Source organism: Capsicum annuum, chromosome 5 (genome assembly GCF_002878395.1).
Source record: "Capsicum annuum cultivar UCD-10X-F1 chromosome 5, UCD10Xv1.1, whole genome shotgun sequence".
Classification (NCBI taxonomy): domain Eukaryota; kingdom Viridiplantae; phylum Streptophyta; class Magnoliopsida; order Solanales; family Solanaceae; genus Capsicum; species Capsicum annuum.
This window is the reverse complement of record NC_061115.1, coordinates 212,330,852-212,402,940: the sequence shown is the minus strand read 5'-3', so window position 1 is coordinate 212,402,940 and position 72,089 is coordinate 212,330,852. Positions and strand designations below refer to the sequence as shown.

The following is a 72,089-nucleotide window of genomic DNA, read 5'->3' as shown; positions in this document are numbered from 1 at the left end:
TTGAACTCTGTTAGCAGGAATGGTTCAATTGATTTTCATCCAATAGCTGTTAAGAAAGAGGAATGTCTGGATACCTCTGAATATGTAGACGACCTACTGGAAAAGCTTAAAGGGAAACGGCCAAAGGAGAACTCTATTGATGAGAACGAGACATTAAAGAGACCGAAATCAGAGTTTGATGAAGCCTTAAGCACTTCCCTTGGCCCTGCATGGCAAGAAATATTAGGGCTATCCAATACTACCAGGACCAAGGTTCATCGAAGAGCGATTCACCAAAGACCAAGAGTGCTGGATTGTCAAGGCACACAAAAATTGTCTATGCCGAATCCATGCAGGAGCCTTGATAAGATGGTGGCTAAAGCTCCTTATTTCTTTTATGGGAATGTCATGAATTTATCTCACGACTCTTGGGTAAGAATATCACAGTTCTTGTATTCCATTGAGCCAGAATTCGTTCATACTCAACTTTTCTCAGCTCTGAGTCGTAAAGAAGGTTATGTACATAATCTTCCTACTGAAAATCGAGTTCACATTGTTCCAAAACCACCAATGACAATTCAAGAAGTAGTTCCCAGCAGCAAAAAATGGTGGCCATCATGGGATACAAGGCAACACTTGAGCTGCATCAATTCGGAGACATCTGTTTTGTCTCATATATGCGATAGACTTGAAAGAACACTAAGTGAGTCCCAGGGGTATCCTTCAGGTGACAGACAGCGAGATATCCTCTTCCAGTGTCAGATGTTCAATCTAGTCTGGGTAGGCCGCTACAAGTTGGCACCTGTAGTGCCAGAACAAATTGAACGCATTCTCGGTTACCCAGAAAATCACACTCGAATTGCTGGGTTTAACTTGATGGAAAGACTTCTATCGCTGAAACATTGCTTCCAAATAGATACATTGGCTTATTGTCTCTCTGCATTAAAGTATCTGTACCCTGGAGGGTTGACAGTGTTGTCAATCTATAGTGGAATTGGCGGAGCAGAAGTTGCGTTGCATCGCCTTGGAATTCCCTTAAAAGCTGTCGTCTCAATAGAGTCTTCTGAGAAAAACCGGAGAATTCTCAAGCAATGGTGGAGTAGTTCGGGACAAGCCGGAGAACTCGTGCAGCTGGAAGATATTCACAAGCTGGCCAGTAACAAGGTAGAGGTCTTGATTCAGCAATTTGGTGGTTTCGATTTCATCATATGCCAGAACCCATGTACATACTCTTCCAAAGGTAATTTAGCTGCAGATATCGATAGTCATGCTAGTTTAGATTTCATGTTGTTTCACGAGTTTGTACGTGTCATGCAACGTGTTAGAAGTAAAATGGGGCGAAACTAGCTAGTTCCTTAGCTTTTAATTGTGTAGGCAGTTTGTGGACTGAGCTTAATGGTATGTTGTACTAAATTATGACTTCTAATTTCTAATAGATGAAGCTTAATTTGTGAATGTATGAAGCTAATAAATATATGAAGCCTATATTAAGTTGCCAGACGAAGCTTAAATTATTTAGTTGCCAGATGATCTATGCTTAAAAGTTGGTTGTGCCCTTTTTTGTATATTTCAAATATATGTATACTATTACGGGCATCGTGGATTTATTCAACTGACTTAGATGAAAGGTATATTTCTTTGTCTTGTTTCTTTCAATTCCGTTTCAGATACTTCTCTTTTGAGCCGAGGGTCTATCGGAAACCACCTCTCTATCTCACAACGCTAGGGATAACGTTTGCGTAAATCCTACCCTATGTACCAAAAGTAGTTTGGGTTTGTTTCAGTTTGTTCTTTATTATTTTTGAAAGTAATGCAGATTTGGACACTTACACTGTGCAGAAAACTATTTAACTTTGGTTACCACCATTTGAATTTTAAAGGAAAAAAATAAGATAAATTGATGTTGGAGAAATGCAAAATGGGGTCTTTGATTATGTATTGTGTAGTCTTTTCTCCCATGTATAAAGAGTAGTCATTCTTTTTTGTGAGTAATAACTAACAAGTTATCAAGTTATTTATGATCTTGTAAATTATATATATTTTTTTTAACTGATCTTGTTAGGCTTTACTTAAATGGAAGGTCTATTGAAAAAAATTATATATACACTATTCTTTTCAGATCTAACTTTTTCAGATCTAACTTGGGAGGTTATACTGAGTTTGTTTTTTGTTGTTTCATAAAAAAGCAGTTGGAAAATCATGACAATTAATTTTTCCTTCAATAGAGCAACCTTATTTTTCAAGATTTTTTTTTTCAAAACCTACTTATTTAATCCAAGAAATGTGAAAATGGAACAACATATCCTATGGCAACTACAGTTTCCTTGTTTAATTCAGATTTACACTGTTAAGATTTATTGAAGATAAAATCGCTTGTTACTGAAAAAAAACTATCATCTTCGAGATTCAAATTTAAAACCTATAATTAAGAGTTAAAGAATCTCATTCATTTCACTATAACCAGTAATAATACCTACTCAATATATATCATAACAAAAAAAGTTGGAAAAAGAGACAAAATAATTGAAAGATCATAGAAAAAGATTGATATATGATCAGTTTTTATAAGGTTGAAAACACTAGATGCTCATTTTGGTGTGATCAATCAAAATCCTATCATAGCTGGGATAGTACTAAAATTCAGAACCACTAATTATAGCCTAGGAGCAACTCAATAATTAGTGGCCTAAAATTAATCTTTACATGAGGCCTTATTATTATTTTTTAAAAATAACCTATAAATCCATTATAGGTAAATATTGGATCAAATTCTTTCCTAATTAGAGGTTTTGAATTTCTTGAGTTCAGACTTCAGAATGAAAAAAAATCTTACAAAGGAGCACTTTTCTCTTTAATCTATTTTGTGTGTCTCAAATTAGATTAATTGAAAAATTCACGTATAGATATCGAATATCGGATGATGAAAAAATTGCAACCCGCCCCCCACCCCACCCCACAGTTTTTGGTTATACATATACTAACAATATTGAAGTTTGGTTTTTTAAAATGATTTTCTTTTCAAGTTTACAAAATTAACAAATTTTCAAGTGAAAAAAAAATCTTTTTCCACTCTCAAAACTTCAATTTTTACAAATAAAATGCAATCCACATAAATTCAACCCTCAAATACCATTTTTCAAGTTCAAATTTAAAAGCTCTTTCTTTTTCATGTTACAATCAAATACATATCCAAACATCTATTGCGATAATTTTTAGTGCATTTTCTAAGTATAAGAAAATAAAATGTAAAGAGATCTAAATAGGAAAAGGAAAAAGGAAAATAGAAGACAAATCCTAAATAAAATAAATATAAATTAATGGATGAAATTCTTCCATTTCTCATTATCTCTATTTTTCAATTATTGCTTAAACGTGAGAATCTATTCTGTAGGAGAGCCAAAATTCTAAATTTAATAGGTTGGCTGTTAAAGAATACTAAAACTTAGGTGGAATCAATCCACAAAATTCTTAAATTTGTTAGTAAATTTCATTTAAATACTCCTATTATAATTATGTTTCATTTAAATATATGAAAACATGATAACATGTTTTATTAGACATTTTTGGTTCAAATTTTTGTATGTGTGTTCTAAAGCGTATGTTACATAGATTAATTAACTACAAAATATGTCATCTCTTTAATTATACATATTAATTTCAATCGGAACATGCCTGAAAAGTTTTATGACTTATTGAGACAAATGCATATAATTAAAGAACGCAACATATTTTAAGTCGTTTAACTTATCTGGTACTCCCCTCGTCCTATTTTATGCGTAGTCATTTTTTTTTTGGTCCGTCTAAAAAAGAATGTCACATTTCCTTATTTGGTAACTATTTAATGACATCATTCTCATTTTATCCTTACTGGATTCCACTTAATAAGAAAAGATAACTAAAAAGTAAACGTTAAAATGACTTTAACAGGAACAATTTTGTAAACTTCACAAAGTCATCATTTATTTCTTAAATCCTGCATTCGTTCAAAAGGCGACACATAAAATGAGGCGGAGGGGGTAATAATTTTTCCAAAGTGTGAATCAAAAGTGTGAGTTTATATGGCCTTACAACTATATAAAGGCAATGTACCCTGGTTTCAGCAAGTACAAGTTTTCCATTCATATACTATTAGTAATAATAACTATTTCCTTACTATTGCTATTTGCTAAGAAAGGATGGGTTTGAGGGGTAAATTAGTTGCTCATTTGGAGGTCAAGTGTGGTGGAGAATTATTTCATGATCACTTCAACTCTAAACCTCACCATATCCCTAATATAAGTGATAAGATAAACCATTTTGAGGTTCATGAAGGTGAATTAGGAAGTGTTGGTACTCTTGTTGAATGGAGATTACACTATGGTAAGTCACTTTTACTTTTCTTTAGAGAAAGAAATTACTTAGTGTGGATTTTGAGTCAGGGCACTTTATCTGTTCGTTGTAGCAAGTAATCTGTCTCACATTCAAGATTACAAATCTCACATTTTAAAATGTCTTATATATTGATATCATTTGAATGACCTGATACTGTATAGTCATCTTCTTTATATATGTAAGTTAACCACTTAAAATGTGTCATCTTCTTTAATTATATATAATAATCTCAATTGGAACATATCTAAAGTCTTACATCTTATTGAAATTATGTGTGTATATAAATAATCTAGAAAAAATTAACTCTTGAAAAAATTGTTAATCTAGATATCAAGTTAACCATGTATTATACACTGATGCAAGTTAACATATAATTATCCTGTAACTGATGTGATTATCTTATAACTGATTTGCTTGCATATATATAATTATCTTATAACTGATCTGATTATCTTATAATTGATCTCATTATAAAAATACTTTGAAGAGGGGGAAGAGAGGGTGTTGAAGCAAGTTATTGATCACATAGACGAAGAAAAGAAAAGAATCACCTTCAAATTTATTGGAGGATATTTTATGGAATTATACAAGGAACTTAGTACTACTTTGGATGTTGAAGAGAATTGGATATCATGGACATTTGAGTATGAGAAGCAAAATGAAGATGTCCCAGAGCCCATCACACTTTTGGGAATTGCCATTGATCTCATGAAAGACATTGATTCACACCATCACAACAAATGATACAATCATTATGTGGGAATATTTTCTATCTTTTAAGATCAAGGATAAAATCTTTGTTTATGTTATTGTTTTTTTTTTTTTTTTTTTTTTTTTTTTCAGATTCCTCTTATGAAATTACATTGCGTATCGTGTTGTTGTTATTGTCGTTGGTGTTATAATTTCATGTGTTTTATATATAAGACAATCTCTCTCTCTTTTAAGATAGAGATAAGATCTGTGTACATATTACCTTTCTCAAATCACACGTACAAAATTACATTGAATATATCAAATTTAAAACCTATAATTAAAAGTAAAAGAATTTCATTTATCCCATCATAACCAGTGATGATACCTAATATATATCATAACAAAAAAAGTTGAAAAAAAAAGAAGACAAAATAGTTGAATGATCTAAGAAAAAAATGATATATGACCAATAAATTAAGGTTGAAAACACTAGATGTTCATTTTGGTGTCATCGATCAAAATCCTATTATTAGCTGGCTTAGTACTATAGCCAAGGAACAACTCAAACTCAATAATTAGTGGCCTAAAATCAACTTTTAACATGAGGTTTTATTATTATTATTTTTTTTGTGCTTTTTTTTTTTAAAAAAAAAAAAAAAAAAATTAACCTACAAGTCCATTATAGGTAAATATTGAACCAAATTCTTTCTTAAATAGAGGTTTTGGACTTCTTAAATTCAAACTTTCAGAATGAAAAAAAAAAAAAATCTTGCTAAATGAGCACTCTTCTCTTTAATCAATCTTGTGTGTCTCAGATTGGATTAATTGAAAAATTGACATATAGATATCGAATATCGGATGAAAAGATTACACCCTCACTTTTTGGCTATACATATCTGTATTATACTAAAAGTGTGAAGGGCATTACAAATATTGTTGACGCTCAATTTTTGCTCTCCGTACTTAAAATTAACGTCTTCAAACTTTCTGACCGTTAAAGAGCATAAATACAATTTTCACATATTTTTTACAATTGTTAATAAATTATTGATATTCAGCCTTACTTTAGGATTTTATTAATTTATTTTTATATTTTTACTTTTTATAATTTATTAATAATTCTTTGTATATTAAGATTTTTATATCAATTTACTACCTTTCAACATTTTTACAAATATATATACACACCTACACGACATGACATCATATTTTTTATAACATTTTTTTTTCAAATTAATTACATACTTTACATTTTTTCATAATTGCAAATCAATTTTTTATCTCACAGTCCGCAAATATTGAGTCGGATCGATTATTTTGTGCAATATGATAATTTGACGTTTTGTCACATCTAACAAGGATCGCATAATAATGTCTTATCATGCCGACAAGTTACTGATAATTGTCATTATTTTAGAATTTTTATTACTTTATTGCCATATTATAATTTTTACATAATTATCCTTAATTTTATTATTTTTAGAATTTTTTATCAGTTTGATATCATTTTAATATTTTTACACAGTTATCTACATAAGTACAAATACAACATAGCACTATAATATTTTTTTTTAGTGCACAGTATAATTTTAATAGCATAATATATTTTTTGTAATTATACATCGACATTTATATTTTTATATATTATTTAATACGATCTGTAAATATAACGTAATTTAATTATTTTAATACACAAAATAATAAATTGATCAAATTAAAATCTCATCATTTTTTTTATCACTTTTGACTTATTTTACTTTCTACCCAAAAAATTAATTTACTTTCTACCCAAAAAATTAAGAATTTGTTGGAAGAAAAATAAATTTAATAAATTATTATTTTTTTCTTTTTCTAATTACTCCACCTAACACTCTATCACCCACCATTAATTTCTATCCCGCTCAAAAAAACACATCATCATTTCTCCACTATCTTTTCCGTCATCATTATACTCTCCATTTTATTTTTACTATATACTCCCTTCGTTTCTAAAATAATGATCAACTTTTTTTTTTAATACATTTGAAAAGAATAAATTTTTTTTTATTTTTAACAACTTTTTACTTTTAAATTTTCATATAAGATATTTAAGATCATAGAATAAAAAAATTTTTTATTTAAAATTACAAAATTTAAAAAAAAAAAAATTTATTTTTTTAAATTTCGTATAAAGTCAAATTATGTCATTCGTGTTGAAACGGTGGGAGTACGTACTTTCAAATTCCATTTTGAATGGGGGACACAATCCTGAAAGAAAACATCACCATACGCACACTTTTCTTTTCTCTTCTTCCACAATCCACTAAATATTCCATCAGAAAATTTTACATTAACAATACATACCATACCCATTAACTTAAAAAAAAAAAAAAAAGGGGCATCACCCACTCACAAAAGAGAACATTCTCTCCATTTTTTTTATACACACACATTACCCTTCTACAAAAATTTCCTAAGATATATTATTATACACAATACAGAGACCATTCATAGGGGGAGATTTCCATTAACACAATTTGACACACCCACACATACAGTAAAAGGGATCTCCATATTTCTTCTTATTCACGCACTCAACCTTCCATCGCCACTCTCACTATACACCATCACACACACATAGAGTCTCCTTGTTTGCTTGATTTCTTATGTTTATGGCCTCACCGAACACGGAGTTTAAGAAATAAGGAAAGACTTGGTAGAGTTTATCAAATTATTCTTTATCAAAAAATGTGTCGTATTTTATTTTTTTTAATTAAGTGGGACCAATAAGGGTAAAGGTTAATTGTGCATTTAAAAAGTTGCCAAATAAGGAAATGCGATACTTATTTTGGGACGGATTAAAAAGAAAAAATGATGATACATAATTTGGGACGGAGGGAGTACTGTATTGACACTTACTAGGGTGTTCATGGTCGGTTATTGATCAAAATCATAACCAAATCAACTTAGTCGGTTTTTAAATTTCTAAAATCAAATCAAATGAAAAAATAACCGTCAGTTTGGTTTGGTTTAAAACTTTAGCTAATGATAAAAGTAGAAAATTAAAAAAATCAAATCCAATCTAACATATGAGATGTTAACGGAGTGTTGTATCTCAACCTTGAAACTAAGATGTCAACTGAGTGTTATATTTCGGTAAAGTTATGAACAACACTATATGAATGCTTCTAAAAAAATATTTTAAAACTACATTTAACAGAATGATATGATAATGATACGATAAATCCACAAAAAGGTGCACACATAAATTTCTTGCTCAACAAGGTTAAAAAAATAGTTAAAATTAATGATTGTCTATAGTCAAATGAATCTCAGTAATAAATTTCAATATATAATAAGATATTATTTTCACAATTAGTATCATTTGTCATTTAAAGTGCGAAATTCAACTAGATGAAGAAATGACTTAATGTGTTACAACTAAAGTTAAATCATGATTAAAATATAAAATGTAACAAATATTTATATTATATTTATGAATAATACATAAATAATTATATTATATATATATATATATATATATATATATATATATATATATATAATATAATTATTTATGTATTATTCATAAATATAATATAAATATTTGTTACATTTTATAGATCATATGTATGCCTCGATTTTCCCCTGAAGTAGCAATATCATAAAAGAGGTTATAAGCTATCAATTTGATAGGTTTAAGATACGATTATATTTCATTCATGGGAATGAGATTTAATTGTTATAAGCATAGATCCATTTCCTGGGTGAATGTGATGATATTTAGTAAAGCGTATCAATAAAAACGTGTACTTGATTGTGATAGTATCACAATTCACCTCCGAAAGAGGCAGAATAACTGAGAAGAGTTATTTTGAAATCTACTTATAAAGTAGTAAATTTGAAATTTATTCATGCAATAGTAAGTCTGAAATTTACTAAAGTGAAAATACATGTCATGGTAAACTTGGAGTTTACTAGTATAAAAGTTCATAAATTGACATGAACGATTGCGACATCCTAAAGATGTGCATATTAAGTATTAAATACATATTGAAGAATTTAAAAATTCTTCATGAGCTTTTAATGTTGCTTGTTCTCATGATAAGTTGGTTGGACTAGCTAATGTTAGGATTTGATCCCTCAAAATCTGAAAAGTATAAAAGGCGAATAAGGGCCCGCTCAGCTATCATGTGATATATTGAAAAGGTGCATTAATAGGATGATCACAAGTACATTTATTCTCAACTTGCATTTGACATTCATAAAGTTGCTTGCTAAATAAAATTAAATTAAGAGCGTAACTTTCAGATTGTGTAATCAAGACAATTCATCTTGATGATGATGGTTTGTCATTGAATGCCTACGATAAATAGCTAAGCCATTGCTAATGAGAACAAAACTTCATATGTTGGTCCAGAATATGATATGTTGCATACAATAGCACTTGTATGCACTAGACCAATAAATTATGATTATTTATTCCCTCTCAATCGGTTCAAGGTCATGAACCAACTATTCCATCTAATAGTTTTGATGTGCGGTATACGATTAATGAATATACCCTGATGAACAAAGATGGATTCCTCAAAGAATATGGAGAATATATGTTAGTTTTCCTAACATAGGAGAGAGATTATAAGCAACTATGAAATATATGTTAGGAAATATCATTAGATCTTCATTCAAAAGATAATTCAAGTCAAATGTCGAAAGCACTCATGCTTAAGCTGCACGTACTCCTATTTTGTATCCCTAAAGGACAAAGTCTATGCATGCGTGAAGTATGGTAGACTAATCGGTTCTAAATGAAATTATCCTCGAAAAAAATAAGGAGCAAATAAACATAATAAGAAGGCAATGTGCTCTTAAAGAGCCTACGTCATAGCACTTCATGAAACCTTATGAGAGGTTCAGGTACTTGAAAATAATGAAGTGATGAGATCTAAAAATGTTATGTCAAAATATAAACCGATACGAAATGATATATCATTAATATCTTTGATACAATATTAGAGCAATATTGCGAAAGATTATGAGGATCCAAATTCTACGTTTATTTAAGAATACTGATGTAGAAACATTTATAAAGTGACATGAAATGATGCATTTTGGTAAGCGTAAAACTTATTTGATTTGTAGTCTAGACACTTGAAGATGTCACACTTGACATGTTGGATATTGTCACTTGACAATTATCTATATGAAAATCCCTAAATGACTCAAAAATGTCTGAAGCATATAAAGTTTCTGGGAAACTTGTTTATTATCCTTATAAGGGATAAATTGATGGTTTGAAAATCATTGAAACTCTTGGAGAGTTTTCAAAAGCAATAAAATTAACATACCGAATTGGATTGATCCTGAAGTACTATATCTTAGTCCAATTGATGTACTAATGTATCTTGCAAATATTACAGGGTCTGATATAACCTTTTCATTCAATTTGTTAGCAAGATATATTTCTACTCCTACTAGGAGACATCAAAATAGGATAAAATACAAGAGTTTATTTTATTTTAGAGATTGCAGTCTCGATCTTGTTACTTATGCTGATATTGGGTATTTATTTAACCCGCATAAATCTCGGTCTCAAACATGCAATGTGTCCATAAGTGGGAATACTGTCATATCTTGGAGATATACAAAGCAGTCTATCTAGCCACTTCATTGAACCATGATGAGATAATAGTTATTCATGAAGCTAGTCGAGAATATGTATGATTGAGGTCCATGATATATATAACATTCTAGAAAAATGTGGTTTGAAATATGCTAATGTATCCACAATTTTATATAGAAATAATGGAGCATGCATAGCACATCTTAAGGAAGTATTCATAAAAGGAGATAGAACGAAGCACACTTCATCAAAGTTTTTCTACATACGTAAGCTACAAAAAAATGGTGATATCAACGTGCAACAGATTTGTTCAAGTGACAATATGGTTGATTTATTCACCAAATCTTCTCCAATTGCAACTTTCAAAAAGATGATGCACAAGATTGGGATGCAAAGGTTCAATGATTTTCTCATTAGGGGGAGTTAATACGCGCTGTACTCTTTTTCCCTTTCAAGATTTTGTCCCATCGGATTTTCATTGTAAGGTTTTTAATAAGACAACCGAAATGCGTATTGTTAGAGATGTGTACTCTTTTTCCTTCACTAGATTTTTATTTCACTGGGTTTTTTTAAGTAAGGTTTTAACGAGGCACATTATCTATCTAGACATTCAAGGGAAAGTGTTATAAATGTATTTATATTATAGTGAATGTCTATCAAGATCTATCAAGATCTAGTTGATATCTATCAGGATTTGAAGTATTTGCCTTTTAGTCAGAAACTAGGAGTATTTTCTCCTATAAATAGAGGGGTTTTGTTCATTGTATTCTCAAGAATTTTATGATCTCTCATGAGAAATAAATAAGTCTCTCCTCTTCTCTTTCTATTTATTCTTCTTCTTATTTGCTTTATATTTCATAACATTTTAATAATAATCAATCCAGCCATTTCTTCATAAAGCAACAAATCATCTTTTAAGATTTCTTTTGATATTTTTCTCTTTTTTGTGAGGTGAATTTTTTAAGGTATGAATTTTTTAACAATATTGAAGCAAATTTTAGATCCTTCAATCTAGCCGGCAAAAATGAAGTTCGCCGAAAAACTTTATGATTCAATTAAATTTTTATTTTTTGATCGAAAATTGATGAAATTCAAATGCAAATAAGTGAAATTAAGAACCAACTTGTTCAAACTGATGATTCACCAAACTATAAATTTGTAAATAAGAGCTAAATAAAACTCGAAAATTAATGAAATTCAACTGTAAAGAGAGAAATTGAGAGTCAAATGATGGAAATAACAGATTCTTCAAATCCAAACTTTGTAAAATAAGTCTGAAATTCATTATGCATTTGGAGAGTCAAGTGAAAAATTAAACTTCTTTATTGCACTGTTTTTCATGCTATTCCAGCAAAGGTCGATGATGAGAAGATTTATACAATAGTTAGTAATGTTCAAGAGCTTCAGATTCGGACACCGGCCTAAGTCTGGTGGAATAGACTCTGAAAATGTGTTCTTGGATAGGTCAAGGGAGCTCAGTTCCGTCATGGCTGAGAAGTTATTACACAATTTCCCAACCAGTTTGTTGTCCGAGAATTTGTAATAGTAAAATACAAAAATTTCTATTAGTAAAATACAACTAAATATGGAATTAAGAACTCCTTTTGCAATTTCTCTTTATTTGAAGATTTTGCAGATAAAAGGAAGGGGAAAAAAGAAGCAAGAGCTTTAAACTTTATCTTGTAGTATCCTACAACTATGAAATCTTGATAAACACAAAAAAATCAAAAAGTAAAAAAAAAGGAAAAACTATGGGTGTGGAAGCATATGGTTGAGTTTTTTTAAAAAATATTGTTTTACTAATAATTTTTTGGGGCCCTTAGTGCCACTTGGCACCTTTTTATTGGTGATTTAGTAAAAAAATAATCTCTCGCGCGCCCCTAAGGAGTAAAATAATACACGACATGCCATGTAGGCAAAAAAGGCTCGTGTGGATCAAATTTCGGGTGGCTTAATGGGGGTTTAAGTAAAATTTCGGGACAAGTTTAAGGGGTTATCGATGACTTAAGACTATTTACATTATTATATTAAAGTATGAAAAATTTTAGAAAAGTGATTTGAATTTTTTACCCTTCATTAACAATCTCTGCAATAAAAAAAAATTATTTAATTTTAAATAATCAAACGTTACATGTGCAGTTAAACTAGTACAAATAATATTGAGGTTAGTTTTTTATAAATATATATTTTTTTCAAGTTCAAAAAATTAACCAATTTTTCAAGTGAAAAAAAAATCTTTTCCCACTCAGGAGACTTCAATTTTTACGAATAAAATGCATCTCCACATAAATTCAACCCCCAAATATCATTTTCCAAGTTCAAATTTAAAATCTCATTCTTTTTCATGTTACAATCAAATACATGTCCAAACATCCATTGCAATAATTTTTAGTGCATTTTATAAGTATTAAGAAAATAAAATATAAAGATTCTAACTAGGAAAAGGAAAAAAGGAAAATAGAAGACATATCCTAAATTAAATAAATATAAACTAATGGATGAAATTCCTCTTCATTTCTCATTATCTTTATTTTTCAATTATTGCTTAAAAGCGGAACCCATTGACAGGTATTTAAAGTTTCAGCGATTTTTCACTTTGGCACTTAAAGTAGACGGTGTTCATTTTTGACACCTCAATTAGCTTTCAAGTGTGTCAGTTTGACATTTTTTGCTGAGTCATCGTTATGTGTGTGCTACACGCATTTTGAGCGTGTTTGAGGGGTATTTTCATAATTTGTTCATCTTTCTTTCTCCTCCTTCCACCATTCTTTCTCCAATGGCTTTCCATAACTCTTCACCCTCCATTTTTGAAAATGAACATCAGCCAATTGATTAATGAGAATGAAATTAATTCCTTTAGCTTCTATTTTTTCATAATTGATCTTTCTTTCTCCTTCTTCCACCATTCTTTCTCCCATGGCTTTTCATAATTCTTCAGTTTTCATTTTTGAAAATAAACATCAACCAACTGATTAATGAGAATGAAATTAATTCCTTTATCTTTCTCCCATGTCATCATTTTCATTTTGTTAAAAATTCTTCAACTTTCATTTTTTATTCTTCACTTTCTTCCATTAATTAATGAAAGTGAAATTAATCATCTTATCTTAACTTTACATTAGAGGAAAAATAAAATTGTGCAAAATTCAGTGTTGAAGAAGACAATGTTCAGGGGAGGAGGAGGAGGGGGGCTGTTGCAGCAGGCATCGGGGCGGGGGGTTCAACTGGTTATTTGGGGGTTGAGAGATTAAAGAAGACCCAGGTGGTGGGGAGTGAGGGATGGGGGTAGGGGTGGAGGTGGGGGTGCAGATCTGGGATGGTTTGGGTGAGGGTGGGAACAAGGGCAATAGCAATTTAATTTAAGTTAAATTAAACTAATAATTTAGTTTACAACCTTTTAATTTAAATTTAATTACCTAAAAAAAATTTAATAAAAAATGTCAAATGTCCTATTATTATTGACCACTTGACACGCCATAACGCGTGTAGTGCACACATATCACATATTTTTGTTGATTGTCAAAAATGTGCTAAAATGACCCACTTGGATGCTAGTTGAGGTGTCAAAGTGAAAGATCGTTGAAACTTTAGGTGTCTGTCGATGGGTTTTGTCTTGCTTAAATGTGGGAACATTTTATGTAGGAGAGCCAAAAACCTAAATTTTATAGGATGACTGTTAAATAATACTCAGAAAACATAGGTGGAATCAATCGACGAAATTCTTAAATTTGTTAGTAAATTTTATTTAAATACTCGTATTATGATATATTTCGATTGAACACTTGAAAACATGATGCGTTTTCTCAAACGTCCATTACATAGATAAGTTAACTATAAAAGTATGTCATCTTCTTTAATTATACATATTAACCTCAATTGAAATATGCGTGAAAAGTTTTACGACTTACTGAGGCAAATATCTACAATTAAATAAGGTAACATACTTTAAGTAGTTAGCAACATTACAACTATATAAAGGCAATGAACGATGGTGTCAATAAGTACAAGTTTTCCATTCATATAGTATTAATAATAATAACTACTTCCTTACTATTGCTATTTGCTAGGGTAAATTAGTTGTTCATTTGGAGGCCAAGTGTCACGATCCAGAATAGGATTATGATCGGTGCAAACGAGGTTAGGACTCCAAAGCAAGCCTCGTCAGAATTCTACAGAAAATTGAATAGATTTTTTCTATTTTGGAGTCTACCAAGAAAATTTTCTGTCTCAATCCACAATTCAATATCACAACCAACACACCAACATCACCAACACAACTCACTAAAATCATCAACAATGCACCAAATACCACTAACTAACAATACGAAATCCATCTCCAAAGATGAGAGGAAATCAAATACTCTACAAGTCCAAAATAATGAAATAATACTCAAAACTCTAAAGACATGACTATGGAGAGACTCCAAGAGTTTTCAAGGAACATAACATAACAAATAAATAAATTCCTGCCCATGCGAATAAATGTGGGGGTCACTAGGAATATGTTGGGTTCGAAATTGAGAGGGCATCATACGGAAGCTACTAGTTACAAACTATGAGACGATAAATTAGACGACAAAGAAAACAATTCTAAAAAAACATAAAATTTTTATATTTTTTGGCCAATTGGCCTACATATTATAAAACCTAATATTATTAAAAAACATGAAAACTATCGGAGAAGTCTCCCCCTAAACAAGACTCTTTTAAGGACTATATTGTGGATGCTATTGTGTTATGGTATGAGAATGGCTCTTCTATTTATAGAGTTCCAAAACCTTTATTCCAAGAAAGAGGTTTGCCAAATATGAAAAAAGTTTTATATTTTCCTTTCAAGAAAAGTAAAATTAATTATACTACTAGTTTATTTTCCTTCTAAAAAAAGTAAAACTTAAATTTGGTAAGAAAATCAGGACAAAACCCCTAACAAATCTCTCCTTTTTGGAGTGATTTTCTTCACTTATCCACCTTCTTCATATCATATGCATAATTTTGGTCTTCACATAATCTTCATTACTGTTGCTTGTCATAGTTAAAAATAAGATTTAAAATATTATGATTAAAATGGATTAAAAAATTAATATTTTATTTTTATTTTTTAAGATGCAGCAACAACAATGTTGAAAATATAGTTGAAACTTGTTCTCCACATGTAGTTGGAGAAAAATCTTCATTATCATCAAATTGATTGCTTCTTGATTTGAAACCGCTTTTGTAACGCCCCGATTTGCTGAACCGAAACAATACACGGTGCTTATAACCCCAAGGGACCATAAGCTAACCCATGACTGATATCTGTATCTGTACACTGCATAATTTACATATATAATACGCAAAAAACATGAACATGTAGGCCATAACGTTCAACTGAAGAGATATCATAACATCCATGGGGTAATGAATACCCAAAACAACTGAATATGAATCTGAATACTGAATTTGATAGCTAAGTCTGAAAGTAAATCTGAAAGCCTTTAAGTACTGTCTGAATAAGAAGTTGAAGGAACATGTCTCCAACTAACTCCGTAAACTGATAACTGCTAAAATAATAATGAATAAATCAAATCATATTGTCCTCGAATAAATAAGGACTCACTGAATCTCTGCAACTGAAAATGCTACTGCTATTGCTTATCTGGAGCTCGTGTCTCTGAACCTATGGTGTAATATGAAAAGAAAGCACCATAGCGCAAATGCTTCAGTACAACTGGAGAACTGAGTATACGAGTGAGGTAGGCTAATGCAAAGGGTTTACATGTATGAATAATGCTAACTGACTGCCTGATATGAACATAAGAGTACAAAATACATACATAGTAACTGAGATCGTGGGTACGTGATAGCTAAATATATACGCTAATACATGGCTTACTGATAACTGATATGGCTGAAACTATAGTTCTGATAGCATGAGGGACTGTGTCTGACAGTCCTGAATCTGATGAAACTGTCTGAATTCCGTACTATAACTGAAATTGACTATATCTAACAGTCCTGGTAAACTGAAAATTGAAGAACTACCTGAGTTCTTTTACTGAGACTGATACTGAAACTGTAGAAGGTAGTTGTTTAACCGACATACCCCAATAATGCAGTTAGTTGAGTTGGGGTCTAATCTCTGCCCCGACTGGAGAGGTGTCAGTACCGCGCCACTGGAAAGGACAGTTGTGAGTGACCCTTAGCTGGCAGGTACTTGAAACGAGAGTGGTGAGAACCCTGAACTGACAGGTTAAGCCACCTCATCAACCCTAATCTGACAGGTTAAGATGTCTCAACCTATGCTGGCTACATAGTTCTGGAACATAAGGATGACTGCTAAGAATCACACCCTAAACTGGTAGGTGGGTTCCCATCCTTGGGTTCACTCGGTGCTAACTTCTACTCCCATCTGAAGAGACTGAACATGATTCAACTGACTGTACATGGACTGATTAACTGACTTCCGTTGACTGATGGAATAGTAGTACTACTATCTGAGAGATAACTGAGATCATAAGATTTCTGAGGTTTCCTGAGTCACATGACTGACTGAGTTCTATAGATCGTGGCTTGACTGAGATGATCGTGACAACATGACATGGCTTTAGGCACACAACTATGTTTTTTGGGTATGAATACCCCCAGGACACGATGGAATAAAATTGACACACATGACATAACTTGATCACAAGATTTGAGTCCACAATTTATAATATCGTACATAAGAGATTTCATACTAAGCATGGTTATCAATAATGTATTGCATGGAAAGGATTTCATGTCACATGGAAGTACTTACACAACCTTAATAACATGTTCAATGCATAATCATACTAGCAACACATATCAATAGAATGGAAGTTCATGTGGCATCGTCTTAAGAGTTGACATAGCTTGTCATTTAAATACTATGGGGTCATGGGAACATGATTTTTAGCATTCTAGGCATTTTAACAAACACCTTGCATGCACACTTTGGGGCATAGGTTTTCTCAACAATTTTAATCATCTTGAACCACCCAAATTCATGGGTTTTAACTACAAGCATGTATACATCATGGAAATCCACTTGAATTAATATTTTGAAGCTTAAACAATGATCACTAGCATGAACAACATCACATAACAACAAGGAAATCAAAGTTTCTCATTTAAAAGCATGGTTCTTGAACTCTATGAACGAAAGGGGTCCATAGATGAACACTACGCATACCTGACTCAAGGTTTTTTATGTTTTTGAACTTGAAAGATTTGAAAGATTTGAAACCCTTTGATTTCTTGAAGATTCAGTCTTGTTCTTGGAGATTTAAATTTAGAGAGAAACCCTAGTTTTTTTTGTTTGTGAAATAATAATGAGCATAATGGCTGAATTCGGACTTATCTGGGTATATATTGGCGGGTGATAAGTGAACAAAATATCCCCGTTAAAATGACCTGGAAATAAACTGAACATGGCGTGTGACGGTCCGTCAGACACTTAACGATCCGTCATTTAACCCATCAGACGTAGACCAAAAATGGGGTTTACTAGATAAGAGTTGACGGCCTAGATGATGGTCTGTCACAACTTTGATGGTCCGTCAAATCGTCCATCATTCCTTATCTAGTATGTGGATCAACTTCCTTGGCTGTGACGTCCAAAGTGGCGGTTCGTCACTAAATTAATGATCCGTTATCTTGTCCGTCAGGTTTTATCTGGAACGGGGCCCTTATGCATTGGCTGTAAGGTCCAAGTGATGGTCCGTCACTAATTTGGTGGTCCGCCAACTGAGTCATCGCACCTGGGCAATTTTGACAGTTTCGAGTAAAACGTCCATAATTTCTTCGTCTGATGTCAAATTTGGACGAAATTGGTATCGTTGAAAATCTAACTCAATTTACCATGTGATAGAAAGTGAAAATCTCAAAAATAGTATGTGTACAAAAAAATAGATTTGCATTTCAAAGTAAGTCCTAGCATCTTTGAGATGATTTCTAGCTAGGAAAAATGCAAGGGTATTACAATATCTCCCCCTTGAGAACATTCGTCCTCGAATGGAACTGACTGAGAGGGGGATAATAATATGAACATGAATAGCTGGAACATGATCTCTTGACTGACAAACTGAACATAACATACTGATCATGCATATCTGATGCATGATTATTTACTGGACTGATACATGTATGCATGACTAAATATGCAACGACACTTGATACCAAATTTGTGATGGAACATGAACATGAAACGAGATACCCAGTTGTATTGAATGTTGAACGTGAAACTGAACAAGTTTAAGAAGGACTGTTACCTTGAACTTGACCTGGGTTGGCGGAGAAGAGGTGAAGGTACTTGGTACGCATGTCAGCTTCTACTTCCCAAGTAGCTCCCTCGACAAACTAATTTTGCCAAAGAACTTTAACTAGAGGGACTTATTTGTTGCTCAATCTACGAGTCTGATAGTCCAAGACTTCAATTAGAATCTCTTCGTAAGAGAGGCTATTCTGAATGTCAATGCTCTGAATAGGGACTACAACTGGTGGGTCACCTATGCACTTCTTGAGCAAGGAGACATGGAAGACTGGATGAACTGAGGCTAGATTTGAAGGAAATTCGAGCTCATAAGCTACCTTGCCAAAGCGAATAAGAATCCTGAAGGGACCGACATAGCGGGGACTGAGTTTTTCTTTCTTGCCGAACCTCTTCACTCCCTTCATAGGAGAGATCTTAAGATAGACATAATTGTTGACCTCAAACTCGAGATCCTTTCTACGAACATCTACATAAGACTTCTGTCGGCTCTGAGCAGCCCAAAGTCTCTCCCTGATCAACTGAACTTTATCTAAGGCGTCGAATACCAAGTCAGGACTTATGACTGAGGCCTCACTAACTTCGAACCAATCGATTAGAGATTTACACCTTCTACCATAGAGAGCTTCGAACGGAGCCATCTGAATACTGGAATGATAGCTATTGTTGTATGCAAATTCAATCAAAGGCAAGTGGTCATCCCAACTTTCTTTGAAATCAACTGCATACGCCCTTAGCATATCCTGAGATTCTGAATGGTCCTCTCTGCTTGACCATCTCTCTAAGGATAAAATATTGTACTGAGATGGACTTGGGTACCAAGACCTTTCTGGAATACTTTCTAGAAATGAGAGGTGAACTGGGTACCTCTATCAAAGTTTCTGATGCTCTATCTTAACCTGTTGACATGTAGAGCAGTTAGCCATAAACTCTGCAATATCTCTCTTCATCCCACTCCACCAATAGATCTCCCATAAGTCATGGTATATCTTAGTGGCCCTTAGATGAATAGAGTATCACGTACCATGTGCTTCTACAAGAATTCACCGCCTCAAGTCATCTACACCTGAAACACACGGACGACCCTGACAATGAAGAACACCATCTCCCCCTTGGGAGAAAACCTCAACATTCTAATTCTGAACTGAATCTTTTAAATTGACAAGGATGGGATCCCTTTCTTGCTTCTCTTTCACTTCAGAAACTAGAGATGACCCTGAACTACTCTGAACACATGCACCAACCTCTGAAGAGTCGACTAAGCGAACACCTAGTCTGGAAAGCTAATGGATTTCCTAGGTTATCTTTTTTTTGCTATCTGCAACGTAAGAAACACTACCCATGGAGAGTCTGCTGAGAGTATCGGCCATAATGTTGGCCTTGCCTGGATGATAAAGGACACTCATGTCATAATCCTTCAAAAGCTATAACCATCTTCTCTGACAAAGATTGAGATCTTTCTGAGAAAAGACATACTGAAGGCTCTTATGATCTGTGAAAACATCCACATGAACTCCGTAAAGTTAATGCCTTCAAATCTTTTAAGGAAAAAACTACGGTTGCTAACTCAAGATCATGAGTAGGATAATTCTTCTCATGTGGCTTTAGCTGTCTAGAGGCGTAGGCTATGACCTTACCATGCTGCATGAGGACACAACCTAAACCCACTCTGGATGCATCACAATAGACTACAAAATCGTCTGAACCATCTGGAAGAGCTAGAACTAGAGCTGAGGTGAGTCGAGTCTTCAACTCCCAAAAACTCTTCTCACATGAATCTGACCACTGAAAATTGGCCTTCTTCTGTGTCAATATGGACATAGGAGATGCAATAGAAGAAAATACCTCGACAAACCATCTATAATAGCTAGCCAAACCCAAGAAACTCCTGATATCTCATGGAGAGACAGGGCGAGGCCAGTTTTTTATCGCTTTAGTTTTCTGAGGATCTACTCTAATTCCATCACACGAAAATAATATGACCAAGGAATGCTACTGATATTAGCCAAAATTCACACTTACTGAACTTAGCGAATAACTGATGATCCCTGAGAGTCTGAAGAATAATTTTGAGATAGTCCGAATGATCATACTCTGTGCGAGAATAGACCAGAATATCATCTATAAAGACTATGATGAATGTGTCTAAGTACTTCTTGAACACTCGGTTCATCAAGTCCATGAAAGCTGCAGGGGCATTGGTTAGACCAAAGGGCATGACTAGAAATTCGAAGTGACCATACCGAGTACGAAAAGCTATCTTCGGGATGTCACATTCCCTGACTCTGAGCTGATGATAGCCTGATCTGAGGTCTATCTTGGAAAAGTAACTGGCACCCTGAAGTTGGTCGAATATATCTTCTATTCTGGGAAGTGGATACCTGTTCTTAACCGTAACTTTGTTGAGTTGACGGTATACACATCCTGAGAGAACCGTCCTTCTTGTGCACGAATAAAACTGGCACACCCCATGGGGACACACTGGGCCTAATGAATCCCTTATCTAAGAGATCCTTCAACTGATCCTTTAGTTCCTTGAGTTCTGCTGGGGCCATTCTATATGGCGGAATAGAAATAGGATGAGTATCAGAGAGAAGGTCTATGCCGAAGTCTATTTCCCTTTTGGGAGAAATGGTTGAGAGGTCTTCGGGAAAGATATTCGAAAATTAATTTACCACTGGGACTGATTCGAGATTGGGAGATTCAAAAATGGAATCCTTAACATGTACGAGATGATACACACACCCCTTAAAAATTATTTTCCTTGCCCGAAGGTAGGAAACAAGCTGACCCCTGAAAGATGAAGTACTACCCTTCCACTCTAGGACGGACTCATTCGAGAACTGAAACTGAACTATCCTATTTCTGCAGTCGACTGTGGCATAGCAGGAATGAAGCCAATCCATGCTGAGAATGACATCAAAATCAGTCATCTCTAACTCGACTAAATCTATTGACATGGATTTCTGAAATATCATAATCGGGCAGTTCCTGTATACCCGCCAGGCTATAATGGTTTTACCCACTGGGGTAGAGACTGAAAAGGGCTCTGCTAAAATTTCAGGATTGATTCCGAAATTGCCTGCTATGTATGTAGTAACAAAAGACAAAGATGCACATGGGTCTAGCAAAACATAAACATGAATATAGAAAATCTGTAACGTACCAGTAATGACATTAGGAGAATTTTACTGATCCTTTCGGGTCTGAAGAACATAGAGTCTATTTGGGTGTTTTCCACTAGTAGCACTAGAAGTGGCACCCTGCTGGTTCAGGCGGCCAGACTGAGCTGTGGAATGGTTCTGCTGACCCTAAGGACCTGGCTGAGGACACTCTCTAATCCTGTGGCCTGGCTTGCCACAACCAAAATAGACATCACTACCGGCTCTACAAATACCCTTGTGGTTCTTACCACAAGTCTGATAAAGGGGATTTGTTTGGGCACTTCTAACACTGCCCTAAGATTTAGAGCCTGGTGCTCTGTCTCTGGTGCCGTCTCTGAATTTTGGCATTGGGGCACTGGCGGGGGAAGGGGATGAAACACTGGCTGAAGAATGAACTGGAACCGATGACTTGGGATGAAACTGCGAATGGTTTCCTCCCTCTGATTTGGGTTGAGAAAAACTAAAATTTCCTGTCTTTGCTCTCTTGTTCTGCCTCTTCCTAGTCCTAACCTTTTTCTTCTCTATTTGCTGAGCATGGGTCATGAGTCTAGCTAAGGTCATATCACTGTTCAGCATCACAGACCTACACTCATTTACCATGCTATCATTCACCCCTGACATTAACTTGCTCATTTTAGCCCTGTTGTCTGCAACCACATGAGGGGCATATCTGGCTAGCTGAGTAAATCTGAGAGAATACTCCCTAACTGTCATATTTCCCTACCTGAGGTTGATGAACTCAAGAACTTTGGCCTCCTTCAGCTCTTAGGGAAAGAATCTGTCTAAGAAATTCGTGACAAATTCCTCCCACTCTATAGGACCTGCATCATCTACCTTCTCGGATTTCCACTGTTTGTACCAAGTGTGAGCCATATCTTACAACTGATATGCGACTAACTCAGCACTCTGAGTAGAAGTAACTCCGATGATTTCAATGACCTTCTGGACTTAGTCAATGAACTCTTGTGGGTCTTCATCAGACTTAGACCCAAAAAAAGATGGAGGGTTTATTCGGGTGAAGTCCTGAATCCTAGCTGCTGCGGAATTGGCCACTAGATTAGCCGGAATAACTGGTGCCCGTTCATTTTAGGCAGCCACAAACTGAGCAAGTGTGGTGAATGTGGTTCTAAACTCCACATGAGAAACATATTTGCCCAAAGGATCTTCGGGCTGAGGAGTTGGCTAGTTTCTTCTCTTTGGAGGCATATTCTGAAATAAGAGAAGAATAGATTAGACTGGGAGTTTAACCTGAGATTATGCTCACTAGCATGACATGAATACTGAAAGAAGAAAAACTATTCCTAAAACATCTTATAGCCTCCTGTACATAAAATGTGGCGCATAACATACCCATGTACAAGACTCTACTAGATGTGGATTTCAGACTTTCTAGGACTCTATTGAACCTTAGGCTCTGATATCAAGTTTATAATGCCCCGATTTGCTGAACCGAAATGCTACACGGTGCTTATGACCCCGAAGGACCATAAGCTAACCCATGACTAATATCTGTACATGCACACTGCATAATATACATATATAATAAGCGAAAAACATGAACATGTAGGCCATAAGGTTCAACTGAAGAGATATCATAACATCCATGGGGTAATGAATACCCAAAACAACTGAATATGAATCTGAATACTGAATCCGATAGCTAAGTATGAAAGTAAATCTGAAAGCCTCTAAGTACTGTCTGAATAAGGAGTTGAAGAAACATGTCCCCAACTAACTCCGTAAATTGATAACTGGCTAAAATAATAATGAATAAATCAAATCATATTGTCCTCTAATGAATAAGGACTCATTGAATCTCTGCAACTGGAAATGCTACTGCTACTGCTGATCTGAAGCTCGTGTCTCTGAACCTATGGTGTAACATGAAAAGAAAAGCACCATAGCGCAAATGCTTCAGTACAACTGGAGTACTGAGTATACGAGTGAGGTAGGCTAATGCAAAGGGTTTACATGCATGAATAATGCTAACTGACTGACTGATATGAATGTAAGAGTACAAACATACATACATAGTAACTAAGATCGTGGGTACGTGATAGCTAAATCTGTACGATAATACATGGCTTACTGATAACTAATATGGATAAAAATGTAGTTCTGATAGCATGAGGGACTGTGTCTGATAGTCTTGAATTTGATGAAACTATCTGAATTCTGTACTATAACTGAAATTGACTGTATCTAACAGTCCTGGTATACTGAAATCTGAAGAACTACCTTAGTTCTTTTACTAAAACTGATACTGAAACTATGGGAGGTAGTTGTTTAACCGACATGCCCCAATAACGCATATAGTTAAGTTAGGGTCCAATCTCTACCCTGACTGGAGGGGTGTCAGTACCGCGCCATTGGTAAGGACAATTGTGAGTGACCCTTAGCTGGCAGGTACTTAAAACGAGAGCAGTGGGAACCCTGAACTGACAGGTTAAGCCACCTCATCAACCCTAATCTGACAGGTTAAGATGTCTCAACCTATGTTGGCTACATAGTTCTGAGACGCAAGAATGACTGCTAAGATTCACACCCTAAACTGGTAGGTGATTTTCCATCCTTGGGTTCACTCGGTGCTAACTTCTACTCCTATTTGAAGAGACTGAACATGATTCAACTGACTGTACATGGACTGATTAACTGACTTTCGTTGACTGACGGAATAGTACAACTATCTGAGAGTTAACTGAGATCATAAGATTTCTGAGGTTTCCTGAGTCACATGACTGACTGAGTTCTATAGATCGTGGCTTGACTGAGATGATCGTGACAACATGACATGGCTCTAGGCACACAACTATGTTTTTCGGGTACGAATACCCCCAGGACTCGATGGAAGAAAACTGACACATATGACATGACTTGATGACAATATTTGAGTCCACAATTTATAATATCGTACATAAGAGATTTCATACTAAGCATGGCTATCAACAATGTATTGCATGGAAAGGATTTCATGTCATATAGAAGTACTTGCACAACTTTAATATCATGTTATTTGCATAATCATACTAGCAACACATATCAATAGCATGGAAGTTCATGTGGCATCATCTTAAAAGTTGACATAGCTTGTTATTTAAATACTATGGGATCATCGGAACATGATTTTTAGCATTCTAGGCATTTTAACAAATACCTTGCATGGACACTTCGGGGCATAGTTTTTCTCAACAATTTTAATCATCTTGAACCACCCAAATTCATGGATTTTAACTACAAGCATGTATACATCATGGAAACCCACTTAAATTACTATTTTGAAGCTTAAACAATGATCACTAGCATGAACACCATCACATAACAACAAGAAAATCAAAGTTTCTCATTTAAAAGCATGGTTCTTAAACTCTATGAACGAAAGGGGCCCATAGATGAACATTACGCATACCTGACTCAAGGTTCTTGATGTTTTTGAACTTGAAAGATTTGAAACCCCTTGATTTCTTGAAGATTGAGTCTTGTTCTTGGAGATTTAAATTTAGAGAGAAACCCTAGTTTTTTTTTGTGTGTGAAATAATAATGAGCATAATGGCTGAATTTGAACTTATCTGGGTATATATTGGCGGGTGATAAGTTACCAAAATACCCCTGTTAAAATGACCTGGAAATAAACTGAACGTGGCATGTGACGGTCCTTCAGACACTTGACGGTTCATCATTTAACCTGTCAGACGTGGACCAGAAATGAGGTTTACTGGATAAGAGTTGACAGCCTGGATGACGGTCCGTCACAACTTTGACGATCTGTCAACTCTTTCGTCAGTCCTTATCCAGTACGTGGCTCAACTGCCTTGGCTGTGACGGCCAAAGTGGCGGTTCATCACTAAATTGATGGTCCAACATCTTGTCCATCAGGTTTTATCCAGAACGGGGCCCTTTTGCCTTGGCTGTGACGGTCCAAGTGGTGGTCCGTCACTAATTTGGTGGTCCTCCAACTGGGTCGTCGCACCTGGACAATTCTGACAGTTCCGAGTAAAACGTCCATAACTTCTTCGTCTGATGTCGGATTTGGACGAAATTGGTATCGTTGAAAATCTAACTCAATTTCCCACGTGATAGAAAGTGAAAATCTCAAAAATAGTATGTGTACAAAAAAATAGATTTGCATTTTAAAGTAAATCCTAGCATCTTTGAGATGATTTCTAGCTAGAAAAAATGCACGGGTATTACAGCTTTGAACCTGTTTAATCCCGTCTCACCACCCCATCGGACCTTTGAACCATAGGATCGATAACACTTATTCGGTTCGAAATCGAGAGGGCGTCATGCGGAAGCTTAAAGTTTGCAAACTAATATGATGATAATTCATATGACACAAAACTAAACTGAAAAAGCATAATATTATTGATATGGTTTGACCAATCAGCCTACATATTAAAAACTAAATTAAAAATATAAAAAAACTATGAGAGAACTAGTTACAAACTATGAGATGATAAATCAGACGACAAAGAAACAATACTAAAAAAGCATAAAAGTATTATATGTTTTGGCCAATTGGCCTACGTACTATAAAACTTAATATTATTAAAACACATGAAAACTATTGGAGAAATCTCCCCCTAAACAAGACTCTTTTAAGGACTACATTCTTAATGCTATTGTGTTATGGTATGAGAAGGGGGTCTTCTATTTATAGAATTTCGAAATCTTTCTTCCAAGAAAGAGGTTTGCCAAATATGAAAAAGTTTTATATTTTTCTTTCAAGAAAAGTAAAAGTAATTATGGTATTACTTTAATTTTTTTTTCTAAGAAAAGTAAAACTTAAATTTGGTAAGAAAATCAGGGCAAAAATCCTAACAAAATATGTCACTTAAATCCTCTAGCTAACAAAATTCTCACCGTCACCTGCGTTCTTTGAAAAATAAATAGCGAGGAGTGAGACACTAGATCAATGAGTAATTTAACCGCAATCGTTTTAATGGGGATAAGTCATAAAACATCATGAAATATATGCTCTTTCAGAAAGCAGTAATGATAAACAGTATCATTTATTTTATGTAAGAAAAATGAACCAATAGTTCAATAATAAACTCAATAAGTATTATATCATATCAAATATTACATATTTGGGAGGTTTCCAAGAGTGAATCATGTAATCAATGTGACATTCTACTTCAAGAATAGCCAATAACAGTGGACCCTCATAGTGGCAGAGCCAGGTTTTTTGTGAAGTGTGTTCATATTTTAAAGAAATTTTTGTTCTTTCTAAGCAAAAAAGAAATAGCAATCTTGTATTTGGGGCTCAAACCCGCGCGGCTGGGGTAAAACTGCACACCCTTGGCCACTAGACTATTGCTGCTTTCTATGATAAGGTTGTTCAGCTTTTAATACATATTCGAAAAAAATTATATTTAACCTATATATGCAAGAAAAATTTTCGACGAAAGTTGTTTATCTGACCACGCTTGTAGTAACGTAGCTTTGCCCATGACCCTTCATAAAGGAGTCAAATATCATATCACTAGGTCCTTACTCGGGGGAGATCAATAACAGTATGCTAGTTCTACCTTCCCACTAGTGAGGGTTGTAATGGTAATCAGTAAATACAAGGTGCACCAGTTCTAACGATTCTTCCGTTAGCTACGGGATTCAAATAAAGGTCTACTCCCATTTCTACTTTCCTTGTAAGTAATATATATTCATATAAAAATATGTTTCAGAATAGTACATAGGATTTAAAATTCATAGCAAATCATAGTACATGTAAACTGGAATAACCATTTCAATATCATATCAAGTAAAGAACTTATCCCACGTGCAAATTTTCAAAGCATTTAATAACTCTTATTCTCATAAAAACATGTATAAAATATGAAATTTGAGAAACACAAATTATGGTAAGATTACTACTCACAGTACACTTGTCGTAATATCAAATTTGCCATCTCGAACAATTCGTATGACCTCCTTTGATCGAATCTATAATCACATCATATCAATCTCGTGTTAATTTCTTTGTTTAGGCCAAAGAATAACTACTTTAGACTACCCAACTATAGGAATTTCGTTATTGGCCCTCAATTAACAACTTATACTAAATTTGTGTTTCAATCCATTAAAACAACCTTATAGTTGATTTTTCTCATAATGTTATTGTATATATACTATTCTTTGGTTAAGCCGAAGGTGTAAAGGTTACAATTCAATCACTTAATATTCTTACTCCGTTCATGAGAATTTACAAATTTTTCTATAACTTTAATCCTTGATTCTTAAACTTTCAACCTCAATTCTAAATTCGTGAATTGTAAGAGTCTAATTTGTGGATCAAGTTAAAAATTACCTCCTTTTTATACTTTTCTTTTAACTATATTCGTACTAGTTGAGTCCGCTATGTGCTCCTCCAGAAAATGCATGACAATCAAAATATGTAATGCTAAGTTGCTAAAATAAATGATTGTTCAATTCTTTTCTTTTTTCTTCTCCCTTTGCCAATCCAGAACCAAAATATGTTCTACAATTAAAAAAAGTATCAATGTATGCCATGTAAAAAAAACCACCAAAATAGGCTTTGTGCACTTAATAAGTGCGCAATATCTTTAAATTTATAACGGAAGATGTCTGATGGGGTTAAAAAGATAAAAATTCACAATAAGTGCACAATCTATTTTTTTATGGATTGTACACTTAATAAGTGCACAATCCATTTTTTTTTATTAAAGTTATCTCCACTGCTGATCTTTGGTTTCGAAGGAGTAACTATTTTTATGAGATAATAGGCATTTTGATCCCCAAATTATTAATAAATTCTAATTTTAGTACTTGTGATATATGATTCATTATTTTTTAAATTTAAGTAATTGAAATGTGCGTTTTTGGTCCTGCATGTAAAAAAAATGATATATTTCACTATTTATAGAACAATATATGTTACCACTAAATATTCAGTAATTGTACAAATTTAACATATGACATGTATAATTAAGTGGTGGAACGGATAACAATTAGGATAAATTTGTAAATATTCACATGTAAAAAGATTAAAAATGAACAATTCAATTGATTGAAGGTTCAATATGCCTAGTCAAATATTATAGGAATTTATTGAATTAGGAAATTAAATGAAAAATTGGAAAATAGAAATATTATGCCGATGAGGGATTATTTTAAATAATGTATTTGGTGGATGTTCATATACTACACATTGTAGATTCACATACTACATATTCTACATGTACTTGGTGCATGTTTATATACTACACATTGTAGATTCACATACTCCACATTCTACATATACTAGTGTAGCGTGAATTTTGCGAATCTACAATCACATAGTTATCAGAATATTTATTTACAATACGTTATCAGCACGAAGTTCTAGCAAAATTTCTCTTTTTCATACGAACAAGAAAGTTATGTTTATTGATTTTGTTAATATTATCAAATGGTATCTAGTAATTTGGAATGTACCTAATCCGCTTCGTATGATCTTTAAACTATGAAATTGCTCCTTTTTTTGCATTAATAAATTTAGAGAAGAATTGTCTTAATATACACAATTAAGCTGAATTATGACTTATACGTCTCTATTTTGACAAGATGTTGGGTCTGAGTCCCAATGCACTATTTAATGATAATGATGGCCGATGTAAATATACTTTTGGTGAAAAATATAAAACCTGACACATTGATTTCCTTCATTCTTTCATATAAATGTGGTAGCCGTGCATATAAGGATGAAAAAAGACAAGTGGTTAAAAGTGCATGTGGATGTGAAGGAACAAAGTCATAATTGTCATGACCTTGATAATATTAAAAGGAAGAACACTATGGGTTCTCCAAATTGTCCTTCAAAAGGTGAAGGAAATTTTTGTTCACCACCAATTTGGTAGAAAAGGAAGTGGGCACACAGTTGTTGTGCAACATAATTTGACAGGTTTCACACGGTTGTTGTGCAACCTAATTTGATAGGTTTTACAAATCCCCCATCAAAAGAGAGAAGGATAAAAGTGAAGATACACTTGGCCTTTCAAAGTGATGTTGAGATGGACCTATAAATATGATAAATGTCAAAACATGACAATGAACTTATGAAATAAATTATGAAGCACATATATTCCAATTCTCTAAAAGAATGTGGCTCGTGTAAGCATTATGAATGTTTGTCCATTCTTGAAAGTGAATGTGTCAAAATGTGAAAAAATATAGATAAAATTATGATTATATATGGTTGGATAAATACCAAAACTCACCTCTATGGGAGGTTTGAGGGGAAAAAAAGGGAAGACTTTTAATTTGGTATAAAAAGGTCCTTGATGTTATAGTATGTTTGATCATGATCTATCAAAGGATAAAAGAAAGAAATGATTCTTGCCTATAAAAGTTTTGATCATGACCAAATATGAATATTATGATGTGGTCGAATGAATTTCTCACCGATCTTGTAAATATGGTACGCCAAAAGGACTTACCAAATGTTATAAAAATAAATTATTAAAGGCAAAAGTAAAACAAAAAGGAGGTCTTGCATATTATAATTTGACTACAATGACTATAATTTTCTCCCTAAAAGGAGATGGGCACCATATGAATGGTGTTTTAAAATATGAGATAGTACATAAGTATTTGATAGCTTCGAAAAGCTAATGTGTTACTACTCGAAGGAATAAAATTATTCAGGTCATTGAAATTGTAGTAAGTCTTCAAAAGGAAACTTTTTAAGTTTCAAGGGAATTGATTTTTTTTTCATATTGAGACTGTAAATTATGAAAAATTTGTATCTTCATATTACTACAATCAAAATGGGTTATAAATATTTATGAAAAAGGCTACCCGTTTTTCACCTATTTATTGATATAAATATATGGGCATGGTGACGAAATCACATGCTGCAGTAAATTAAAAGTTTACAGAAAATGTATAAGTTGGCATGATCGGTTGACCATTCCGATTCAAATGTGATGCTAAAATAATTGAGAATTCATGTGATTTTATATTTTTTAAGAATTCTCTTATGTTGCTTGTTTTCACGATAAAATATCATAGCAGCTAAAGTTATGATTGTGTTCTTTAAATTTTTGGAATGTGCAGCAAGGTGAATATGGGCCCATTCACCTGCCATGTGGATCATTTACTATTGAATGTGATGCATCTATGGTTGGTCACATGCGCTGCTATCAACTTGCAGTTTGATTTTTGCAAGGTTGTTTGCTCAAATTGTTAAAATAGAGAGCATGATTCCAAACTATACAAGTTGATGTATTGATTGGTTTAGCAGAAAATTGTGTGCCTCCAATTATAGATGAACGATTGGTTATGAGAACAAATCTCCCAAAAATAAAATTTGATATGAGACGAGTTTATTTAAATATAGCAACATTTGTATGCATCAAACCAACAAGATTCTCCTATATTGTTGGTTCAGGGCCAGGAATCAATTAAAATCCATCTAAATATATATATATATATATACACACAGACACACACACACACACACACACACACACACATATATGTATATATATATATATATATATTGAATGTGCAATATCCACCACTCACAAAGATGGATTTCCAAATAAAGTTGGGGTGAATGTTAGATTTTCTAACATTAGGGAAAGATATGATTATAGCTGAAATATAGGAAATGAATTATCGAGATGCTCGTAAAAAAATAGTGAACTTGAAGTTCAATTGATAATTCACGATTTGCAAAATATTTCAAGTTCATTGCCAGACTGATCCTATGCTATAATTCAGCTATAAATGCTCCAATGAGAAGTCCTTGGAGGACAGAGTTTATGGCACGCCTGAAGCGTGACAGAAAAATCGATTCCAAATATAAAATTCCTTGAAGAAGGAGAGGGGCAAATGATAAATATGGTCAATGATAATGAGGCAAGTGCTTTAAAAAGTACTATGACATAACTCTTCATAAAACCTTGGCAAAAGTTCAGGTACCTGAAAATGATGGAAAAGAAGAGATCGATCTTGATATGTTATGTTGTAGTGGAATCAATATCAAATAACCATTGATGATATCTTTGGTATAATGTAAAGATCACCATTATAAATGGTATCGAGGATCTTGAATTTAAATCTGTAAAATAATATGGACAGATGAAATACGCAATTTAAGTATATTATTTTTCACTTGAAAAGTGATGTTTCAAAATTAGTCCATAGACTAAGGTATGCCAGGGGGATACAAATTGGTGATTGTGCAAAAAGTAAAATCATAAGATATAAAATACGACTTGTGCATAGAGGCATAATGGTTATTCAAAAATTCCTGGCATTATTGTTTGAAGATGTGTTCTCCTATGGTGGATGCAATAAGGTTTCTTTAAATCTAGCAATGTAGGAAAATCTTGAATGAGTATAACGAATGACTATCATGTCTAGCTAGATGACAAATGTTATAGGAAAATCCTTAAAGGATTTAAAAAAGATTCGATCCATTGAATATCCCAATGATTGCGAGATCGCTTACCATAAAGAACGATCAATTTTTATCTCATGAAAATGATTAGAAAATGTCATGTATTAGTGTAATTATTGCACTTATGTATACTGCTATTCTATACATGAGATAATAGCTTTTATTAACGTAAAATTTTTGGATCAATAGTCTGAACACCTGAAGGTGTCAAGCCAGTGAAGTACAAATGGGTTTTTGCGCGAAAGAGAAATGAAAAAGGTGAAGTCGTAAGATATAAAGCACGACTTGTGGTGGATGAAATTACCTTCAGATATATAATAAATCTGGCAGTTCATGAAAAACTTGATATGCGCCTAATGGATGTTGTCACGGCCTATTTGTATGGTTCCTTGGACATCGATATTTTTTATGAAAATTTCAGAGGCCTTCAAAGTACGTAAAGCGTATAAAAATTCGCAAGAAGCTTGCTCAATAAAGCTTCAAAAATCCTTATGTGGATTGAAACAATCAGGACAGATGTGGCATAATCGTCTTAGCAAATGTTTGCTAAAAAAAGGGTACAAAAATGATCCTATTTGCCCTTGTGTTTTTATAAGAAGGTCTGAATCTGAATTTGCTATACTAGCTGTTTATGTTGATGACTTGAATATCATTGACACTCCTAAAAATCTTTCAAAAGTTTTTGAGTGTTTGAAAAAGGAATTTGACATAAAAGATCTCGGAAAGACAAAATTTTGTCTCGACCTACAGATTGAGCATTTGACAAATAAATTTTTTGTCCATCAATCAACATACACTGAAAAGATTTTAAAGCAATTTTACATGGATAAATCACATCCATTGAGTACCCCAATGATTGTGAGATCGCTTGATATAAACAAAGATCTATTTCGACCTTAAGAAAATGACGAAAAACTTCTTGGTGATGAAACTCCATATCTTAGTACAATCGGGGCACTAATGTATCTTTTCAATAATACTCAACCGGATATTTGTTTAGCGGTAAGTTTATTGGAAAGATTCAGCTCTTTCCCAACTAAAAGACATTGGAATGGTCTCAAGCATATATTCAGATATCTTTGAGGAACCATTGACTAGAGATTATTTTATTCAAATGAATCCAAGTCAGAAATAATTGGTTATGCAGATGCAAGATACTTGTCTAATTCACATAAGGCTCGATCTTAGACGAGTTATTTATTTACATATGGTGGTATAGCTATATCATGGCATTCAATGAAGCAAACATTAGCAGAAGCTTCTTCAAATCATGCAAAAATCATTGTCATTCATGAAGCGGGTCGGGAGTGTGTTTGGTTGAGATCAATGACTCAACATATTCAGGAAATGTGTGAATTTTCTTTGAATAAGGATATTCCAACTACATTGTATGAAGATAATGCTGCATGTATATCTCAGTTGAAGGAAGGTTACATTAAAGGAGATAGAACAAAGCACATTTCACCAAAATTCTTTTTCACTTATGATCTTGAGAAGAAATGTGAAATAGATGTTCAACAAATTCGTTCAAGTGATAATCTAGCAGATATGTTCACTAAAACATTGCTAATATCAACCTTTGAGAAGTTGAGATACAAGATTGAAATGCGTCATCTCCTAGATATTAAGTGATGATTTTATCAGGGGAGTACATATGCGCTGCACTCTTTTTTCCTTAACCGAGGTTTTGTCTCACTGGATTTTCCTGGTAAGATTTTTAATGAGGCAACAAACAAGGCATATTACAAACCGCTATGTACATCTTATTTTCTTTAGAATTTCTCTTCACATGAACATCCAAGGGGGAGTATTGTAAATAATGTATTTGGTGGATGTTCATATAATACACATTGTAGATTCACATACTACACATTTTACATGTATTTGGTGGATGTTCATATACTACACATTGTACATTCACATACTACACATTCTACACATACTAGTGCAGCATGAAGTTTGTGAATCTACAATCACATAGTTCACATTTTACACATACTCTTGCCTATAAAAGGCATGATATGCTACATTGCATAAACACACCAAGAAGAAGAAGAAGCAAAGTCTTTTCTTATATAGATCTCTCTCCTCTCCTCTTTCGTTTTAGCATATTTCAGAATATTTATTTACAATAATTTTCACTTACTACTTATTTTCCTTCTAATTTGCCTGATGAGAATCACTTTGCTTTAACGATAGCAATAGTATCCTTTTAGTATCTCTTTCCGTTTGAAATGATCTATGGTGATTTTTAAAATTAGTTATTTTCAAATGTTTTTATTTTTAGTAATAATTATTCTTGAAAATTATAAACACATCAATAAAAGAAAATATTTAATAAGGAGATATTAAAGAGAAACATAACAGATAGTTTAAGACGAATAAAGTATATTATTAAAAACTTCCTTTGTTCATTTTTACTTGTCATGGTTTCACTTTTTGAGGTCGGTCTATATAAATTTTAATTAATATTTTAATATGTATTATTTTATAAAATTAATATGAGAAGGATTGTAACTTATAGCATTTTTCGTATATCTTCGACCATTTAATATTAAATATAAATAAATGAATTGTGCACTAAAAAAAAATATATATTGTGCAAATTTTTAGTGCACAATCTATAAATAAATTAATTGTGCGCAATCTTTAAAAAATTAAATTGGGATGTGAAAGAATGTGAATAGATTGTGCACTTATGTAGTGTACAACCCATAAAAGAATAGATTGTGCACTTAATAAGTGCACAATTCATAAAAAAAATGTATTGTGCACTTATTAAGTGCACAATCCATAAAAGAAAGAATTGTGCACTTATTAAGTGTACAATCCATGAACAAATGGATTGTGCACTTATTAAGTGCAAAATCCATTAAAAAAATGACATATATGTGAACTTCCACTTTTATAATGCCGTCAGATATCTTTCGTTACAAATTTAAAGATATTGTGCACTTATTAAGTGCACAAGCCTATTTTGATATTTCTTTTTATATGAAATATATTAATATTTTTATTTTTTTTTAGTTATAGGGCATATTTTGGTCCCTGCTCTCCCTTTGCTGCTTGCTGCTGCTGCATTCTTGCGTGGGGAATCTGAAGTTCCCCCATAAGTTTCATTAAGTAGATTGGGCTTAAAAGCCCATTGGCCCAAGTATGACCACATATGTTTTCCTTTTTTTTTTTTTTTTTTTTTTTTGCTTTTTGGTTAATAGGATACGTAGAAGGTGTTTGAAAGAGCCAAGTTGGTCAAAATGGCTTAAAAGTTATTTTTTATTTTTAAAAGTATTTGGCAATTTTGAAAATTGCCTAAAAAGTCAAAAATTAAAAGCTCAAATTCCTATATTAGTTTTGTTGGCTTTTAAGCCATTTTAATTTGACCAATTAAAAGGTATTTTTGTCCCTCAAAATTCTTCCTTATTCCAAAATTATCCTTGTGTAGTCCCAAAATAGCTTTTAATGCTTAATGCCTTTATTAATTGAATATTTTTACTTTTTGTATTTATGACGAACTTAACTCTAACTATATTAATACTTTTTTTCTATGAAACTTCTAATTTATGAAATATGAATTTTTATATATTATTTTCCTTCTTTAATATATTTTTTAAAATTTGAACAATTATTATTGTACAACATATGAATTTCTCTAATAAAAAAATAATTCACCAACCAAAATATATGGAGAATACTCATTGAAGATATACAACTTCATGGACGATTAGTGAATGATCTGTCTATATTTCAAGATGCAACATTCATATTCGCCAATATTTTAATAGTAATAGTCATTACTCAATCAACGAGTAATATGTTTTCTAATTAGGAGTCTTTTTATCAAACAAATAGTATCATTTGTGACCACCTATTTATCTATTAATGTAATTATAATGATTAGTAACATATATATTTTGCTTAACGATGTAAACTTTTATAACCAAAAAAAGTTCTTAGCGTGCAAATTAATATTCATTCATGAAAATATTTATATATATATAAAAGAATATATATTAATTTTAATTTGATTTATTTTAAAAATAAAAATTAATAATAATCAACTCTATATATTGTTAACAACTTTAAGGGTATTTCAAATATTTTGACAAAAAAAAAGTGCTTAAAAGCACTTGTTTACCAAACACATAAATAACTTTTTTATAGTTTCAGCACTTTTATCCAAACACGTAACTGTTTATTTTTAAAATAAGTTCAGCACTTTCAAAAGTACTTTTAAAGAACTTTTTTTCAACCACTTTTTATTCAGCTTATCTAAACGGACCCTTAGTATTGCATCGTAACAAAATTTACGAAGAGCTAGTTAGTGGCACAACCACTATAATATCTGCACTTAGAACATTATTTACAGGTCCTCTACTTGTGATCAACAACAAACTATTAGAGGTCGTTTGGTAGAGTGTATAAGAACAATGCAAAATATAATGTATTGGTAATGTTTGTATTAGTTATACTTGTATTAGTTATACATGTATTATTTCTTATACATGTTTGGTTTGATGTATAAGAAATAATACATCTTACATAATTTCTATAAAAGAAGTGTTTGTTTACAAAAATACTCTTCTTTGATTTTGTACACTTTTTTGTAACAAATTTCTTTTGTCATCTCAAACATAATTAGTATTGTTGAACTAGTATATAGAGGTTTGCGATTAATTGCAAGTGATGGATTAACATAGTCGAAACAAAAATAAAATACAAGACGTAAAATTAAGAAATAGTCTCAATTTCTTTTTTATCTTTTTAAAGACCCTCGAAATAAAACAAAAATATGTTATAGTTATTTAAATCAACTATTTATTGTTGTAAATTAAGATGATGAGAAGAAAATTGTGAAATGTTTTGAAAGAATTCACTATTGTAAATTAAAACGGCAGGAAAAGAATGGTGAAATATTTTGAGAGGAAAATTGAGGACATTAAGGTCATTTAATAGGTTAATACATGTGTTTAAAATCTTTGTATTACTAATACATAGGAAATGGAGTGTATTACTAATACATACTTCAATACACAATAGGGTGTATAACTAATGCTTGCTTTAGTTATACATAGACAAAAAGATGTACCAAACAAGGTACTAATAATACATATTAACTAATGCATACATTATATTTTATAATACACTCTACCAAACGAAACCTTAGTATTATAACACATTGTAGTGCTAGACTGCTAGGTGTGGATGCCCTCCTGCTGAGTTAGGAATCGATCTCATCAATTGCTCTCCTCTCTTAATTATCTTTAATTTTTTTCTCTCTTTTTTCTTTTCCAAATTCCTCTAATTACTCAATAGCCGTTTGGCCATAAGTATTTTTTCATTTTTTTTCAAAAAATTATTTCACTTTAGTGAAAAAAGTGAAAATCACAATGTTTGACTATGAAAATTTCAAATACAATTTGGAATTGTATTTTGAAAAAGTGAAAACAAGAAAAACTTGTTTTCACTCTTAAAACTTGTTTTCACTTTTTCACTCTTACTTTTCTCATAAAATTTTAAAAACAACTTTAATTTATATTCATGGTCAAATACAACTCCAATTTCATTTTCAATACTATTTCTAACTCCGAAAAATTATGTTTTCATGACCAAACGGAGTCTATAATTATCCCGCTTTTATTATATGGGTTATTACTATGTGTGGTGGAGAACTATTTCATGATCACTTCAACTCCAAACTTCCCCATATCCCTAATATAAGTGATAAGGTAAACCATTTTGAGGTTCATGAAGGTGAATTAGGAAGTGTTGGTACTCTTGTTGAACGGAGATTATACCGAGTTTGTTGTTGTGTCATAAAAAAACAGTTGGGAGATCATGATAATTAATTTTTCCTTTGATAGAACCTCCTGATTTTTCAAATTTTTTTTTTTTTTCAAAACCTATTCATTTAATCCAAGAAATATGAAAATAGAATAGCATATCCTATGACAACTAAAGTTTTCTTGATTAATTCAAATTTACGCTGTTAAAATTTATCCAAGATAAACCCGCTCATTACTAAAAAAGTATCTTATTCGAGATTCAAATTCAATTTCTATAATTAAGAGTAAAAAAAAATTCATTCATCCCATCATAATTTAATATATATCATAACAAAAAAAAAGTTGGGAAAAAAAGACAAAGTAGTTGAAAGATTGAAAAATTTTAACATGAGGGCTTACTATTTTGATTTTTCTATATTTCTTTTTTTTTAAATAACCTATAAATTCATTATAGGTAAATATTGGATTGAATTCTTATTTAATTAGAGATTTTGGATTTTTTGAGTTCAGACTTTAGAATGAAAAAAAAACTTGCTAAGGAGTACTTTTCGCTTTAATCGATCTTGTGAGTCTCGAATTGGATTAATTGAAAAATTCACGTATAGATATCGAATATCTGATGAAAAAATTGCAATCCCACCCCCACCCCGCCCCTCATTATTTTGGCTATACATATTCTAATAACATTTATTTTTTAATTCGATCAAAAGACAATAATAATTTTTTCAAGGTGTGAATCGAAAGTATGAGTTTACACAGCCTTACAATTATATAAAGGCAATGAACCATGGCTTCAATAAGTACCAAGTTTTCCATTCATATACTATTAGTAATACGAACTACTTCCTTAATTACTATTGCTATTTGCTAAGAGAGGATGGGTTTGAGGGGTAAATTAGCTCAAGGGCTAAAGTTTTAGGCTTATTAAAATTGTGTGTATATATATAATCTGACAAAATTAACTCTTGGCAAAATTGCTAATCTAGATATCAAGTTAACAACCATGTATGACGTATTATACATTGATGTAAGTTAACATTTAATTACCTTATAACTGTTCTGATTGTATACATATAATTATTTTGAAACTGATCTGATTATATATCTTATAACTGATCTGATCGTATACATATAATTATTTTATAATTGGTCTAATTATCTTATAATTGACTGATTGTATATATATAATTATTTTATAATTGATCTGATTGTAAAAATATTTTGAAGAGGGGGAAGAGAGGGTGGCAAAGCAAGTTATTGATCACATACATAAAGAAAAGAAAAGAATCAGCTTCACTGGATGTTGAAGAGAATTGGATATCATGGACATTTGAGTATGAGAAGCAAAATGAAGATGTCCCAGAGCCCATCACACTTTTGGGAATTGCCATTGATCTCATGAAAGACATTGATTCACACCATCACAACAAATGATACATCATCTATTAGATCTATATTGGCCTAGTAAAATTCAGTGCTTCAAGTGATCTATTTTTCATTGTGTAATTTTATGTGCTTTCTGTCGGGAATAATTTCTCTATCTTTTTAAGATAAGAATAAAGTATAGATTTTTTTTTTTTTTTAAGTTTCCTCTTATGAAACCATATTGTGTATGGGGTTGTTATTATTGTCGTCGTGATTTCATGCTTGTTTTTTAAATTTGAAACGGATTCTTTATCTTTTAAGATTGGTGAGTAAGTTATGTTCTTTGCTAGTGTCTATTCCTCTAGTAATTGTTTGCATATTGAAATCACAATTATTTTTCTGCAGCCTTTCTGATTTGGTAAAATATGTCATGAGTGTCCTCAAGTTCTCATTTTCAGTCAAGTTTTCCAATCGATGCTTTATTTAGCTTTTGTCTTCTGCCTTTTAGGTTCTGACTCTCCTCTCGAAGAGCTTGCAAATTTGATTGTAGATCCTAGTAGTGGTAGAAGAACTAACAAGGTAATTAATTATATGTCTCCTTTTTTTGTTTTCGTAGTGCCGTAAAACTTACAATTTTGGTAATCCTTATTTGTTGATTAGCTAGCTTGCTTCAATTAGTTTTGGACCAAAAATAGGACAATAACAAATCGAAGAGGTTTCAAGCAATTGTGACAACCACTCACAGCCTTGCCCGAGTGAAACTCCATGGTGGTGGTGTTGCAGTTATACTTCACAATCAGTTATTAGGAAGAGAGTTTTTGGGATGATTATCCTTTGATTATTTGCACGAAGCATTTTGTTAGAATTCATATATGGAATACTGTTTTGCTCATCAACTATTGACATGCTCTGCTTCTTCTGCTCTACTGAAACTCTGATGCTTAAAGTTGTGAAGAAACTAGTAAACAACTAGATTAATTTAGGTAAACTATTGTATTTTTTTCAAATGACTTACATATGTCCTTCTCCTGTTCTTTATGATACTTTTTGTTTATCTGAGATCCTTTTTTTCCTTATAGTATGCTATTTGAAAAATTCTTTTTTAATGTGTTTTGTTTTATTCATCTGCTTGCAGCATCTCTTGAACTCTGTTAGCAGGAATGGTTCAATTGATTTTCATCCAATAGCTGTTAAGAAAGAGGAATGTCTGTGTCAAAAGAAAGGGAAGAAAGAAGTTGAAGTAGTGAATAAAATGTAGCTGTAAATTGCTACGAAAAATTGCAAAGAAGAAGAAGAGAAAGCTAAAATATTTTTAAGTACTCTTCTTATTTCTTAATAGTTCAATACATAGGCTACACACATATATATAGTGTGTGTATGGGGAATACACACCACAAAACAAGCAAAAAAAATCTCTTTGTGGCCAACTAACCATCACTTAATGTGGACAAATAACCATCACTCATTGTAAATAAAAAACTTGATCACTACATAAAATATCTACTAACTAGGAGTTTCTAGATAAATCTTAATTTCCTAACACTCCTCCTTAAGATTTTTCATTGAAACTCCCTGCAATGACCTTTGAAACTCAAACTTATTGGTGGGAAGAGCCTTGGTTAGAATATCGGCTTGTTGTTCTTCACTTCTGCAATGCACCAACTTAACTTCGGCATTCTTCTCGGCATCTCGCAAAGAATGAAATTTGATGTTGATATGCTTCGACCTTCCATGTTGCACTGGATTTTCAGCCATAGCAATGGTTGATTTATTGTCCACATAGATCACTGTTGGTTCTTCTGGCAAAAGGTCCAATTCAAACAAGATTTTTCTCAGCCAAATTCCTTGATTTGTAGCAGCAGCCACATACTCGGCTTCAGCTGAAGATTGAGCTACGATATCCTGCTTCTTTGCGCTCCAAGAAAAAATGCCCGAACCAAATGAAAAAGAATAACCAGATGTGCTTTTATAATCGTCCAAACATCCACCCCAATCACTATCTGAATAGCCAATAGGAACTCTATTCTCCACACTTCTGTACCAAATGCCTTAATCAGTTGTCCCTTTAATATACCTCAACACCCTTTTAGCAGCTCCAAGATGCTTGGTGCTGGGACATTGCATATATCGAGATAGTAGACTAGTTGCAAATATCACATCTAGCTCGGTCTTCTCCATCATCCTTCATTAACTTTTCATTCACAACAAGTGGAGTTGCAACAGGTTTGGTCTTATCAAACTTGAATCTTTTAAAGAGATTCAGGGCATACCTCTTTTGGGACAAGAAAATTCCTTCAGAAGATTGAGAAATTTCCATTCCCAGGAAGAACTTCATCTCCCCTAGATCAGACATTTCAAAAACTTTTAGCATCGCATTTTTAACTTCTTGACTCACCTGTGATCATCAAATCATCAACATAAACAGATATCACAATTAACTTCCCATCAGCTTGCCTTTTGAAGTATAAAGTAGGCTCGTTTAAGCTCCAATTGAAGCCTTGAGACAACAAATGAGTATCCAGTCTACTGTACCAAGCTCTCGGAGCTTGTTTAAGGCCGTAGAGAGCCTTTTTAAGCTTATACACCTTGTCTTCTTCACCTGCAACTTTAAAACCTTCAGGTTGTTCAACAAAAATATCTTCCTTAAGAAATCCACTTAGAAATGCAGATTTGACATCTAAATGGTAGATTTTCCACTTGTATTGTGCTGCAAGAGCAATTAGAAATCTTACTGTCTCATGCCTCGCAACAGGAGCAAACGTATCTCCAAAGTCCACTCCAGGCTGCTGGCAATTGCCTTTAACTACGAGTCTAGCTTTATGTTTGAAGATGGAGCCATCTGGATTGAACTTCGTTCTATAGACCCATTTGACACCGATGACGTTCTTTTGGTCAGGCCTATCAACCAGCTCTCAAGTATCATTTTTATTAATCATGACAAGCTCCTCCTCCATTGCGGAAATCCAAGCTTCATGACTTGCTGCTTCTTCAAAGGAAGATGGTTCCATAAGAGCAAAATTGCATTGCTCATAAACTTCAGCTAGTGACCTGGTCTTCAAAACTGGAGAATCAGTTGTCAATTCAACATTTGAAAGGTGTCTTGCTCCAGTAATAGGACTGGAAGAAATCACTCGTCTGCGGATTTTGAGCTGCAACTGAAGTACTCCCATATTGGTTCTTCACAACAATATCTCGATCCCAATCATAGTGGCTAGACTCGTCCACCGCAAGATCTCTACTAATAAGCACCTTCTTCGTACGAACATTATATATTTTGTACCCTTTTGCAGTTGAGCTATAGCCTAACAAAATGCAAAGTTCTGCCTTGTTATCCAATTTGCCTCTTTTAGCATCTGGAACATGTGCATAGCAGACTGAACCAAAGACTTTTAGGTGTCTCGCAGACGGCTTTATATTTCTCCATGCTTCAAATGGTGTCATGTCTTGGAGTGCTCTGGTTGGTAACCTGTTCAACAAATAGACTGCGGTATTGACTGCCTCAGCCCAAAAATATTTAGGTATCTTCTTTTCTGCCAGGATGTATCTCTCCATCTCCATCACGGTTCTGTTCTTTCTCTCGAAACCCTATTTTGTTCTGGAGTGTAGCTCACAGTAAATTATTGTTGAATGCCCACATCTTTACAATACTTACTGAACTGATGCGAAGAATATTCAGTTCCATTATCTGACCTGATATACTTCAACCGGTAGCCATTCTCCATTTCTACCATAGCCTTGAATTCTTTGAAAACAGAGAACACCTGAACTTTGCTACTTAGAAAATAGACCCATGTCATTCGAGTTAGATCATCTATAAAGAGAATAAAATATCTATTCCCACTCAAAGAAGCCATCCTCATTGGTTCACATATATCTGTATGAACCAACTCTAGCTTTTCCTTCGCCCTCCAAAGACCTCCTTTAGAAAAGGATCGTCTATGCAATTTACCAAATTGACATGACTTACAAACATCTCGGCACATGTCAATTTTGGGTACATCAAGCACCATACCCTTGGACTGCATATACACCAATGAACTAAGGTTGTAATGACCGAATCTTTTATGCCAAAGCCAAGTATCACTCATTTCAACATTGAAAGAGCAACTTTCAACAGAATAGTATGAAATTGGAAAGGAATTACCAATCATGCTAATTTTAGCTACTTCACAACCTTTATGATCATAAATGACACATTTTTTTATCCTTAAAAGTAAGTGAATAATTATTGTGAAGCAGCTGAGCAACACTCAACAAGTTTTGAGTCAGGCTTGGCACATAAAGAACATCGTTTATGATTTTCATACCTTCGTCCGTAGGGTACTTGATTGATCCTCTTCCTTGAGCTTGCACCAGTGCACCATCTCCAAGCTTCACTTTGGTCCTATCAGACCTGTCCAGGCTAACAAACAGATTTTCATCAATCGCCATGTGCCTTGTGCATGCACTATCGACATACCAATTGGATCGATCAACATATGATGTGTGCGAAGCCATGAATACCTCCTCCTCTGCTTTTTCAACTTGGTGATCAATTTACTCGCTGGGAAGATTGACCACTTTGAGTTTGCTTTTGCCTGCAATACTTCTCAATATGCCCATACTTCTTGCAGTATCTGCATTGAATAGGAGAGCTCTTGTACTTCTGCCAACAATTCTTCTCCAAGTGGTTTGTCTTCTTACAAATACCACAAGGTGGAAATTTTCCTCTCCTCGACGATTCATCTTAATATCCACCAGATTTCACCTCTCCAGAGTGGTCTGAAGAGACTTTTCTGCTTTCCTTTTGTTACTTGAATTTATGCCTTACTTGAAAGGCGTCTTCGACTGTCCCTTCACTTCTCATGGTCACCCATTGCTCTTGAATTTGCAATTTATAGATCAGCTCAGCCATTGAAAGAGTAGTCAAGTCATAAGACTCTTCAATAGCTGAGATTTTTGATTTAAACTTGTCTGGAAGGCCAACCATGATTTTCTCTACAACCTTCTGATCTGAAAAGTTTTCACCAAGTATCCTTATTTGGTTCACAATATCTATCAACTTGGAAGAGGATTCCTTCACACTATTCGAATCCTTCATTTTCAAGAGCTCAAACTCCCTCTTCAAAGCTAAGACCTTAACGGACTTAACTCTGTTGCTGCCTTTAAACTCCTCCTTTAGCTTATCCCAGGCTTCTTTGGCTGTCTCACAAGCCATAATCCTTGTAAACATCACTTCCGTTAGGCTTGAATGTATGCAAGTGAGAGCTCTTGGAGATCTAATCACCAACTCATCATACTTTTTTATTTCATTGAGAGTTATGTTGTCTCTCAATGCTTGGACAGTAGGTTCTCCTCTCTCAACGACATCCCACAAGTTGAGAGCCTTTAAATAAGCCTTCATTTTAATGGCTCAAATATGATAATTATTGCCAAAAAAAATTGAAGGACCTGTCATTGGTTGATTTTCTGCTGCCATTTTTCCAGCAAACAGATCTAAGAAAAAAGACTTAAAAAAGATGAGTCAATCGACAAAAAACAGATTCAGATCCCGTAAAAAATGGGCTTTGATACCATGTCAAAAGAAAGAGAAGAAAGATTAGAAAATAGAAAGCTGAAGTAGTGAATAAAATGTAGCTGTAAATTGCTACAAAGAACGCAAAGAACAAGAGAAAGCTGAAATGTTTTTAAGTATTCTTATTTCTTAATGGTTCAATACATAGGCTACACACACATATATACAGTGTGGCCAACTAACCGCCACTTAATGTGGTCAAATAACCATCACTCATTGTAAATAAAAAAACTTGATCACTACATAAAATATCTACTAATTAGGAGTTTCTAGATAAATCTTAATTTCCTAACAGACTGGATACCTCTGAATATGTAGATGACCTACTGAAAAAGCTTAAAGGGTAATGGCCAAAGGAGAACTCTATTGATGAGAACGAGACATTAAAGAGACCAAAATCAGAGTTTGATGAAGCCTTAAGCACTTCCCTTGGCCCTGCATGGCAAGAAATATTAGGGCTATCCAATACTACCAGGAGTAAGGTTCATCGAAGAGCGATTCGCCAAAAACCAAGAGTGCTAGATTGTCAAGACACACAGAAATTGTTTATGCCGAATCCATGCAGGAGCCTTGATAAGATGGTGGCTAAAGCTCCCTATTTCTTTTATGGGAATGTCATGAATTTATCTCACGACTCTTGGGTAAGAATATCACAGTTCTTGTATTCCATTGAGCCAGAATTCGTTCATACTCGACTTTTCTCAGCTCTGAGTCGTAAAGAAGATTGCGTACGTAATCTTCCAACTGAAAATCGAGTTCACATTGTTCCAAAACCACCAATGACAATTCAAGAAGTAGTTCCCAGCAGCAAAAAATGGTGGCCGTCATGGGATACAAGGCAACACTTGAGCTGCATCAATTCGGAGACATCTGTTATATCTCATATATGCGATAGACTTGAAAGAACACTAAGTGAGTCCCAGGGGTACCCTTCAGGTGACAGACAGCAAGATATCCTCTTCCAGTGCCAGATGTTCAATCTAGTCTGGGTAGGCCGCTACAAATTGGCACCTATAGTGCCAGAACAAATTGAACGCATTCTTGGTTACCCAGAAAATCACACTCGAATTGCTGGGTTTAACTTGATGGAAAGACTTCTATCGCTGAAACATTTCTTCCAAATAGATACATTGGCTTATTGTCTCTCTGCGTTGAAGTATCTGTACCCTGGAGGGTTGACAGTGTTGTCAATCTATAGTGGAATTGGCGGAGCAGAAGTTGCATTGCATCGCCTTGGAATTCCCTTAAAAGCTGTCGTCTCAATAGAGTCTTCTGAGAAAAACCGGAGAATTCTCAAGCAATGGTGGAGTAGTTCGGGACAAGCAGGAGAACTCGTGCAGCTGGAAGATATTCCCAAGCTGACCAGTAACAAGGTAGAGGTCTTGATTCAACAATTTGGTGGTTTCGATTTCATCATATGCCAGAACCCATGTACATACTATTCTAAAGGTAATTTAGCTGCAGATATCGATAGTCATGCTAGTTTAGATTTCATGCTGTTTCACGAGTTTGTACGTGTCTTGCAACGTGTTAGAAGTAAAATGGGGCGAAACTAGCTAGTTCCTTAGCTTTTAATGTGTAAGGCTGTTAGTGGACTGAGCTTAATGGTATGTTGTGCTAATTATGACTTCTAATTTCTAATAGATGAAGCTTAATTTGTGAATGTATGAAGCTTATATTAAGTTGCCAGATGATCTATGCTTAAAAGTTGGTTGTGCCCTTTTTTGTATATTTCAAATATCTGTTCGTGGATTATTCAACTGACTTGGATCAAAGGTATATTTCTTTGTCTCGTTTCTTTCAATTCCGTTGCAGATACTTCTCTTTCGAGGCGAGGGTCTATCGGAAACAACCTCTCTATCTCACAACGGTAGGGATAACGCCCTATGTACCAAAAGCAGTTTGGGTTTGTTTCGGTTTGTTCTTTATTATTTTTTAAAGTAATGCAGATTTGGTTAAAAGGAATTGGTTTGTCTGTGAACACTTCTGTGGTGAAAAAGTAACCTTTTTTATATTCAGACAATACCTTTTCTCTTTTTACACTATGCAGAAAACTAGTAATTAACTTTGGTTACCACCATTTGAATTTTAAAGGAAAGAAATATGATAAAGAGGTATTCTTTTTTGTGAGTAATAACTAGCAGGTTATCAAGTTATTTATGATCTTGTAAATTATATTTTTTATTGATCTTGTTATGCTTTACTTAAATCAAAGGTCTATCGAAAAAGATTATATATACACTATTCTTTTTAAATCTCACTTATGAGATTATACTTTGTTGTTGTTCCATGAAAAAGCAGTTGGAAAATCATGACGTTTAATTTTTCCTTCAATAGAACCTGACTCATTTAATCCAAGAAATATGAAAATGGAACAGCATATCCTATGACAACTAAAGTTTTCTTGATTAATTCAAATTTACGCTGTTAAAATTTATCGAGGATAAAACCGTTCATTACTAAAAAGGTATCGTCTCCTAGATTCAAATTCAAAACCTATATTTAAGAGTAAAAGAATTTTATTCATCTCATCACGAATCGTGATAATACCTAATATATATCATAACAAAGAAAAAGTTGAAAAAAGAGAATAGTTGAAAGATCTAAGAAAAAATTGATATATGACCAATATTTTTTGTAAAAGTAACAATCATAACCTTATTAGAATTATTTACACTCTCTCCATATCTTTAATTACTTTACTCTCTCTCTCGATTTATATACATAACAAGGTCAACATATACATAAAAATCTTTGTATATGACAAGGCCGACATATACATAACAAGGCCGATTCATATACATAACAAAGCTGATTCATACATAGAAAGTTATGTATATGTATTAACTTGAAGAATGAGATTTTTGTAATATGTTTGGAAAGATAGATTTTTTTTAATAAGTGAAACTTAAGTTGTGGGTTTATGTAATTTTTAGATATTTTTAACGTTGAATAATTATTGCAAAAGGATAGCTGGCTTAGTACTAAAATTTTTAACGTTATCAATGAAAATCCTATCATAGCGGGCTTAGTACTAAAATTCAAAACCACCAATTATAGCCTAGGAGCAACTCAATAATTAGGGGCTAAAATCAACTTTGATATGAGGCCTTATTACTTATTTATTTATTTATTAAAAAAGATAACCTATAAGTTCATTATAGGTAAATATTGGATCGAATTCTTTCTTAATAGAGGTTTTGAATTTCTTAAGTTCAAAACTTTAAAATGAAAAAAGAATCTTGCTTAGAAGCACTTTTCTCTTTAATCAATCTTATGTGCCTCAAATTGGATTAATTAAAAAATTCACGTATAGCTATCGAATATAGGATTAAAAAATTATAACCTCAACCCCACTCTGCCCCTAATTTTTTTTGCTATACATTTACTAATAAAATATTGAGATTTTTTAAAATGATTTTTTTTTTTCAAGTTACAATCAAATACATGTTCAAACATCTGTTGCAATAATTTTTAGTGCATTTTCTAAGTATAAGAAAATAAAATATAAAGAGATCTAAATAGGAAATAGAAGACAAATCCTAAATAAAATAAATATAAACTAATGGATGAAATTTTCTCTTCATTTCTCATTATCTCCTATTTTTCAAGTATTGCTTAAATGTGGGAACCTATTTTGTAGGAGAGCCAAAATCCTAAATTTATTAGGCCAGCTGTTAAATGATACTAAAACTTAGGTGGAATCAATCCACTATTATAAAATATAAAATAAAGAACAAGAAGAATAGAGAGAGGAGAAGAAACTTCTTTATTTCTCATGAGGAATTATTGATGAGTTAATTATAATGAAAAAAATCCCTTTATTTATAGGGAAAAACTAATCTTGGTGTTTTAACTTTTTTTCATAAATAAACATACACTATATATGGTAAAATAGACATTCATTATATATGATAAAGTAGACATTCACTATATATGGTAATATATAGATAATGTGTCTCGTTAAAACTTTACTAGAAAAAGTCCAGTGGAAAAAAAAATCTAGTTAAGGAAAAGAGTACACATCTCTAACAATACGCATATAGGCTGCCTCATTAAGAATCTTACAAGGAAAATCCAGCGGGACAAAACCTCATAAGGAAAAAAGAGTACAACGCCTATTAACTCCCCCTAATGAGAACATCCTTAAACCTTTGCATCCTGATCTTGTGCATCATCTTCTTGAAAGTTGTAGTTGAAGGAGACTTGATGAATAAATCAGTTGCATTGACATTTGAACAAATCTGTTGTACGTTAATATCACCTTTTTTATAGCTTGCATGTATAACAATGTTTTGGCGAAATGTATTTCGTTCTATCTCTTTGAGTCATCCCTTAACTTGTGTTGTGCATACTATATTATCCTTATATAAAATCATAGGTACTTTGTCATATTTCAACTCACATTTTTCTCAAATAAGATGTATCATGGACTCTTGGCTTGCTTTATGCATAGCTATTATCTCAGCATGGTTTAATGAAGTGACCACGATAGACTGTTTTGTATATCTCCAAGATATGACAGTACCTCACATATGAACACATAACTTATTTGAGATTGAGCTTTATATGGGTCAGATAAGTACCCAGCATCAGCATAACCAACAAGATTGGGACTACAGTCTTTAGAATAAATAAGCTCATATATTTGATCTCATTTCGATATCTCCTAGTAGGAGCAAAACTATATCTTCCTAACAAATTGATCAAAAAAGTTATATCAGGTCTTGTGGTATTTGCAAGATATATGAGGACACTAATTGCATTGCAAGATACATAAGTGCATCAATTGCACTATGATATGATACTTCATAACCAATCTTAATTGATATATTTTTCATTTCAACAAATAATCTACTACTTTTTTGTGTGTGACATCTTCTAGTATCTGGACTGCAAATCAAATAAGTGTTATGCTTACCAAGATGCAGCCTTTTACATCACTTGATAAATATTTCTACGTTAGCATGCTTAATAAACGTAGAATTTAGATCCTCGTAATCTTTCAAAATATTGAATCAAAGATATCATTGATGATACATATCATTTTGTATCGGTTTACATTATGACATAACATTTTGAGATCTCATCACTTCATTACTTTCAGGTACCTGAACCTCTCATAAAGTTTTATGAAGTGTTATGTCGTAGACTCTTTAAGAGCACATTGTCTTATTATTATGATTATTTGCTCTTTATTCTTTTCAGAGATTATTTTATTTAGAACCAATTGAACTACCACGCTTCACACATGCATAGACTTTGTCCTTCAGGGACATAAAATAGGAGCACTTGCAGCTTAAATATGAGATGCTTTCGGTATTTGGTTTGAATTATCTTTTGAATGAGGATCTAGTGATAATTCCTAACATATTTCATAGCTGCTTATAATCTTCCCCTTATGTTAGAAAAACTAACATACATCCTTCATCTTCTTTGAGGAATTCATCTTTGTGCATCATGATATATTCATTAATTGTATATCGCACATCAAACTATTAGATGGACAATGTGTGGTTCCTGACTCAGAACAAACATTGAGAGGAAATTAATCATAATTTATTGATTTGATGCATACATGTGCTTTTGTATATAATATTTTAAATCAATATATGAAACTTTATTTTCATTAGCAATGATTCAGCTATTTATCGAAGACATTCAATGTTAAACTATCACCATCAAGATGAATTATCTTGATAACACAATCTGAAATTATGCTCTTAATTTAATTTATATTGAACAAGTAACTTTATGAATGTCAAACTGTAGGTTGACAATAAACGCACATGTGATTATCTTATTGATACATCTTGTCAACGTATCACATGATAAGTGAATAGTCACTTATTCACCTTTTATACCTTTTTAGATATTAAGGTACCCAATCCCCAAATTAGTTGGTCCAACCAACTTATCATGAGAACAAACAACATAAACAATTCTTGAAAAAAAATTTAGTTCTTCAATACATGTCTAATACTTAATATATACATCTTCGAGATATAAAAATTGTCCATATCAATTTATGAACTCATTTATAGTAGTAAACACAAGTTTACCATGACATGAATTTTTTTTTCTTTAGTAAATTTCAAATTTATTATTACATGAATAAATTTCAGATGCACTACTTTAGAAGTAGATTTCAAAATAACTCTTCTCAGTTATTCTGCCTTTTTCGAAGGTGAGTTGTGATACCATCACAATCAAGCGCACGTTTGCATTAATAAGTTTCCCATTCCCCAAGAATGGACTATAATTGTGCCTTAAGCCTATCAAATTATGATAGCTTATAACCTCTATCAAGATTTTGCTACTTCAGAAGCAAATCGGGGCATACATATGATGTAGAAAATTTTTCTCTAGCATATCTTATAATCATATAAGCGTATGAAAATATCATCACTTTTGATGATCATTAACAGATTGTCCCTCCACGCGTATATTTGTGCATTCAATCACTTATCTTTTTTCAGACATATTATACAATGCTACCACATTCACTTCGGGGATGGAGCATATACAATAGGACATGTTTCATGACTTTTCATGAAATATAAATTATTTTGCCTTAGTCATCATAATATCATCAATATGGTGCATTGAGATTCAAACTCAACGTCTTATCCATATAAAGGCGTATTAGACATAAATCAACGGGATTTGAAGTCAACATCTTATCATCATGGTGCATCAGGACTCTAACCGATTTCTTATGCATTTAATGCACCTTATCACTCTCTAGTGATAATTTATTTCTCAGCCAAAATTTAAATACTATTGCAACATCATGCACGATGAAATAAATTTTGGAATATATTTCAAGAGTACCTCTAGAAGCTTAATAACAAGAGTGCCCACTTAAACTGGGAATATACATACTTCATGTGTGGACTCTTCTCCGTTGTGGGATACACAAAGATTTGTACCAACTTTACCGCAATATCATTAACTCATCAGCCTTCTGACATGCATATATGTTAACTACTGACATTCGGTTTAACTGTTGACATTTGTTGTAAGCTATGTAATTATATATCTCTTATTTATCCAATCATAAACTTAAATTTGACATAAATCTGGGAAATAGAAATTGGCATGGCTATTCTATTTTGAATCTGTTGGAGCATCAACAAGACATTAGAGGAGGAATCATTTAATAACAGGTATCACCTTATAATGAAAAAATGAATTATCTATACTGCAGATTCATACGTAGTAACTATAAACATGTATACTAGTACAACATAGGATAATTTTGTAGACGTATATAACTTATGGTTAGAGACTCGTGCTGATAACGTGTTATAAAATATAAAATAAAGAACAAGAAAAATGGAGAGAGAAGAATTCTTTATTTCTAATGAGGAATTCTTGATGAGTTAATTACAATTCCCCTTTATTTATTGGGGAAAGCTAACCTTGAGGTTTCTAGCTTTTCTATAAATAGACATACACTATATATGGTAAAGTTGACATTCACTACATATGATAATATATTTATAACATCCATAAAATTCTTAAATTTGTTAGTAAATTTCATTTAAATACTTGTATTATAATATGTCTCATTTGAATATATGAAAACATGATAACATGTTCTATTAGACATTTTTTGTTCAAATATTTGTATGTGTGTTCTCAAGCGTCTGTTACATAGATTAGTTAACTACAAAGTATGTCATCTTCTCTAATTATACATATTAACCTCAATCGAGACAAATGCGTATAATTAAAGAAGGTGACATATTTTAAGTCGTTTAACTTATCTGGCACTCCCCTCGTCCTATTTTATGTATAGTTATTTCTTTTTTCGTCCGTCTCAAAAAAAAGGTCACATTTCCTTATTTGGTACCTATTTAATGGCATCATTCTCATTTTATCCTTACTGGATCTCATTTAATAAGAAAAAACAACTAAAAAGTAAACGGTAAAGTGACTTTAAGTGGGACAATTTTGTAAACTTTACAAAGCCATCATTTATTTCTTAAACCTCATATTTGATTGAAAGACGACACATAAAATGAGACGGGGTAATAACTTTTTCAAAGTGTGAATCAAACGTGTGAGTTTATATAACCTTACAACTATAAAAGGCAATGAACCCTGGTTTCAACAAGTACAAGTTTTTCATTCATATACTATTAGTAATAATAACTTCTTTCTTACTATTGCTATTTGCTAAGAGAGGATGGGTTTGAGGGGTAAATTAGTTGCTCATTTGGAGGTCAAGTGTAGTGGAGAACTATTTCATGATCACTTCAACTCCAAACCTCACCACATCCCTAATATAAGTGATAAGATAAACCATTTTGAGGTTCATGAAGGTGAATTAGGAAGTGTTGGTACTCTTGTTGAATGGAGATTTAACTATGGTAAGTCAGTTTTACTTTTTTATAGAGTCATAAATTATTTGGGTCGGATTTTTTTAATAAAAAGGGAAAATAGAGTTCTTTATTATTTAGATTCCCGTGTTGTTACTCAAGAAAAAGGAATGGGTGGAATAATTCTTTGTGCCAGATCTCCTTTACCTGTTGTAGCAAGTAACTTGTCTCACATTCAAGATTACAAATCTTACATTTTAAAATGACTTACATATTGATATCATTTGAATAACCTGATAGTACGTAGGTAAGTTAACGACTTAAAATCTAACATCTTTTTTAATTAGATATAGTTCTTCCTCTCTCCTTTCTTCTAGAGGAATTGAGCCGTTCATTTCGGTCTAACTTCGTTATTGTACCCCGAACTCACTTAAAAAACATAATATCCTAGACCTCTGTCTATTCCAACATTATAGAATAATCTCAATTGTAACATAACTAAAGTTTTACAGGTTATTGAATAAGTGTGTTGTATATAAATAATCTAGACAAAATTAATTAACTCTTGACAAAATTGCTACTCTGGAGATCAAGGTACAACAATGTATGACATAATCTATATTGATGGTGTAGTAATGTAAATTTACATGTAATTATCTTATAACTAATCTGATTGTAAAAATATTTTGAAGAGGGGGAAGAGAGGGTGTTGAAGCAAGTTATTGATCACATAGATGAAGAAAAGAAAAGAATCACCTTCAAACTTGTTGGAGGATATTTTGTGGATTTATACAAGGAATTTAAGGCTACTTTGGATGCTGAAGAGAATTGGATATCATGGACATTTGAGTATGAGAAGCAAAATGAAGATATCCCAGAGCCCATCACTCTTTTGGGAATTCCCATTGATCTCATAAAAGACATTGATTCACACCATCACAACAAATGACACAATCATTTATCTATTGACCTAGTAAAATTTAGTGCATCAATCAATGCTTCAAGTAATCTATTTTCCATTGTGTAATTTTATATCGGAATAATTTCTCTATCTTTTAAGATAGGATAAAATTTACGTCTATATTTCAGGTTCCTCTTATGAAATCATATTTCTTATGGTGTTGTTGTTATTGTCGTTGTAATCTCATGTGGTTGATATATTGTTGTTGTTGTAATTCCATGTGTTTTATATAGAAAATAATTTCTCTATCTTTTAAGGTAGAGATAAGGTTTGTGTACATATTATGTTTTTCAAATCACACACACAAAATACATTGAATATATCAAATTCAAAACTTATAATTAAAAGTAAAAAAATTTCATTCATCCCACGATAACCCGTAATAATACCTTAATATATATCATCACAAAAAAAAAGTTAAAAGAGACAAAATAGTTGAATGATCTAAGAAAGAATTGATATATGACCAATAATTTAAGGTTGAAAACACTAGATGTTCATATTGGTGTTATCAATCAAAAGTTTATTATTAGCTTGCTTAGTACTACAGCCTAGGAGCAACTCAATAATCGATGACCTAAAATCAACTTTAACATGAGGCCTTATTATTTTTTTATTTTTTTGTGCTTTCTTTTTTAAAAAGAAAAAATCTATAAATCCATTATCGGTAAATAGTGGACCGAAGTCTTCCTTAATTAGAGGTTTTAAACTTCTTGAGTTCAAATTTATGAGAGTGAAAAAAAAAAAAATTGCTAAAGGAGCAATTTTCTCTTTAATTAATTATGTGTGTCTCAGATTGGATTAATTGAAAAATTCACATATAAATATCAGATATCGGATGAAAAAATTGCACCCTCACTCCACCCCACTTTTTGGCTATACATATCTGTATCTATACTATATTAAAAGTGTGAAGCATCTTAGAAATATTATTTGAACTTTTTGTCATTCATTAAAAGTCTCTGTTTTAAACAAAATCGTCTTTTTATTATTTTTATTATTATTATTTTATTAAATTAAGGGCTCCTAAATAAATGAAAAGAAATAAAGACTCCTAAAATATATGAGAATCACCCATATCTATCTTTAATCTATATTTATTTTATATCTATATCTATATCTATAGTATATTAAAAGTGTGAAGGGTCTTAACAATGTTGTTTGAACTCTTTGCGCTTTACTAAAAGTCTTTATTTTAGATAAAATCGTCTTTTCATTATTTTTTTTAATATTTAAGAGTTGAAAATTAATTAAATATATTTATGATAAAACCTTTGCTTTACTTATTATAAGTCATCAGAATTAATGACAACTGATACTCTTTAAGAATTCTAAATAACTAAATTTGATTTTAAGAAGATTTGAAAAATCTAGAAATAAATATAAAAGCGTTAGAATAAGAAAAATTAAATAAGTATCAAATTTTTAAAAGTTTTAAGTACATAATAAGAATGTAATCAATGATTTTGTAAATATTTGACTTTAACAAGAAGGAAAGATTTTAAATATAGAAAACAAAAAAAAGAAAAATAATCGCACCAGTACATTTGTCATAATACCAAATTTGTTACCTCGAACAAGTCGTATATGACCTCATTCGATCGAATCTATAATCACATCATGTCAATCTCGTGTTAATTTCTTAGTTTAGACCAACGCATAATTACTTTAAACTATCCAACTATATAAATTTTGTTATTGGCTCTCAATTGACAACTTATACTTTCAATCCATTAAAACAACCTTATAGTTGATTTTCTCATAACGTTGTTGTCTATATACTATTCTTTGGTCAAGCCGAAGGTGTAAAGGTTACAATCCAATAACTTAATGTTGGTGAAATTAAAAAAAATACTATAACTGAAAATTACAAGTGAAGAAAAAAGAAAAGAATGTCGTCGTCTTCTTCGGCTGAGGCGCGAATATCTCGCTCTCTTTAGGGAGATTCAAACCTATTGCAGCAAATGTTTTACCGGTGCAGCAGTAATCTTCTTAACTTGTCCCCTCCAGGATACAACAGTCTTTCTCACAAAAAACAACTCAACAACTCAGAGTTGAGTTCAAAGCTCCATAAAAAGAACACCTCCCTTCAATTAATAAACTCTCATTTTTACTATCTAATTTGGTGAACTCTATATTATCTTATAGTGTCTCAAAATCATGCAAGACCACCTCTATTTATAGGATACAATGAATAGAAAGATAAATGTGATAGTAAAGATGAAATTTCAATGGATTTTAGGTTACAAGAGTTACACCACATAAAAAATATGATAATGAAGGAATAATGAATGAAAAGTTACATGAATCTCAAGAAAAAGTGATGATTAAATTCATCCTCCACTGACCAAGAGTTTAAAAGCACTTACAATTGAGGGAAATTGAAGGTTGTAACGTAAACAGCCATGCAAACGTAAGATGTTGTCAATTGATAGCATTAAGGTTGGCATCAATTGCCAATAAAAGAAAACTGCTGCAACCTCCCATAAAGTAAAGGTCCTAAAGGGTCATTATAATAATAAATTAAACATTATAATAATATTAAAATTCAACATCACTTGATATTCTTGCTCCATTCATGAGAATTTATAAATTTTTTATAATTTTCATCCTTGATTCTTAAACTTTCACCTTCAATTCTAAAGTCATAAATTGTAAGAGTATAATTTGTGGACAAAATGAAGAAATTTACCTTCTTTTTTCTACTTCTCTTTTAAGTATTTTCCCACTAGTTGAGTCCCCTGTGTGTGCTCCTCCAGAAAACGCAAGACAATCAAAACATGTAATGCAAAGTTGCTAAAATAAATGATTGGTTAATTCTTTTCTTTTTTTCTTCTCCCTTTGCTGCTTCCTGCTGCTGCGTTTTGCATGGGGAATCTAAACTTCCCCTTATGTTTCATTCAGCAGATTGGGCTTGAAAGTCCATTGGCCCAAGTATGACCATATATGTTTTCCTTTTCTTTTTTTATTTAATCCTTTACTTGATTTTTTTTTTTTCTCATTTTTACAACAACAACAAATTCAATGTAATCCCACCAAGTGAGGTTTGAAGAGGGTAAAATGTACATAGTCCATACCGCTACTTTCGAAAAATTAGAGAGGTTGTTTCTAATAGACCCCCGGCTCAAGATAATGAATGGTTAACAAGGTCATAATAATATATGAAACAGAATGGGTGGTATAACTGAAATAAGAAATGAAAAATAATAAAAATAGAGCTAAGGGAGCCATGAAAATAAGAGCAATATGAAATTAAAAAACAGGAAATAAGAAATAAGAAAAGGTCACCCCCTAGTATAAGTCATACATTAGTGGCTCCTACCACTGGACACTGGCGTAGGCTTACTAACCCGACTACATCAAAGCTCCCTAACTACTAGTTACAATCCGCACATGCACTAACCTTATACCCTTATCCGCGACCTTCACACTTTCCTCAGTAAGTTGTAACAGTTCCATGTCATGTCTAATCACTTCTCTCCAATATTTCTTCGGCCTACCTCTACTTCTCCTGAAACCATCTCATGTTAGCCTCTCACACCTACGAACTGGGCATCCGTACCCCTCTTCATATAATTGTCCTTCTTTTATTATATGAGTTATTACATTCTTATGGAGAAAATTTGACTATTAAATCTCTTCAATTTCTAATTAGCAAAATGACATACTGAGAAATTTTGGTTATTAAGTCTTTCAAGTTTTCAATTAGCAAAATGATTTACTTTTATTTTCTCATCTGTCGGATTGAGAATCGATCTGTCCATATATAAGTCAGATCGGTAATCTATATAGGTTGAATTAATAATCGATTTGTTGGATTGACAATTGATTTATCAGATCGATAATCGATTTGTACATATATCAATCAGATAGATAATAAATCTGTCTAAAAAATGGGTCATTTTCCTAAAAGAAAAAAATTATAGTCTATTTCATTAAAAAAAAATTTTGAAAAGACCATTTAACAACGAATTCTCATTGTGTGGTGTATGGTGGAGAACTATTTCATGATCACTTCAACTCCAAACCTCACCATATAAAAAAAATATAAGTGATAAGGTAAACCATTTTGAGGTTCATGAAGATGACTTAGGAAGTGTTGGTACTCTTGTTGAATGAAGATTATATCGAGTTTGTTGTTGTGTCATGAAAAAACAGTTGGAAGATCATGACAATTAATTTTTCCTTCAATAGAACCTCCGTATTTTTCAAGATTTTTTTTCAAACCATTTAATCCAAGAAATGTGAAAATGGAACAACATATCCTATGACAACTAAAGTTTTCTTGATTAATTCAAATTTACGTTGTTAAAATTCGTCCAAGATAGAACCGCTCATTACTAAAAAGGTATCATCTTCGAGATTCAAGCTCAAAATCTATAATTGAGAACAAAGAATTTCATTCATCCCAACATAATTGGTGATAATACCTACTTCCTCCGCTTAAAAGAAATGACTTAGTTTAACTTGACATGCAATTTAAGAAAAAAAAATTAATTTTATGATTTTAAATTAAAGATATATCAAATATATCAAAATGTTTTTCAATCTTGTAATTTTAAATATGTCACATAAAAAAGTTAAAATTAAAAAATTACTAAAAAAAATCATACTTTTTAAAATGGAGAGAATGATACTCCCTCCGTTTCGGATTAAGTGAATTGTTGGGTTATTTTTTGGTGTTTTAAAATAAGTGAATCATTGAATTTTTTTTCAAATTTGGCCTTATGATTTGACAATCAATTAACTTTTAAAAAGGTATTACAAGGTCAACTTTTTCATTTTTTTGGGGTAAAAATGAAAAGTTGTATTAAATTTATATTTTTAATGATTTTTTCTTAATATATGTATCAAAATTTAACAATTCATTTATTATGAAACGAAGAATTAGGTATCATAACAAAAAAAAGTTAGGAAAAAGAGACAACGTACTTGAAAGATGTCAGAAAAAATTAATATATGACCAATATTTTTAAGTTGAAAACACATGTTCATTTTGGTGTTATCAATCAAAATATCCTATCATTAGCTGGCAATACGATAGCCTAGGAGTCTCTCAATAATCAGTGGCCTAAAATCAATTTTAACATGAGGCCTTGTTATTTTGGTTTTTTGGTGCTTTTCGTTTTTAAAATAACCTATAAATTCATTATAGGTAAATATTGTATCGAATTTTTTCTTAATTAGAGGTTTTAGAGTTCTTGAGTTCATACTTTAGAATTAAAAAAAAAAAAAAAACTTACTAAGGAATACTTTTCGCTTTAATTGATCTTGTGTGTCTCAAATTGTATTAATTGAAAATCTCACATATAGATATCAAAAATCGAATGAAAAAATTACAACCCTGCCCCCTTCCCCTCCAAACCCAACCCAACACACACATTTTTTGGCTATACATATACTAATAACATGGAGTTAGTTTCTTCAAATTGATTTTTTTTTTCCAAGTTCAAAGAATTAACCAATTTTTCAAGGTGAAAAAAAAAAAACTTTTTTCACTCACAAAACTTTAATTTTTACAAATAAAATGCATATCCACATAAATTCAAACCCCAAATATCATTTTTTAAGTTCAAATTTAAAAGCTCTTTCTTTTTCATGTTACAATCAAACACATCTTCAAACATCAATTGCAATAATTTTTGATGCATTTTATTTATAAGCAAGGGCAGATCTATTAAGGCCCGTGGGGTGACACGCCACCGGCAAATTTCGACGGAAACTCTATATATATAGTTATATATATATATATATGGATATAGTTAAGTATTAAATATAACACTTGTAATAATAGAGCATTGCCTAGTGCTGGTGGTAAAGTGCTACTTTTGTAGCTTGTGTTCGATTCTGGCCAACAACATTTGTTTTTTAAAATTATTTTTGTTAATAACTTTTTATTAGAACAAGGCAACAACCAACAATGTATAAGTTTATTTAAAACAGGGAACAAACAGATTAGTTTATTACCAATTGACTTTTTTATAAAATTAATCTTATTTTTTGACTTTTTTTTATTTAATTGTTTAAAAGATATAATCAAATATCTCTCATTAAAATTAAGACAAAAACCCAATTTTCAAAGGGCCAAATCAAAACATCGACTCTCTAACTCTTGTTCTTGAAGTTTGCTGTTGCTGCTGCTTGCTCTATCTCTTTCTCTCTGTTTGTTGTTTGCTCTCTTTGTAAGTTATTTTAAAAAATTATTTTGTTTCTCTTTCTTGAGCCTAGAAATCCAAATTTGAAATTATCTTGATTTAGGTGAAAGTGTTCTAATTTTGTGAATTGAGATGGAGAATTTTTTCAAGAAGGTTAATTATTCTCAATCTAGTTCTAGTAATGTCAATATCAATTGTTCTTGTCTTATAACTGACCTCGATTTAGGTTCACTTAAAGCCGACCTGGGAGAAAGAAGACCTATTTTTGATTATGCTCCTTGAATACGAGATGAATTGAGGAAATATTATATTGAAAAGGGGCCTTGTCAACCTGTCTTGAAACCATATCCTTCAAGTGAAATAGGAGGTGGAATGCGTCAATTTACTTCAAGTTGGTTTAAAGGTTCACGTTCGACTTGATTGGAGTATAGTGTGGAGAAAGATGCCCAATATTGTCTTTGTTGTTATTTGTTCAAAAATAAATTTATTCATGAGACTACGGGTGAAGGATTTTAAGAGTTGGAATAAGGCTCTTGAAAGATTTCGTTTACATGTCGGTAAAGTTAATAGTGTTCTCCACAAATGTTACAATAAGACGCTAGATTTGTCAAATTATCGTCAATCAATTCAAGTTGTTCTTGATAAACATTCTCAACTGGCAAAAAGTGAGTACCGAATTCGTTTGGAAGCTTCAATTGATGTGGCAAGACTTCTTTTGTATCATGGATTATCTTTTCGAGGTCATGACAAAAGTGAAGCTTCAACTAATCAAGACTACTTTTTAGGATTTTTGCGGTGGCATGGAGATAAACATCCCGGTGTGGAAAAAGTGATATTAGAGAAAGCTCCACAAAATGATACTTTGACTTGTCCTATGATTCAAAAGGATATTGTCAATGCTTGTGAGAAAGAAACATTGATAGTTATAATTGAGGACTTGAATGGACATTACTTTGGGATATTAGTTGATGAATCCAAAGACATCTCACACAAAGAACAAATGGCTCCTGTTTTGAGGTATGTTGATAAGAATGGTGAAGTAGAACGATTTATCGGTCTTGTCCATGTTAGTGATACATCGGCATGCTCATTGAAGATATAAATTTATTCTTTGCTTTCCGATCACTCACTAAGTCCATCCAAAATACGTGGACAAGATTAAGATGGAGCTAGTAATATGAAAGGAGAGATAAATGATCTCAAAACTTTTTTGCACATCAATTGCAACTAACACTTGTTGCTATTGCAAAAAATATTTGGAAGTTGAAGACTTTTTTTATCATGTTACTAATGTGTTGAATGTTGTGGGAGGATCTTTTAAGCGTAGAGATTTACTTCGTCATCACCAAGCCAAAAATTTGAAGCAATTACTTGAGTCCGATGAAGCTCATACCGGACAAGGATTACATCAAGAACGTGGGCTTCAAAGATCGGGTGATACTTGTTGGGGATCACATTTCAAAACATTGGATAACTTTCTTGTTATTTTCTCATCTATTGTTCATGTGCTTGAAGTGATTGAAATTGAAGGTTCTACCTCAAGTGATAGAAATCAAGCGGAATATCTTTTGACAAAGGCCAAAACATTCAAATTTGTTTTTATGCTTCACTGGATATTGAAAGTATTGGCCATGTCAAATGAGTTGAGCAAGATTTTACAAAATAAAGATCAAGATATTGTTAATGCCGTAGAGTTTCTTAGCATCTCAAAGAAAAGATTGCAAAATATGAAAGAAAGTGGGTGGAAATCTTTGTTGGATGACGTTTCTTCATTTTGTGATTCACATGATATCTTGATTCCCAAATTAGATGAGCCTAATTTTCCTGGAAAGTCAAAGCATAAGTGTTTCGATGTTTGTTATTCGCACCATTTGCATGTTGAAATCTTTTGTGATGTCATTGATGTGCAACTTCAAGAGCTTAATGATCGTTTTGATGTAGTGAGTAGTGATTTGCTTCTTGGGATGGGTAGCTTGAATCCTGTCTATTCTTTTTCTAACTTTGATGTCTTTAGTGAAGTGTTATCCAAATAAGTTTGATGATGGAAAGCTTCGAGATTTGAGTTACCAACTTGATACTTTCATAATTCATATGCGAGGTGGTAATTCCAAATTCTCCAACTTGTAAGGAATTCGTGACTTGGCAAAGACATTAGTTGAGGCAAATCTTGTGGAGATTTATTCACTTGTTTATTTACTTGTAAAGTTGGCTCTAATTTTATATGTTGCTACTACAACTGTGGAAAGAGCATTATCTTCCATGAAGCACGTAAAAAATGAAGTGTGAAATAGTATTGGTGATCAATATTTAAATGATTGTTTAGTGTGTTACATAGAATGTGATGTATTTGCAAATGTACGTAATGATGTCATCGTTGATCGTTTTCAGAATATGAAAACTCATCGTGGACAATTGTAATGAATTATGGATATTATATTATGATATTAGTAATATTATTGAAAGATTAAGTTTTGTCATTTTATTATTGTTCTTTTATATTAATTGGTTGGTTAGTTATTCTATAGGTTGAAAAATGAATAATCTGATTAATTTAATCGATAAATTTGCTTGGCACCCAAAGAGTCCGGATCCTGAATCTGCCTCTGTTTATAAGTATATAAGAAAATAGAAGACAAATCCTAAATTAATAATAAAAATTAATGGATGAAATTCCTCTTCATTTCCCATCATCTCTATTTTTCAATTATTGCTTAAACGTTAGGAGAGCCAAAATCTTAAATTTAATGGGCCAGTTATTAAATAATACTAAAACTTAGGTGTAATCAATCCACAAAATTCTTAAATTTGTTAATAAATTTTATTTAAATACTTGTATTATAGTCCCTCCATTTCAAAATAAGTGAATTGTTGGGGTATTTATTGATATTTTAAAATAAGCGAATCGTTGAATTTTTTATCAAATTTACCCTTATGATTTGACAACCAATTAACTTTTGAAAAGATATTACCAAGGTCAACTTTTTTTTTTTTTGGGTAAAAATGAAAAGTTATGTTAAATTTATGTCTTTAATGCTTTTTCCTTAATCTGTGTGCCAAAATCCAACTATTCATTTATTATGAAATAGAGGGAGTAATATATTTCAGTTGAACATATGAAAACATGATAACATGTTCTATTAGACATTTTTGGTTTAAATTTTTGTATATGTATTCTCAAGCGTTTGTTATATAGATTAGTTAAGTACAAAAGTATGTCATCTTCTTTAATTATACATATTAACCTCAATCAAAACATGTTTGAAAAGTTTTACGATTTATTAAGATAAATACGTATAACTAAAGAAGGTAACATATTTAAATCTTTAACTTATCTGGTAATAGTTTGAAATCAATCGAGAAAATTCTTAAATTTGTTAGTAAATTTTATTTACATACTCATATTATAATATGTTACAATTAAACATATGAAGACATAAAAACATGTTCTATTAGACATTTTTGGTTCAAAATTTTGTATGTGTATACTGAAGCGTATATTACATAGATAAATTAACTATAAAAGTATGTCATCTTCTTTAGTTATGCATATTAACCTCAATCGAAACATGCCTGAAAAACTTGACAGCTTATTGAAACAAATGCATATAATTAAAGAAGGTGATATATTTAAATCTTTTCAAAGTGTGAATCAAAAGTGTGAGTTTACATAGCCTTACAGCTATATAAAGGCAATGGCCCATAGTTCAATAAGTTTTCCATTCATATACTATAATATTAACTACTTACTATTGCTATTTACTAAGAAGGGATGGGTTTGAGGGGTAAATTAGTTGCTCATTTGGAGGTCAAGTGTGGTGAAGAACTATTTCATGATTGTTGACACCTAAATTTTGCCCTCCACAATCCAATTTAATTTCGAGTTTCTTCAATTTTAAAATAAAAAAAATTATTTTATTCAAATAAATACAATTTAAAATATTTATTTGAGCTAATTTTATCATTTAATTAACGATTATACGTTTTCGTATTTTTATATATGAGAGTGTATAAATTTTGTTATTTAAATGAACCTTTTTTTTCTAATTAAAATTAGACTTTTATTGATTAAATTTGAAAATTAATCCAAAATGGATAAAGTCTTGATTTTAAATATGATTTGTTCTCAAAATATTCTATTTGGAGGAATATTTGTTTGATTTTTTTTATCAAATCAAGAAAATTGAGGTTAATTTGTTACTTAACTCGTGTCGGATTGCGATTCAATTTAGCGAACTAATTAAATATGATCTTAGTTGAAATCAAATTGGCCCTAATTGTAATACAATTGACCAATGGATATTCAATTTGGTTAGAGTTTAAATAAGTTGCCTAAATTGTAATTCAATCTTAATCCCCAAAAAATTACCATTTCCTAATTGGGATCATTTTAATCCAATTAAATTTAATTAAAGTAATTTTTAATCCAATTAAATTTAATTATGGTTATTCTGATCCAATTAAATTTAATTAGGATTACTTAATAATACCAATTAGATTTAATTGGGGTTATTAAATAACCCCAACATAACCCGATTTAACACCCTTCATCAGCAACCCATCATCGCCCTAGGCCCAAAACCATCAGCCCATTTTTCTCTCCTTTTAAATTCAGTCCAACAGCCCACAAATCTCCTGACATGGCCCGTAATATCCTTTTCTTCAACATAAAACAAACAACAACAATTTTCAACAATAGCGTACAACTACACCCCGCCTACAATTCCACGAGCACGACACCAGCCGAACCTGACCCATCTCCAGCAACGCCAACTCCTCTCAACCCGAATCCAATGACCTGATAACATCCCCAACAACTCATCAATAATCCAAACAAACCGACCCCCCTCCATGCGCGAGAAAATCCTCGAATCTTCTAGAATATAGTGAGTTGTCTCCTCCCAACGTTCAAGTCCCTAAAATTTTGGATTAATCCCTACAAATTCGTACATATTTAGGAGAATTTCATTGGTTCTTGAAGATGATTTCCTTCTCCCAATTTCTATTGGTTGCCTATTTTCTCAAATTCTCCAAAAAAATTCAAATTTTGGTGCAACTTAGGGGCTGAAAATTGTTCCTGGGTTTGAATTTCAAAAGCAAGATCCTATTTCAAAAATTCTAAAATTACCCCCTATTTCAATTTTTTCCACATCGTTGAGCTCCAAGGGGACCCTATTTTTCATATTCTACAAATAGCTTTCTTTAGAGCAAAAAAAAAAAAAGGGGGGGGGGGGGGGGGGGGGGGGGGGGTTGGAAATTCTTAAAAAAAGTAGAAGAAAAATTTTAGAGCACAATCAATTCCTTTATTAAAAAATATTTTTGAAAAGATCATCGGAATAGCAGCGAAGCTCTTTGGGTCGCAATCGGAATCCTGACGATAGCTTGTTGTCCCGTTTTGTTGCTCCTTAACAGGTAATATCTTTTTCCGTTCAAGTTTCAATTATTTCTGCTTCATCTAGACCTTCTGTAGTTATAAATAACTTTTTTTCAATGTTATTTTGTGCTGCGAGTAGTTGTAGAAGGCCTCGTCGGCTGTAGGATTAGATTGTATTGATCGTTATGTTGTTTGTTGAATCATAGGTCATTCCACATTTGGTTTCTTTGAACGCAGTTTTTCATGTTAATATGTTGACTGGTTAAAGCCTCGTATATCATCAAATTGTTGTCTTTCCTTGTTCGTTGTATTATCCTGAGTTAAAGACTCCCGTTGCAAGGTGTTAGATTATTGTCTTGCTTGAATTTTATCGGATGAAAGCCGAAATGTGTAATTTTCTATGGATTTGTTCAAAATTTTGAGTTGAAAGGCTTAAATTTTGCTTAAATTTCATGATTTGTTGTTGTGCTTGCTCTTAAAACTACTGTAACATTAGATTTCATTCATCCCAATATGTTATTCTCACTTTTTGAGTATCACGATTCGACTCGCTGTCTTGATGTTCGAATATTCCAGCCTATTTGCGCCTTTTTTAAGTGTAGTTTAGTTTTGATTCACTTTGGTCTTTCTAGATTCTGTTCTCTATCTAAAGTTAATGCTGATGGTTTTTATTCACCCTGTTGGTTCTGGTTAGTCATGGAATATGAAAACTTTAATCTTCTAAGAAAATAAGTCTGGTTAGAAATTGATCCTTGTTAGATTATGTCAATTGTTGGTTGTTCTCGTGAAGTGTTTCTTGGGGATTGGTCTATCCACATGTTGTTTTTATGACCAGAATGTGTTCAAGATTTTATTTCTCATGTTTCAGGTTCCATTTGATTCCTGTTTTACTCTTTGTTCTCTTTTACTTTTGGGATGTCCATGAACACTCGATAGCATGAATATTTTTTCAAGGCTCTCGAATATGTTTAATCTTATCAACGTGTTGCCTGATCTATGAGTGCTTTATTTTAGCATGTTGTCTGCACTAATCCTTGAACCTCGGAGGGTCAAGAAGAATTATCCATTATGTTTGAGGCCACTAAGGTGTTTTTTTTTTTACTTTTTTTTATTTGAATATCTAGTATCTCTTCCTTATTTTGTTTTCATTGTTGCTTGTTGTTTGGTCTATTTCATTTATTGTTGAAACTTGGATGCCTCAAATGGTCAAAGTAGAAGGATGTTGCGAGATATCATTTGGCACTTTTACTTTTAAAATTGATTTTTGAATAAGGTAGTATTTAATTAGTAGCTTTTGAATGTGTTAATCAATTTACTTCTTTTTGTATCCGTATTCTGGACATGTTTTGATTTCTTTTACATTTTGATGTTAAATTTCTGCTTTTCACTTCTTGAGCATGCATGCCAATTATCCGGATCGATACTATTTTCTCTTTCACGTGACATTACTTTTGCTAAGTTAACATGTCTTTTTTTTATATTATCTGCCTATTATTAAATAAGATGAGTGATATTCTAGCATTTTTGTTTGAATATTAGTGTTAGGACATTCATTAATTACTCTACTTTCCCTTTGCATTTGCATGTGGATACGCTCGAGTTTTGCATGGAGTCTCTTTCCCTTTGCATGTTCCTTACGGGCCATTGAGGCCCACTCAGTCTTGAGTCGAATTTGAAGACCCAAAAAGACAAGCACATATGGATACGAGGAGTCGAAAGAAGGGAAATTAGTTAAAGTCCCATTCTTGAAGCGACGATGAAACCCGAGCCTCATTTCTGTTTATTTATTTGTTATCGTTATTTATTTATTGTTTTTGTTTTATTATTGTTTATTTATTTCTTTCTTTCACTATTCATTCATTTGAGCCTCGAAACCAACGTTGTAAATTTAATATAGGTGGCTCGATCCTCAAGCCGAAGGCTCAAAAACTAGATTAAGACAGGTGAAATGGGTCAAAAGTTCAATTAGACTAGGACAGGTCCGTTGAGTTGAGCTAATGGCCCGAATCTTTTACTTTCTCCTTCCCTTCCTCTTTTATATGTTTATTTGCTTAGTCATTTTGCTTAAACTTAGTTAAAATCCCTACTAAGTCGCCTAAATTTATTTTACACTAGTCTTTTCTAAAAAATCAATTACTTTTCAACAAATCAATCTTTTTTGAAGTTAGTCAAAAGATGTTTTCAAACAGTCCGGATAATCGTAAGCTAGCGGACGTTTTAGGTGCCTAACACCTTCCTAAAGCGTTAATAGGAAGCGGTTATTCATAATCTCTAACTTAAACGATTTTCCTGTTTTGAATCGTCTAAGTATTTTATAAAGGTTTCTTAATTTCTTTTCAAAATTATGTGGCGACTCTCTTTAAAAGTTAAAATTTCGTCAAAACAAAGCTGAAGACTCTGCTAGGGACATTTTAACTAGGTTCTAACCAAATGTTTGATTTAGTCTTTTGATTAATTGTTTACGTGTTTATATGTTTTGATTTTGCGGTATTTAATTATTGCATCTCATAGCATATTCCTGCATTTATTTATAAACTGTTTTGGGGTTTCGTGGATGTCCCGGCCCCTGTTGTTCAGTTCCAAATAATGTGTTGGAAATACAATAGTTTATTAGCACGTTAGTCGTCTTGTGTCCGTTCGTATTTTCAAACCCAAGTTGTCCGCTTGGGAACCTGATTCAAACCCACTCTAGACACCTAGGATAGAGCAAAACCAAAACCCTATTTTAGGCATGAGCCTAGGACGACCTAATACCCGAGGAGGGTATTGGGCCCATTAGAAAAATTGCCCTGCGTCTATCGACCCCGAGTCAATTACAGAAGAATCATATTTATGTGTTGAAGAAATATATGCTTGTTTAATCCAATCATTATTCTTTGGGGGTTCGGGAAAAGACTTGTTTTACTTACTTTATAAGGATGCCTCAATCGTACACCAATTAATAAAGAAATTGAGCAAGAAATTGATCGATTTGGACAGTTGCATGGCATCTATGGCACAGTTATACGGCAATCGCTTGATCATTAACGGATGTCACCAATAATGAGGAGTGGACAAAGCTAAAAGGGCGAAGGCCGATAGAAGAAACATTCGGGAACTAGTATTTATTATCCCCCACGCGGGACATTACTCTTCTTCTCATGTTATTTTCCCTTTCCCTAAAGATTGTTTCCCTTTTGTGAAACTTTTGTAGGCATTTATGCCATTTATGTATACCTATGAAGGTTTTAGGGGGATAATGGATTGGCTTTAAAAAGGCGTATATTTTCTTCAAAATTCGTTAGGCCTAAACCCTTGGCTCAAAAGGGTCACCCAATTAGGATGCACGTTTATTACAATATGCTTGTGTAATATAACTTTTTGTGTGCTTATACGTGTTATGTTTATTCGAATCAAAGGCTAATTGATCCAATCCCATTTTCCATAGAACATCTCTAGGTAGAAATATACCTCACTATACAAAAGTCCTACCATTTAAGGAAAGTTGACTTTAGAATCAGAAAATGCCATTATAGGTTCGAACTACGTAGGGCCTGATTTCTCCTCCGTGAGATACGTAGGCAGCCTTTCGGCTCGGCCCATATCTCCAAAAGCTCTGTTGACCTCCACTTTCTTGAAAGAAGTAATAAGGTTGGGAAGAATAAAAGTTGAGCCTTCCGGATGAATTTCACCCATCCATATCATTGAGCAAAATCCTGTTCATTGGAATTCTCGAGTCATCATTACTTTATGGATCAATTCGCATGAGATAAGAAACAACTCTATGTGTTTACTTCCTACCTTATCATCTTGCGTTACTTATTACTAACGAAATCTAACACGTCAGCGTTTGAGTTGTTTTTACTTTGCAGTCACAAAATGACCCTACTTCGCTAGATCAAAGTGAATAAGAGATCCCCCTTTGACTATTGCTTTGTTACAAGAAAATAAAAATGACTAGTAGTAAAACTGGACTCTACCAATCATTTTTCAAAACCTGTAAGCCATGGTCTCGAGAATGGAATAAATAAAAATGTGAGGGAAGAATTTTCCAAGACAATCGGGATCATGAAAGATTAATTGGAAGAAACCTGTCGTATAACAACAACTCAAAACCTGTCATTGTCATGTCATGTCAAGAAGCAAGATAATGATATCTCTAGAATAATCAATAGAAGAGTCAAAGAGTTCGAGAATCAAAGAAGCCCGATCTAAAGAAAACCGAGCGATGACTAAGGGAATTGAACATTTAATCCTTTATTCTATCAAGACAAACGTAATAAAAGCATCATGTCATCTGTAGAGAGTTTTTTTCTAGTAGGATAGATAAGAGTATCTAGGGCCATTTAAACCTAAAGATAAGTTTATGTACGAACTACGTTTGACCTAAATTCCCAAGAAAGGGATACATAGGCAGCCTATGTCAGCTTCGGTCAACCCTCTTAGGATAATTTACCCCTTCTTTTTATGTATGAACTACGTGATGACCTAAATTCTCAAGAATTAATGTCGTCTTCGGTCAATCCATTAAAATTTTATATATGCCTAGCGTAGTCCTGAACTACATTTGACCTTATTCCTGCTTTAACGGGATACGTAGGCACCCCAACGGCTTGGTCATATAACCCCAGGAAATGAAAACTAGGGCAGAATTTTTTAGAAGGAATCTCAAAAATTCACAAGAGGAAGATCATCGTCTAATAGAGAGAGCGAAGACCAACAAAGACTTTGGATCTTCTCGAGCTCAGATCATCTCAATCAACATTAAACTGGGGCAGAAATTTTGAGAATGGCCTCAAAATTTCCACAAAGCAATGGAATATATTTCAAATTTTCCAGCACTAGAGGGCAAAGTCAAACTTTAGAAGTCACTAGCTGCGACAAAGTTTAGAAAGACTCAATCTCAGGCTATGACAGAATTGTTTGAAGAACCCTCCACAATGATGATGAGTTTCGAAAATCCTCCATCGGATATAGTCAAAACCAAAAGAAAGACGTTTGTTGAGCTAGTATATGACATTACTGGAAGAGATTATCTAAAGCTTTTTAGAAACTTTCGAAACTATTTTCTAAAATTAAAACTACTCTAAACATCTATACGAATCTTTTACTTAGTGATTGCCTAGATGTATATTGGAGTAAGGAGCCGGAGTGGTGGTGCCAACATGACGGAGTACCCAAAAGAATGCGAGAAGCAAACAGAGGAGCGAAAGAGGTCAACACGGAGTAGTTTCACTCCAACTAATCATTTTTCAGTGGATGCAGGGATCAATACAAACAATGAGGATCTCTTTCAAAAATCCCCAAGCAAGATGGGAGCCACACCAGAACATATAGTGCTCAAGAACGGTATTTTTGGGTAGCCCCAAAAGTGGGTTTAAAACCCATTTATCGAGGACTTCTTGAATTGTCTATCTCACTTCTTGAGATCCTGAAGGACAAACAAAGGCGTCTTATCTTCTTTATGAATATTGTATTCAGAATTTTTCTAAACAATATTTGCTAGCAAAAGCGAATTTGTGTATACTAAATATTTACCTTGAACGCAGGTACATTCAAGGGAGTTAGCACGATAAATATAACAATTAAAGGATCACTCAATAGGAGGAAGAGAAGAAATTCATCCTCAAAATTCGCCTTGAAGCAAAGCAACGGTATTTGATTAATCCTCAAACAAGGTTTTTTGCCCCATTTACTTGCATTTGGTTGGTTTGTTATTTAATCATTTATTCAAAAAGAGAGGATTAATAGCAGAATAAGTCATTAAAATTATGAGGCTCAGTATTTGTCATTAAACTATCATAAAGCTTGACTTTGGTCGCCAGTGAGAGCGACATTATGTCTACTAACTGTCTGCCTTAAGTACAAGTACTTGTAGAAAGCAAAACGCAGACAAACGAATTCAGGTGAAGCTATTTTCAAATCATCGAGAGGGCCATTTCATATCATTGCCAAGAGGATCATTCATGTCATTGCCAAGAGGGCCATTCATGTCATTGGCAAGAGGGCATTCATATCATCGCCGAGAGGGCCATTTCATATCATCGCTGAGAGGACCATTGTGGACACGTAATTTTGTCCCGTCGAAAATAATTCTAACTCATTTATCACGCA

The 72,089-nt window shown here is 32.6% G+C and overlaps 6 protein-coding genes and 2 long non-coding RNA genes across 15 annotated transcripts in view; 6 read left to right on the top strand and 2 right to left on the bottom strand.

Moving 5' to 3' along the window:
* The window catches only part of LOC107871229 (probable inactive DNA (cytosine-5)-methyltransferase DRM3), a 15,201-nt gene extending 13,767 nt beyond the window's left edge, over nucleotides 1-1,434 (top strand). For all 5 annotated transcript variants that reach the window (XM_016718092.2, XM_016718094.2, XM_047412706.1 and 2 more), the window contains one exon: nucleotides 1-1,434. This exon is cut by the window's left edge and continues 6 nt beyond it. In XM_016718092.2, the coding sequence (XP_016573578.1) occupies nucleotides 1-1,326 (1,326 nt within the window). In that variant the 3' untranslated portion in view covers nucleotides 1,327-1,434.
* Nucleotides 1,435-4,074: 2,640 nt separating this feature from the next.
* On the top strand, nucleotides 4,075-5,305 carry LOC107871228 (kirola). The gene is made up of 2 exons (XM_016718089.2): nucleotides 4,075-4,338; nucleotides 4,838-5,305. The coding sequence occupies exons 1-2, from the start codon at nucleotides 4,155-4,157 to the stop codon at nucleotides 5,092-5,094; spliced, it is 441 nt and encodes a 146-aa protein (XP_016573575.1). The 5' UTR covers nucleotides 4,075-4,154; the 3' UTR covers nucleotides 5,095-5,305.
* A 33,841-nt stretch (nucleotides 5,306-39,146) lies between these two features.
* Nucleotides 39,147-46,847, top strand: LOC107871227 (probable inactive DNA (cytosine-5)-methyltransferase DRM3). 4 transcript variants are annotated; one of them, XR_007055544.1, is made up of 5 exons: nucleotides 39,147-39,290; nucleotides 39,491-39,727; nucleotides 40,137-40,207; nucleotides 40,307-40,611; nucleotides 40,764-40,838. XR_007055544.1 is itself a non-coding variant. In XM_047412705.1 (4 exons), the coding sequence occupies exon 4, from the start codon at nucleotides 45,731-45,733 to the stop codon at nucleotides 46,736-46,738; it is 1,008 nt and encodes a 335-aa protein (XP_047268661.1). In that variant the 5' UTR covers nucleotides 39,147-39,290; nucleotides 39,491-39,727; nucleotides 40,137-40,207; nucleotides 45,501-45,730; the 3' UTR covers nucleotides 46,739-46,847. The 4 variants fall into 4 exon arrangements, 2 of the variants coding, with proteins under 2 accessions (XP_047268661.1, XP_016573574.2); XR_007055545.1 differs by lacking the exon at nucleotides 40,307-40,611 and having other exon boundaries at nucleotides 40,764-40,861; XM_047412705.1 differs by lacking the exons at nucleotides 40,307-40,611; nucleotides 40,764-40,838 and adding an exon at nucleotides 45,501-46,847.
* Nucleotides 44,160-45,011, bottom strand: LOC107872117. The gene is made up of 2 exons (XM_016718910.2): nucleotides 44,422-45,011; nucleotides 44,160-44,244 (listed from the first exon to the last, which is right to left on the bottom strand). The coding sequence occupies exons 1-2, from the start codon at nucleotides 45,009-45,011 to the stop codon at nucleotides 44,160-44,162; spliced, it is 675 nt and encodes a 224-aa protein (XP_016574396.2).
* A 6,477-nt stretch (nucleotides 46,848-53,324) lies between the features above and the next one.
* On the top strand, nucleotides 53,325-54,618 carry LOC107872658 (kirola-like). The gene is made up of 2 exons (XM_016719291.2): nucleotides 53,325-53,560; nucleotides 54,202-54,618. The coding sequence occupies exons 1-2, from the start codon at nucleotides 53,377-53,379 to the stop codon at nucleotides 54,456-54,458; spliced, it is 441 nt and encodes a 146-aa protein (XP_016574777.1). The 5' UTR covers nucleotides 53,325-53,376; the 3' UTR covers nucleotides 54,459-54,618.
* Nucleotides 54,619-56,179: 1,561 nt separating this feature from the next.
* On the bottom strand, nucleotides 56,180-57,885 carry LOC107872657. The gene is made up of 2 exons (XR_007055543.1): nucleotides 57,163-57,885; nucleotides 56,180-56,491 (listed from the first exon to the last, which is right to left on the bottom strand). It is a non-coding gene; the product is annotated as an uncharacterized LOC107872657 (long non-coding RNA).
* Nucleotides 57,886-61,818: 3,933 nt separating this feature from the next.
* LOC107872116 lies at nucleotides 61,819-62,658 on the top strand. Its single transcript, XM_016718909.2, has one exon. The coding sequence runs from the start codon at nucleotides 61,819-61,821 to the stop codon at nucleotides 62,656-62,658; it is 840 nt and encodes a 279-aa protein (XP_016574395.2).
* Nucleotides 62,659-65,340: 2,682 nt separating this feature from the next.
* On the top strand, nucleotides 65,341-69,244 carry LOC124898768. Its single transcript, XR_007055542.1, has 2 exons — nucleotides 65,341-66,034; nucleotides 68,976-69,244. It is a non-coding gene; the product is annotated as an uncharacterized LOC124898768 (long non-coding RNA).
* The last annotated feature ends 2,845 nt before the right edge of the window (nucleotides 69,245-72,089 follow it).

Coding starts and splice junctions, on each gene's coding strand:
- LOC107872117 (XM_016718910.2), bottom strand. CDS start 45,011: ATGAAGGCTTATTTAAAGGCTCTCAACTTGTGGGATGTCGTTGAGAGA. Junction 44,245..44,421: donor CAAGTAAGGCATAAATTCAA/GTAACAAAAGGA, acceptor TATTCAATGCAG/ATACTGCAAGAAGTATGGGC.
- LOC107872116 (XM_016718909.2), top strand. CDS start 61,819: ATGATCTCAAAACTTTTTTGCACATCAATTGCAACTAACACTTGTTGC.
- LOC107871228 (XM_016718089.2), top strand. CDS start 4,155: ATGGGTTTGAGGGGTAAATTAGTTGCTCATTTGGAGGTCAAGTGTGGT. Junction 4,339..4,837: donor TGAATGGAGATTACACTATG/GTAAGTCACTTT, acceptor AATACTTTGAAG/AGGGGGAAGAGAGGGTGTTG.
- LOC107872658 (XM_016719291.2), top strand. CDS start 53,377: ATGGGTTTGAGGGGTAAATTAGTTGCTCATTTGGAGGTCAAGTGTAGT. Junction 53,561..54,201: donor TGAATGGAGATTTAACTATG/GTAAGTCAGTTT, acceptor AATATTTTGAAG/AGGGGGAAGAGAGGGTGTTG.
- LOC107871227 (XM_047412705.1), top strand. CDS start 45,731: ATGCCGAATCCATGCAGGAGCCTTGATAAGATGGTGGCTAAAGCTCCC.